This window comes from Plutella xylostella, chromosome 6, assembly GCF_932276165.1.
Source record: "Plutella xylostella chromosome 6, ilPluXylo3.1, whole genome shotgun sequence".
Classification (NCBI taxonomy): Eukaryota; Metazoa; Arthropoda; class Insecta; order Lepidoptera; family Plutellidae; genus Plutella; species Plutella xylostella.
Genome location: NC_063986.1, coordinates 10389241 through 10450188, shown reverse-complemented (window position 1 = coordinate 10450188; position 60948 = coordinate 10389241). Strand labels below are relative to the sequence as shown.

General features: G+C 37.1%; 2 protein-coding genes across 5 annotated transcripts; one reads left to right on the top strand and one right to left on the bottom strand.

The window, feature by feature from the left end:
- Positions 1 to 19163: 19163 nt before the first annotated feature.
- On the bottom strand, positions 19164 to 44380 carry LOC105383106 (transmembrane protein 135). Of its 4 annotated transcripts, none has more exons than XM_048621553.1 (10): positions 44363 to 44380; positions 29270 to 29496; positions 27091 to 27227; positions 23931 to 24057; positions 23184 to 23335; positions 21980 to 22070; positions 21487 to 21639; positions 20914 to 21054; positions 20202 to 20368; positions 19164 to 19795 (listed from the first exon to the last, which is right to left on the bottom strand). In XM_048621553.1, the coding sequence occupies exons 2-10, from the start codon at positions 29426 to 29428 to the stop codon at positions 19741 to 19743; spliced, it is 1182 nt and encodes a 393-aa protein (XP_048477510.1). In that variant the 5' UTR covers positions 29429 to 29496; positions 44363 to 44380; the 3' UTR covers positions 19164 to 19740. The 4 variants fall into 4 exon arrangements, with proteins under 4 accessions (XP_048477510.1, XP_048477509.1, XP_048477507.1 ...); XM_048621552.1 differs by lacking the exon at positions 44363 to 44380 and adding an exon at positions 44190 to 44343; XM_048621550.1 differs by lacking the exon at positions 44363 to 44380 and adding an exon at positions 30513 to 30713.
- LOC125488676 lies at positions 38202 to 45025 on the top strand. The gene is made up of 3 exons (XM_048621860.1): positions 38202 to 38731; positions 40090 to 43036; positions 44954 to 45025. Exons 1-3 carry the CDS (start codon positions 38202 to 38204, stop codon positions 45023 to 45025), a joined length of 3549 nt encoding a protein of 1182 aa, XP_048477817.1.
- Positions 45026 to 60948: the final 15923 nt, after the last annotated feature.

Below are 60948 nucleotides of genomic sequence, written 5' to 3'. Positions count from 1 at the left end.
AAACATGTAAACAAACTGTTTGTTACGAATACAAGTGCTCTGATTGATCGGAACGCCAACCTGCTCAGTAGGTATACGTGCTTGTACATAGTACGAGGCTCACATGACTCACGTCACAGTTCTAGACGGCATTTGACCCGATAAACTCGTGTTCACACTGTTGAGTGTAGAGTCAAGGAATCGGGGGTCGAATTCCCAAAAGCTACCCCTTAGGGTTGTGTGCCCAATTTTATAGCGAAATGGTCACTATTATTAATGCATAATTCACAATGCATCATGTCAGTCTGATTAGCTTGTTTGTTTGGCTAACACTGTATTGGAAAATAGCAGAGAGAGGTATGTATGTAACTGTGAAGTATGTCTGTAAGATTGAATTGTGAAGAGCAACGTTTAACTCAGAAGTCATGAAATTTTATAGTTCCAGTGGGAAAGGCACCAAATTACTCCTAAACGGAAAGGGCTAGCTTAATGATGCTGTCTGCTATATTCACGATATATTGAATAGGTAATAACTATTGATTTTTAAATTGATTAATAATTATCAGGTATCTGGTCCTAACCTCGGCTCCACTGTGCACGCGCCCTTACCGTTCCAAAGACGCCAAGTCGAAGCGGGAGGAAGCGCGAAGCATCTAATTGGTGCCTCCCAAAGTTGTTCCCACTCGTTTTGCATAACACGGTTTATGCAACACAGTTCGCGTGTGGGATTGTAAGAGCTAAATGTTAACTTAATATTATGCCAAGTCGACGCTAACTTTGTTCAAGTTTAGGAGTAGGAAATCTCCAGGAGTTAGCTACGTATTCAGTATGCGATGAGTTATCTTGTTCGTGTAGTGTCTATAGGTCCTGAAATTGTGGAGGTTTTGAAGTTGCGCGGATTTGTGGAGTGGAGTTGCTAATTACGCTACTCTTTGCTGGAACTCTTATTATACATATTTTTCCTACCTACCTGCTGAAGTGAACATAATATACTTACATGCACTACCACTTAGCTCCGTAGCGGACGTGTAAGCGTGTAACCCTACTCTTCCTGTCTATAGGTTGTTTACATTACATTAATATAATGCACTATAACGTTACGATCACTGATGCCAGCTTGACTACGGACGCTTAAAACACTATATCATCTACCGTGCGAAAAATATCGAATAATCCTGAAAATACGGGTATGACAATCAAGGGACACACAAAACGACTTAACCCAAAATGACGATAATCCGCCTACCTATGAAGCCTCAAAAGGACGTCTAAATCAACGTAAGTTCCTCCGATAGTGTGCAGAACAAAGGATTGGCACAGTTCGTCGGAACAGCGGTGTAGGCTTTGCCAGTGCCACACTCTCTGTGCCGTAAACAACATACTGCCTCATAGAGTAAGCAGGGCCAGAATGGTTGTTATGTCACTTACATTCGCGAGCAATGAAAAAGTTCCCCACTCACAAAATGATGACATCAAATAAACCCCAATTTTTAAAACATTTAACTTAAAATTGTAACACAATATTTACATTTTTATTAAGAAAATATTCTGAAGCGCAATTGATGGACACTAGATTAACGGTGAAACTCATAAAAACGCACAACATTTTTGTATGGGAGTTGACTGATGGTTTGCTGGCGCACATGCCGGCACACTGCCTAGGTGCAGTAAAGAAAACACGACGTCGGTGACCGTTGTGTGCGTGTGAGTGCACACTTTTTTCTGTATGAAAAATTATTGCTGTGTGAAAAAAAGGTACTCTGGGTGCACATATAACTTTGAAATCCTGCCAAATAAAGCACAACAAGATGGTCTTCATATAAACTCTAGGTAAAACAGGACTGCATTGACCGTTGTTGAAATAATTACAAAAAGAGTGGGGACTGCATTCGACGTTGTGATGTTTTTCTAAAAGTGTGGAGGACGTCAAATGCAGTTAGTGTCCATCAGTGGGTTAAATGTACCTACTTTAATGTTGCAGACGGCGCATTAAGCTATTTAGCCTTTTTCGTTTACAAGTAGAATTTTGCTTTTATCATTGTTTTTTTATTGCTCGTAGAAGTATTTTAAGTATCTATTTGGTCAGAATACTTCAAATAAAATAAGTCTTACAAACCTGGTTATAAACATCAAATTTTTATGATATAAGATGTAAGCAAGATAATAATATGTGAGTCTATCAGTACTGTTTGTTTTATTTCATTGTGTCGCCAGAGACATTTTGTAGATTACAGTAGTGTTATAAAATCCTCTTTACGATCGTTTCAAATACATGATGTCTCATCTACCAGTATCATATATTATACTCTGTATGGTTTTATATCGCTTTAACCCAGGGAGTGTACATGCAATATATTTGGCTACGTACCTCAGCCGGCACGCCTACCGTTCGCTTCCATGCCACGCGGTCTATAAAACTGTTTGAAGTGCACAACTACCGTTTTGTATCGACTGATAGGCTGATGGGGTGCTACGCTGTTTGTGGTCTCAGAGAATTCGCGTTCCGAAATTTTCACGGAGAATTTGAAGTTGCGAAACGGTCACAGATTTTTTCTCACGTAGCGTAGGGCGTAGAAGTACGGCAACAACAACAGAACTACCTATGTCTACAATATTATACAGACATATCTACAACTAGTCTCAGTTAGGAATTTAACATTCCAAATTGGAAATGTTCAATAATGTGTTCATTAACCGTTTATGAATCCGATTGTCGTATTGCTTTGTAATAGTAATTCATCTAAGTATAACCAAGCATCGGAAGGAAACGTTATCAAAATAAACCTAGACAATCTATCGCCGGGCGCCAAACCAACATGGCTTCTAACGACCAAGCCGCGAGCACACACGGACAAGAGAAACAAAACAAGAGACGATCAAGTGGATCCCCCAACGTATCGACAAAAGAACTACATTGGTTAGGGTTGGCACCCAATGGCCATATATTCCGAGTCTCGCCGGATGCGCGTGAAAGCAACGCTGCATCGGTGCAGCCCTGGGTTTTTGTAATTTCGCATCTGTATTGAAGTATCGCCTCGAATAGATAGCTCTTTGATAAGGCTAGTTTCTATAGTTGTTTATTGATTGGGTACTTTTGAGAGAATTATATTTTATGTTGTGGCTTTTAGAAAAACGTAGGTAAGTGTATCAGTATTCAATAGCCAGCAGAACTCACGCCATATTTGACATGAAGTGATCCCTGCTTAGCCAAAGAATAGGTTGGTAGTTTGTACCTTCATAATTATAGATAGGTACTTATATGTATAAAGCTGTTCAGGTCAATACTTAAATAAAAGTTTAAATCAGAATGTTTATCTAAATTATCTTGTTTACACTTACACTAAATACTGATATCCTAACAAACTTAACAGAATATTATAATTATATATGTAGGTAGTACCCATAGTAACAGTTATTAGGTAGATATTTTATTTATGAACACTAAATATTCTGTTTGTAGAAAATGTTTGCTGTACCCGGCCTTCATGAAATGATGAAATTTTCAGGAATTCTAATGCGATGCTTGCGTTGCAATGTTATGTTGACTACTAGGTACATTCATAATATATTTTGTCAAGATAATATTAATTGAATCCGAATTCCAGCACATAGTAATTGTGTTATTCAGAGCTTAGATTCTCGTGTCCAATACATAGCTGTGCGACCATTATGCAACCGTAAAACTGGATTCCCACAAGTCTTAGAAACGATTTTTAAACGCGGCGGCGGCGCGTATATTAAAATTTTAGGTCTAAATGGAAAATAACAGTTTGCAACTGTCTTTTAAGGAGGAGAATAGACTCTTTGGATGTTGGTGCAACAATGCACCAGTGCACAATTATTGGGTCAATACCCTCCCCGAACACTGATAAGATGAAAGCATAAAACTTGATTCGATAACTCAAATACTTACACTGAAATCTTAATTTCCGATGGTAAAGTAGTGCAACCGTCGTTGAACAATATCTCTTCTACACTTGGTTTACTATTGCATTTCAGACTGTCACCGACAAACGTGTTCATTTCGAAAAATAGCAGTCATAAATATGACACGAGCTGTGTGTATCTGTCTGTGGCATCATGACAAGATATGTAAATCGACTATACTTACTTTATTTTGATTTGTTCTAATTTGATGTTTAAAAAACTGGTTCAAAATTTTAGTTTGACTACTTTATGACTGTACACTTTTATACTGAAGGGTCTATAGGATAAGCCTAATTTTAGAAAAAAACTAGCAATCCAGAGTTTTCATCGGGATAGAGTGATACAGTCTAACTATTAGAGAGGTTATCATTATTATTAATCTTCAATGGCCCGACAGTACCTCCCAGACAATACGTTTGACATCCACAAGAGAGCGTATCCTTTTATTTGCTCCAAACTTGTTTATTTGGAAACTAAAGGAAACTCAGTCGGTAGCAACTCAAAACTAACTTTTTCTTGTTTTAATTGTTGAGCTCTAGTGTGCTCCAACTTTCCCCTTGTTTGTCTGTAACTTACGAGGGGGTGCGGGCTTCATACGTATTGAAAAGGAAATAAATATGAACCGTAAAATATTTTGACACAAAAAGTTTATTTATAAAAGTTTCGCTTGTCTGGCAATTAGTCTAAAGCACCCAATCGGTGTTAGTATTTAAGTGTTAGTCTGTAAGTAATTTTATACGCTTTTTATATTATGAGCTGAGTTGCCTGAAACAAATAAATTATAATATAAAATTCATGATTGTAGACGGCAGAGTGGTGTAGTGGGTGGTAAATAACTGTGATTTTTGTGCCATGGTCACGGGTTTGATCTCCTGGGAACATTATTTTCGGGTCTTGGTTCCCCATCACCACGAGTAGTAATAGGTTCAACCCATATTTATTTGACTCAATTTCACTTTTTTATAATCTACATTACGCATAGCGCACACCCTACATTTGTGGTCTGTGGCGCGGGTAAACTGGCCTTAACTGGCCATCATCCCAAATTAAACATACATAAACGTTATTATTATCATTTAATAGCAATTGCTTAGCCACACGACTGTGGTACAAAGCCCCTTATAAGCTAAAAAGCAGTTTAAATTTTAACAACCACTCTCATTAACTGGTTAGCTAACGTACGTTTAAATGGTTTTTAAAACCCGGTGGAAGCGCTGGTTATCTAAATAGCAATCGTCTCCTAAGCTTTGTAGACAGAAACGTGTTTTCGGTTCGCTTGCTTAGAATAACAGCTATTTTGGTAGCTATCTCTTGCGTCTCCCAATGTACGATTGCTGGGCCTATTTGCTGCGTATGACAAATACTTTTCGGAAGCACTTTGCCTTGTAATTTAGCACAGGACTTGGCATAATAATCATCTGTAGAAGATTCTGAATTGAATCACTGAACGGTTTAATACATCAGATTTACTAAGGTTATTTGGCTGTGAAAACAAGAAAAGAACGAATTATAAAATACTAGCTGTTCCCGCGCGCTTCGCTTCGCCCTAAATAGTTTTCCCGTGGGAATTCCGGGATAAAAAGTAGCCTATGTTTTTTCCCAGGGTCTAGACCGTGTGTATACCAAATTTCATTCAAATCCGTTCAGTAGTTTTGGCGTGAAAGAGTAACAGACAGACAGACAGACAGACAGACAGACAGACAGACAGACACAGTTACTTTCGCATTTATAATATTAGTAAGGATATCTGTATTAAAGAGTGAGTAATTTATTTAATTTACTAATTTAGATTACTTTGTCTATCAATAGTTTAGAACATTATTCATAGAATCATCTGAGCCATAGGACGTCCACTGCTGAACGTCCCCTAATATTTTCCACCTTGTCCGATCGGAGGCGGCCCGCATCCAGCGCTTCCCCGCGGACTTGACTATATCGTCCGTCCATCTCGCGGGGGACCATCTAACGCTACGCTTGCCGGTACGTGGCCTACACTGTAGAACTCTTCTACTCCACCGACCATCAGTCCATACATAAAATAGAACTGTAAAAAAACATGCAGAATCAATGACATGAGATTCTGTTCGTAAACACTAGACAGTGATGTATTGGTGTCGATTATATATAGTAAATCCTTTGATTCAGACACTAAACTGCTTTGACACCATGAATGGATTGAAAGAAGACATCGAGCTTTCAGACAATTTACGAACATCCAAATGGTTTTGTGTGATATGTGTAACATTATACCTATTAACCCCGTCGGAAAAAAGATGTTATAAGTTTAATGTATCTGTGTATCTGTCTGTGGTAGCGTAGCTCCCAATCAGCTCAACCGATTTCAATTTTGTTTTTCCAGGGTGATTGGTAATGTAAACGCAAGTGTTCTTAGCAAAATTAGGGGTTAAATGGCTGTAATAATAATGTGTCACCTGAACTTTCATTTAAATTTTTTATCAAGAGAGGAGCTTTTAGCTGTAAAAATATATTTATTTCTTAAACTCCAGCTCCAAATCTTTTTGGAAGAAATGCCAGTACAACCGTCGCTCCCCTTGACTACGTATAAAAGGAATGGCCAAAGCGAATATCTCAGCTTCCGTTCACCCTTCTACTGAGGAAATTGCCACCATATATTGGGAGTTATCTATAGATCTATTTACATCTTAGGAGTGTTCCAATGGTTGTCTTCCTTCCGAGTAACGACCCCGTATGAATGAATCAGGACAAGTGACGTTTATAGGTGATTCCGGATTGCGTTCCAACATTCTGGCGCTGATTCTTCGACTTTATCTGTCTGTAGACTTTTTGCGAATGCGCTCTATTTTCTTGTCTAAGACACTAGTTTGGTTCTGCTTGAAAGGCGGAAAGTTGACAAAACGAGGTTTTTTTCTTGTTCAAAGATAAATACTCGAAGTAAGGTACTCCGCTTTTGCACATTGTAAAATTTAAATATTCCTTGAGCTTTAGTAACCTGAGAAAATCCAATATTACCTTCGTAATAACGAAAACCCTCTATCTAGTCACTTTACGCGAAGCTAAACAAAAGTTAACACAAAATGTCATTTTCCACAAAGCCGAAATTAAAGTATAAGACAAAATAAACCTTGCCGCGAAATATGATCTAATTTGGCTCCTAATCCAATCTTATAAACTCAATTTGCTACCAGCAGCTTAAGTGGGGGTAAATTGTGATAGAAACAGGGAGGTACCCTTATCAACAATGTCGAGTTGGATTCCACGGGCCTTCGAACACTGCCCTTAGGCCTACTACCCAACAGGGCATACTGAGCTTAATGTCGACGCAGCTAAGTATACTTTACATTCGCTTTCCAACATGGATGTGCGTTCAAACTGAATTTACTAGCACTGTATATTAAGACTGTGTATTGTTTTGTTCTACGAGTATTCCGTTTGTTGATTGTTAAAGCTGAGGCCGATTGCTTGATATATAGTATTGGGGGTCGGTAATCTATTTGCAAAGGCTTACCTTCGGCAACTTAAATTGACAATGGTTCTTTGTAAGAATATTTAATTTGACTGCGCAGTACAGTTGCTACCAGTTTTCAGCCATTTCGTTTTAGAAATAAACAGGGGAAGGATAAGGAAAACGTCGATGCGTAATTGAAAAAGATTACAAATGGAATAACAGATCAGCTTTGTGCTTTTGAATAATTCACTAGGCTCTTATTCCTCCAGGTTATTAAAAAGGCGAATTTGAAATGTAAAAAAATACTGTTTAGCACCGTTGGTTATTGGAATGCATTTGATTCGGCTGTTTTACATAAATGAAGTGATTCGAGAGACATGTTTAAATTTTTAATACATTTATTTGTAGCCAGTGGATTGTCGTGTAATAAAAAATAATTAACTGAAAATATAATTATATGTACGTGACATCTTTGAATTATGTGCCGGCGTCAATGGGCTAACGCAATTCATAAACTTACTTTTGAATACACAAACCGGAGCCGGTATAATCACGTGACTTACAAGTCTCTCTAGTGTGGCCAAGTGAGAGAAATAAGCTACATACTTATGCAGCTGACTGTACGTCCACAATGCGTATAAAGATTAAAATCATTGTCTAATTTCATACACAGAGATTTCATATTTCAGGTTCATCTCTCCCGAATTCTGTACAACTTCCAATCGATGTTTAACACGACAGCGGATCCACAATAATTAACTACACAAGGGACTTAAAATAACAACGCACCTGAAGTACTGAACCCTTGTCAAAGTAACTACGCTAATAACTTATACAAATTATACACTGCCAAACGTACTACATGACAGAATCTCATTTCTCTGCGATGGTTTCTTCATATAACAATGCGGACTCGGGTGTGCCTATTGTTTTTTTAACCTAAGTTACAAGAGGTGCAGGAAAGGAACCTGCCTGAACTTAATTCCCTTTTATTATGTCAAGCGTACCCTAAAAACTGTATAATCATTATAAGTATTTACTCCTAATAAATCATTGTTAGACTAAGGGCTGATTTATCAATAGTCAGATAAGTGTTATCTGAGGAATAAAATTGTTGCTGTCGCATCTGAATGTTTGTGTTAGACAGTGACAGCAACAATTTTATTGTTCAGATAACACCATCTGACCATTGAAAAATCAGCCCTTAAGCGTATTTCCTAGAACCTAATTCCAAAATAGGTACCTACGAAATACGGTTAGCCAAAATGGTTCACAAAAAGGTACGAAACTATTACTTATCAACACTACCCAGTGTCAAACCTTGCCGCAATCCTAGCTAGCCACAGATGGGGTGAAAAAAAAAGATTTTGCTAAAGAAAAGTAGTGTGGCAAGGAATTAAGTGTTTCTGAGGAAAAACAATTTTCTTCCGGACTCGAGAGTGTGTAAATTTTGACCCACATCACGCGCCTGACGGCTGGTTAATGTAAAAGTGTTAGCGCTTCGGCTTATTAACTGAGGGGTAATAAAATATGGGTTATTTGCTAATAAGGTAAGCAGTAAATAGCAATGAGTAGCCTATTCATTTATGGCTATAATAATTATGTGGAATGCAGGTTCTATAAGTTATTTAAGTAAATAAATAAGTACCAATCATTTATTCAAGGTTATACCTAATTATAATATAAATTAACATTTAGGTAACTAGTGAAGCCTAACCTAATTGTATATAAAATTATGAAAACTGAACTAAAAGATAAAATTTTACAAATTCAAAGTATTCGCCTCAAACTTAGTCTAACTAGTCAAAGATGCCGCCTCGTATCGTTCCTGGCTCGAAAGTGCCCAACATAAAAAAATTGTAATATTATTATTGTACAATTATAGCTATGTAGTGAAGCACAAAAAAACACTTCATCAAGCACATAAAGGAAAACTAGTGGGTTTTCAACTATCACCACTAGCAGGACAACAGAGCCCTGATTCCCATAGTGTCCAAAGTTGATAAAATTGAGTCGCAGTCTCAGCATAATCTACAAAAATGGAAGTACATAATGATATAAATACGAAGTAATGGTATTCACGTGCACCAACTGTCATAAATAAACAAGTCACTATGCATCATGACTGTAATTTTTGGAGATTATGGTGAGACTGCAACTCAATTCTATCAATTTTGTACTTATGAGAATCAGGGCCACTATTTTGGTAGAAAGCAGGAGAATATAACGTTGAGCAGACGGCACCCGCGGTGAACTATGAAACCGCCTTCAACTTTCCAATAAACCGATTTACAATAAACTTCGAACTTTCATGTTATTCTCTACAAAGTAAAATTATTCGCTTTGTTGTGTCTGCTTGAGATAAAGTTTTTTTTGGTGCATGCTTACCGTAGCCGTTTTTTTGTGCATTGTAAAATATACAGAATTTTTGAAATATAGTTTTTCGTTTATTGAAATGGTCAAGTAGGGTTAAAATAAACTCGTAGTTTTGTTAGATTTACTAACACTGCAGTATTCCTGGGCATCCAAAAAAGTTTACTATTTAAACTGTTTTCTACTTGCTCTGGAGTGGCTCCATATAGTGAGGGCAGTTTACGAGCTCTGTGTCCGAGTATGGGGAATAAAATTATACCACAAAAATACTTTGTTGCCCTTAAAACACGAGTAGGTACTTGCAATGTTTGCAGATTATAAACTAATAGAACGTGTTTACTGTCACTACACATTACAATATACCTCATAGCTATAATACCGTTAATTTATAACTTGTATGGTTAACACACTAGTCACACTACATTTGTATATTTTTTTCAGGATATATCATTTACGTTCCTATAAAATAATGTAGGACTTTCTCTATCAAAATCATGGCATAACACTCAAACAATAACACAATACATTAGAAAACTAAACAATTTTAAAATAAGTATAAGTTTGAAACTGCTAGGATTTCCATACACCAACATTCTATCAAATTCTAAGGCCTACGGCAACAACAATAATAATAATGATCCTAGGATAACTTAAATCTACACACGTCAAACTTCCAATCCTAGGAGATAAAATGTAACTAACACTAAACCTAACAGTTTAAAAAGATTAAAACACTATGGAAACAGTGAAACACGGGAAATGTTTAGTAAACAGACCTGAAGCCGTGAAGAAAAACAAAGTAGCACAGGTATTCACGCCAAACAGTAGTTATGTTGAAGTTGCTCGCTTTGTTAGCGTTTGTTGTTGCGATTGTACTCGCTAAATATGATTTTCCCGAGACAAATTGTAAGTTTTTTGTTGGTGCTTTATGATAATAATATTTTATTGTATCACTGCAATGAACGGATGTAACTGTGGTTGTCCTATTACTAATAAAATATTGATCTCTCGGTACGATTCTTGACTTGACAAAGTAATCTATAGAAATATGGCACCAACTTCAAAAAAGAACAGTTTAGTGTGACAAACTTATCTGTTCCGGTGAGAGCGAACTTAATTGATCCATATCTCATTACTTACTAAAATGAATTGTATATTGTAAATGATTAGATGGGTTTATTAACACCGCAAGAGCGAATTAACAATACGAGCAAACTTAAAATCTTATAGAATTAAGGAATATTAGTAATTTATGTGAGCTGTCACCGGAACAGATAAGTTTGTGGCACTGTACCTGCTTAGGTATATTTGTACTGCCATCTAGGATTGGTCTAAACCTTAAATTATTTATTACTTTTTAGTGATTTTTTAAGTCGGTTTTTAATTATTATTTTATTTTATAATTTTTAGTTTATTTGCAATAATTATCAATCAATTAAGATGCAAATGATACCAATAAGTCCTACTTGTCAATACGAATCATTCAAGCCTAAACACGAGGTAGTTGCTATATACCGTTGAGGAGTTCCCTTGACGTTGACAGCCTTCCGTTTCCATCAACAGATCAGCTCAAGGTCACCATCATATATTTTTTTAAGAACTATATTTACGTTCTCAATTTCATTAGAATCGGTTGATTGATTGGAAATTTATACCCCTGTTTATATCCCCCTTTACCCATCCTTGAGGGTGGAATAAAATTCTGAAAAAAATGGGACCACCCCTTAACCCAAAACATCAAAAAAAGAATTTTCAAAATCGGTCCATAAATGGCTGAGTAATTGGTGAACATACATAAAAAAAACATACAAACAGACGAATTGAGAACCTCCTCCTTTTTTCGAAGTAGGTTAAAATACAGGGTTTTGCACTGACACTCCATCTAGTGCGCAGTATTGTTTATCAAAGCCAACGTTCTTCAGTGGAATATGTGTGTCTGTAACTCTGTAGTGAATGTGATAGTATCATCCTATCATCAGCAAAGTCAAATTATATGTATTTTACATATAACATAGGTATTTATTTACAGTTATGCCCACTTACATCCAGAAAGCACTCAGAATAAAAGACGAAGCTAGAATTATGCCAAGAGCGAAGACTCATACCCTTCGTGGCCTCACTATGAGTGAAATTATGTCAAAACTCAGGGATATAACGAAAGCTCTCAGTTACGATGCCAAACGAAATGGATATAGAGTTAATTATATTTTACGATTAAGTTAGGTAAGTAATTTATTTCCTTATAATTTATCTTTTTTATATTACCTATTTATTTATTTCATTAAAATGTAGTTTTTGCAGGACAAGGAAATTGATCGTAGGATTGAAAACGCCTGGAAGAGCTTCTGGTCCATGAAATCGCTAATGAAGGGCAACCTACCTTTGTCCCTGAAGCGTAAACTCATTGACATGTGTATCCTGTCTGTCCTAACCTACGGTGCTCAAACATGGTCACTGACTGAGTCTCAAAAGTCCAAACTCAAGGTTTGTCAGAGAGCGATGGAGCGCAGTATTTTGGGAGTAAAGCGAACAGATCGCATTCGCAACACCGACCTGCGCTCCAAAACTCAAATAGCTGACGTGGGTGCCAAGACTGCTAAACTGAAGTGGGACTGGGCATGTCTGCCGTATGCAGCCGGAGAGGTGGGCAAAAAATGCCACCAAATGGATACCCAACAACGGCCGCCGGCGCAGAGGCAGACCAAGAAGGAGATGGCGGGACGACTTGGACAATTTTAACACGGAATGGTGTGAGCAGGCCCAAGAAAGGGATAAGTGGAATGTTCAGGGAGAGACCTTTGCCCAGCAGTGGGACACTAGAGGTTAAGAAAAAAAAAAGTTTTTGCAATACATACTACAATAGGCTTACATTCATTTAATAAACTTATATACCTATGGAAAGCGGGCCCTTACTCGGCTGAGCTACCACCGATCCACTACATAACTCTGCAACACTGCAATATATCTTCAACATAATATAACTTCAAAAACTCATTCTTTATCCTATTCCAAATACGCTTCCGAATCATAACTCGATCAAGTCAGTAGGTAGAGTTGCTTACGAACATAACCCTTCTTTTTACTTCGGCGTTGTCGGGTAAAAATATGACTGAAGCAATTTCGCCCGTTCAGAGACTGCGTCCAAATAAACAACGTAACCTTTACATAAATCACATATAACAATATATTAGGAAAGTTTCCGTTAGAGGGTTCGTTCGGAAATCTTCGACATTCGCGTCTGGCGCAGATGGTGTGTGGTGCGCTCTGCAACGGACCCCCAAGTTGAAGCTGGGAATAAAAAAAATATATATATACTTACCTAAGAATATTTTCTTAAAGTTTCCAATAAATTTAGTATACCCTTTTTGCAACACCGTGTATACTTACCTATTATAAAAAAAAAAACATATATTATATGTACTAATTTTTTATGCCTACTGCCAATTTACACCTGAACTTGAACTTTACTCTCGTCTTCTCGACTCATTACTATTTCCAAATTCTGTCCATTTTCTGCTTCATTTTATTTTGCTAGGGTCTGTGATTCTGAAGATTTTTATGTAGGTATATGGCAATGCATACCACTCAACTACCTATTGTTACCTTGAAAAATGTTGATAGAAATCTCAAAATGGAAATAAGACCGACATGATGTGAAGGTGTTCAAGCAGTAAAAGTAGACGCGAATTCGAATGGCGTAGACCTATTACAGCGCGAGTACCTAACGCTAAGTGCCTCTCTCGCGCCATACGAACTCGCGTTTACTCGCCACTACTCGAACGTCGTAAAAACTCGCACCCGGCATGCTGGGTGCTACCTCCACGTCCTACGGGAACAAACTGCACAAACAATAACCGACATCACAATAACGGAGCAGCCACTGCGGCCACGCACGTAATGACGCGGTGGATTACTTGTATTATTACTGATACTAATTAGCTATCGCCTTATGCTTAGCTGTATAGTTTAATCAATACGGATAAAAGTGAATATTTTGGTGAGTGCACATTCAAAGTCATTGAAGAAATTATATAAACAATAGAGCGTAAGGCGCGATCGTATCGTCGCAATCTTGTCATTCGAATACCTAATGATCATACTATAATAGCTAGTATCAGCAACAATAAATACCAATCTAAATGTAGATTAACAACTATTTTACTAGGAAGCAGTCTAGACTGATCAAGCATCTGCTAAATTAAAATATAAAAAATACCTTCACCTATCGAAAAATTTATATTTTTTGGCTGATGTTTTTCAGTGGCACGCTACACTGACGAGCCTTCTTGCTCTCTGTTAAATTTTTGGTGCAATATTATTTACTTTCCTGTAATATTTATTATAATGCCGTTATTGTTTGTCTTGTGTTTGGTTAAACGACTTCAAAAAAGAAGGAGATTCTCCATTCGTATGTAGGTAGGTATGTTCTTTTCATAGAACGATAATTATCAATGTATTTGTGTTATAGTCATGTCAGCCGTTTAAATCCAATACTAGCTCTGCCAAATGGCGGTTTGTGAGGATGTCCTCACATATTTATATATAACCTCTAATTATTATAATATTATAATGGTAGGGAGTATGTTATCTCAACTGAATTCTACTAACATTATATAAGACAGATCGCCCAGCACCCTAGAACGAATAGCAGTATCTGTATCAACTTTCAATTTACCATCGATCCATTTCTCAACTGTTGATTTAGCAAAATATTTCAGTCGCTATTGAAGGGACATCGTGACTTTGTAACGGGGCATTTCTTTGCTCAGCCATTTGTCAACGTCTCAGCTCATATTTATCAACTGAACAATGGCAACTACATTTTGATATCGGCCTTGGACCCGTATTTTCGAGGCGTGGATTGTTAGCTTTTTAACACGGGATGAAAAACTTTTCTTAAGTCATTTAATAAGGTTTTCTTTACGTAAGGGCGACCTAAACTACCTCTTTCAAAGGCATCAATACCAACAGTTTTATTTCCGGGTAAGCCATACATTTTGTTTGTTCAGGTCACTGGTTAATTATAATATATTAATATTTAAATCTCTTCACTTGTTTACTCGTGAGATAAAGGGAATAAAATCAAATAAATAGTTAAATTTCCATGTAGAGTATTGAAGATCATCCATGCAGAAACCCCCAACACCACACCACACCGTAAACACTTCAATCAAAATGCACAAACGAAAAACAACAACCGCTGACTTTTATTCACCTAACAAACTGCCGTTTCACAAAATAAACATTACAAAGCTTTACATGCATACGACATAAAAAGTCGTTTCGAAAATAAAACTTTAGGGAAACATGGGCAAAACAAGTCCGCAGCATGAATTGGCAAAAAATGCCAGGAAATGTCAACTGTAGATCTCTCGACATGTTCACAAAACACGGAGCGACGATTTGTCAAAGTCGCCGGCCCATTCGCGGGATAAATAAATTCTAGTCGACGTGATACAGCGACTGAGAGAGTATCAAAACTCAAATCTGTCTTTCGGTTGGACAACGAGGTTTTAATACCAACTAGATGGAGTGTCAGCGCAAAAGAAACGTCTCGACAATTACCACCCCACTTCACACAATTTCGATTATAAGATTTGTGGCCTTATTCATTGGTATAATGGTTGTCATTAGGTTGAACTTAAAACGATTTGAGAATAGACAAAATGCTGTCAGTTTTTTGTTCTTTGTTTTTGTATGTGACACACCATCTCGTTCGTGTATTGTTAATCTAAGAGTTGAGCAAGTTTTTGTAAAAGGGAAGGATTTTGCCTGCTAGGCCTTTTGATACGACGGGCTAACAAGAGGTCAGTCTAGTTCTGAAGAATGTTAGTACACTTTTTATATAAGTAAATAAAAAGCAAGGTGTTGAATGTGATGATAGAGGAGAAAATTCTAAGATTTACCTATTAAATGACGCGTTTTTTCTTGATAAATAGCCGATTGCCGGCAAATAATCTAAATCGATTACCGCCTTAATAAACAAAGTTAAATCACGATTAGAATATCAAAAGGGAACGTAATGAGACGTGTAACTCGGGAATTTTTCATCGAGACATTTTCTTCGCAGCGTTCCGCTGGCTTCTTTGATATTTCAGAGGATTTCACTTTAAATAATGAAATTAATTGGGCGGAAAAAGGAAAAGAGGATTAGCCGGGGTGTATAATGTTCAATTGTCACCATCTGGGGCGCTGCAGGATTATCATTATGCATTATTGTAATTAGCTACATCCATTTAGCCCGAATCCCTGCAGATACAGTAATTTTCGCAGCAGAGTCTCTGCCTGTTTTCTCTTAATTAGCATAATTATGTGTGATAAAAGACGGAAATGAGTTCCAAGCGGTCGTACAATCAAGGGACGATAAACAATGGCAGGATTAAACACTCTTTGTAAACACAATGGCTAAGTGTTTGATGGGTAATCAGGGTAATTTAACGGGAATTTAAATGTATTGTGAAAATTTGTGACGTATTTAGTTATTTGCGACTTTAGGCCTGGGTCTCCTATTTTATGCTATATGCGGCGTCCGACTTTGACGTAAACGTTTTGATCAACGTCCTACGGCCTACCTACGGCGTCTACGCGCCAACGTCGGCGTGTGAGTGAGACCGCATCAGTACATTTCTATAGTGAGCATCGTGACGCGGCCAACGGCGTGACGCTGGACGCGACCTATGGCGTAAATAGGAGACCCGGGCCTTACTCGTCGGCGTTTTAATTTAGGTATTTGTGGTAGGATTGTATCGGCGATAATGCGCGATACCTCTGACTCTCTGACTAACGCTTGTACTTTGCGACATCAATTATAAGCACGGATTGAAACATTAACAGGTGTACTACCTGCATGTACTATATTTTTCTGAGTCCCGATCGATGTTTTTTTCGAAGTATGTTGTACTTTATATTTAGTATTACAATAGATACATTACAGCATTGCGATTCTATAAAGCTAATTGTCAAAACTCGATTCCGAATCCGGAGTGAGTTTTCAAATTGGCATTCTGTAATTTCCGTAGACACATCGAATTTCAAGATTTTGACAAATAATGTATGAGATGACGTTACTGTTCGAACGTTAAGCGAATGGTGAAGGGAGAATGAAGATCGAAGTGAGATGCGAAGTGAAGTCTGATTTTACAGAATCGCAATGCTGGGCCAGGAAATGAGGTGTCTTTCATCGTGCATCAAACTACTGATCTGATCTTATACATACAGACGGTGCAAAACATACTAATAAACCAGCTACCCTACCCATACCAAGCTAAACACAACTCATCATCATCAGCCAATAATAGTCCACTGCTGGACGCAGGCCTCTCCCAAAGCAGGACACTGGACGCGATTTATAGGTTTCCGCATCCAATATTTACCTTTTGCCACCCCATCTAGCCGGAGGGCGTCCTATTCTAAGTTTCCCTAGTCGCGGTTTCCATTCCATAACCCGTTTACCTCTACTAGACACAAATAACTGATTAAGCCTTGGACCTGAAGATGGCTATTTCAAATGGTTAAACTTGATCAAAAAGCTTAATTTCAAAAGACACAATTCAACGTTAGCTTTTGAAAATCAAAAACAAAGGTACTTTGTAATTTGTTACATCAGGTGAAATAGAGAAAATAAGGTAAAGATAAGTTTCAAAGGCAGAAGATGCATAATTGTGTTTCGTTGCATTAACATATTCCTTTGATGTTTCTGTAAAACTTTGCCTCAAAGCTTTGAATATTCTTCTTAGGTAAATGCTGAGCGAGGAGTTAAAGACGCTCGCCTTTAATTTGTGGAAAGTATGGAGGTCACTGTATTTGTGTAAGTAATGTTAAGTAAGGCCCAGTTTTTCACTTCAGTAATATACCTACCAGAGCAAACCCTAATCAAGGACAATTCAGCCAATCACAGCAATGCATTCCATACTCAAGTTCTACTTGACGATCTCAGTCTGGTGTGAAATAAAGACTTAGTATATACTTTTTACTACAGAACAGACATGGGAAAAAATGAAGGGCAATATAATTATAAAACCGGACTCATTATTTTATAAGTTATAATAATTATAAGCATTAAATATTTATAGTCACCATAATAATTCAATCGCTTGCTGTACCTACAGGGTGTTGCAAAATTGGTATATTAAGCCGAAAAGGGTCCACACAACTTATCCCGGAGATAACGTTTTCGATGTTGGAATCGGGCGCACGACATTTTTATCGTCCCATACAAAATTTAATCCATATTTTAGTCTGTATCGTTTTTGGCAACCCTACGTTCTAATATCATTACGTCAAAAGCTGACGTGTTTATTGTAAACAAAAACATAACCTCAAAAGCATATGATAAATCGGAGGCCGCAAATTAGAAATATTACTGATTAGAAACACAAGAGTATGTTTGGAATTTGTACGTTATACCTCCCTAGTTTTGAAACATTGCAACAAGAACATTCTTGGGATACAATCAAAGAAAAACATACCTAGTTAATTCCAAAGTTCAATCCATTTTCACAACAATCCTTTTCCACAACAAACACAACACTACATCTTCAACTCTTCACAGACATCTGATGAACCACCGCAGCCTCAAATAATCACATTAATCACATTCCACTTTCACAATACTAACTGTTTTGAAGTAATACTTAACACGAAAAACAACAAAACACTTGAACCACGAGAAAAAGGTTAAATCGGTCAGACTTGTGTAAGTTCCAAGTGTTTCTGTTTAATTATGCTAAAGTTTAAATCCGCACTGAATCTCGATTATAATTATTCCTATGAACTTCCAAATTAGTTACTAGTAATATTATTTAGTAAACATAAAAAAGCAGAAAGCAATTTTTCCACCCGTTGCCATATTGTTGCCTTGTTGCCAATAGAGAAAATAAAATACGATAAATAAATACGATGTTGCCATTGCCAGTAAGTCGAAGACCCGTTCCCGTTTCCGGCATTTAATTTCGTCGGATTTCATAACCCAATTAAATAAACAGAAAAAATAGTTTTACTAAGTCTTTTTTTTTCACTGTCTATTATTTACGTAAAATTAGAGACAAGTAAAAATAAATACCGGCGTGAACTCGCATTTTACGCTTTCGCGGCGCGAGTGTAGCGCGGGCTTAAAGAATAAAATATTTAAAAATGAACGGATCGGTTTCCATAGGTACGTGATTTTATAAGGTCGTTGATACTCGTTGATATGTAGGTCACTGTGTCACGATAGGGTTGTTGGTACCCAGTTTTCGAGTAAAACTTTGGACGTTAATTACTCAAAAACGGTAACGTATTTTGAGATTCTGACTTCTTTCCCGGGCTTAGATATAACATGCTGCACATGCTGGTTTCGGCTTGATATACCCTTTTTGCAACACCCTGTATACATATGTATATAAAATTGCATCTCATACTTATTCATTATAAAACAGGCACATTATACACAGTATTTTCGGAGCACAATAATTGATACTTATTTACATTATAATAATTTTATTATCTTTACCAACAATCCAACTAATAAATAACAGGAATACCAATTACCTACCTACAAACTAATAAATTACAGGAACCTTTAGTAATTATATTTTTTGTTACTACCGTATTTAATACTTAATACAAAATCAAGTTGTCTACGTTAAATATAGCTTGACGTTAATTTGGATTAGTAACAAGCTTTTCCTGTAAGTTTTTTTTCTAAAAAGTACCTACAGTGCGACAAACTTATCTGTTCCGATGAGAGATGACTAAATTGGTCCATATCTCATTATTTACTAATAAATTATGTATCGATATAGATTAGATGGGCTTATTAAATCCGCAATCGTAAATTACCATTACGGGACTTACATATTTAAGAATGACGAAATATTAGACATTTACGTGAGCTCTCACCGGAACAGATAAGTTTGTGGCACTGTACTATGTGCTAATCCATTTTTTTCATGTTTCAGCAGCTAGTTACATGCCAAATTTCAGAAATATACAGTTTTTTCGTGACCTAATAGATGACTTGCTCGTTTATAATGTTATTGTAACAGGATTGTCCCTTAAAACGCTGTCTTCTTTAATGCTTCCAACATATTAGCATACAGCAGCTCCGTACTGAAACAAATAATAAACATTTATTAGAAACTACCTTCGTTTCAAAATTATCTAGATCTAGACGGACGCAGATGTTTAGCTTTGACAAATACCTCATGTAATGCATCCACATTTTGTGGCTTTACAGTAGGATTTAGCTACAAAAGGCTATCAACTGTTGTTTCGGCTTGTTTAGAGATTTTTAAGAATAAGAGAATATACAGGTCATTCAAATAATTCTTTGTTTTTGGGAAAATTGCAAACTTCGCGAAAAAATACAGCACCATAGTATAAAGTAACAGAACCAAAACAATAAAAAATATCCACGAATTGTAAAATTTTCCCAAAAACAAAAATGCTTTGAATGACGATTTGTATGACCTTCTAACGGGATTACGTTAACTTGCGGGACACACTGTATACTTACCAGCCATTGCTGACGCTCTTCATCAAGTTAAACGTATACTTGGGACAAACATCCGGGTGCATGAAGCGCGCGTGGAACAGCGTCCCCTGGCACGCGCAGTACAGCAGCTCGGGGAGAGGCACCGAGGCTGGCAGCAGACGCTTCTCGTACAGGATTGTGGAGTACAACTGGAAGGGAGATGTGGAATTAGAACATCGATGGTTTGAAGGTTAATCATTAACTAGTCTAACTAATATTAATATTAAGACTATGCTATGGCCATAACCCATCACCACTGCTGGGGCACGAGTCTCCTTCCAATTAAGGTAGTCTAGTCCACAACGATGGCCTAGTATGGGTTTACCCGTGTGCGAACATGAGCATAGTACACGAAACGATGAAGATATGATAAATGGGTGGTCTTGGAGCGAGATTAAACTTGAAGCTCAAATTTACTGAGAGTCACTGTAGATGTCTTCTGCCCCATATAAAGGACAAGACATTATTATGTTTTTACCGACGACGTTAATAATTCTCTGACATGTAAGTAGGTATCACTTTATGATTCGCTCTAGAACCTAATTTTTATAGAGTTTTGTTTTTGTTTAAGACGTGACTTGGTCTACTGTTAATATAGCCATACCTTCCAGAAAGCTTTTCCATTACTACGACTATTATTTTAGGTACGTTATCTCATTTTTATAAAATTAAATAGGTCTTTATGTTTACCAACCTTGGCTGCAGCAGTGACAGCAGCAATGGAGAACCCAACACTAGGGTTGAAGTAGAACGCGAGTCCGGCGACGTACCCGGCTGGCAGCGCGTACAGTGCCGAGTCGTAGCCTCGTCTACGGCACAGGTAGCAGATGATAGCCTGCAATGGATAGTGTGCCAGTTGGGATTATTGCGAGGGCAATATACCAGTGTGCAGCAAGAGGCGAAAAGGGCGTGACTGTTAGATTGTGTTGATGAGATCATGTTTATAAAATGCAACTGCAATGTTTTAAGTACCTACCTGAAAATCAATTAACCAAATACTCAAGAATCTAGAAACAATAGAAGATAAGGGTATGTCTTCTATTAGTATAGGTTTGAAAATGTGGTACTCTTTAGCCGGTAGGGGTGTGTGGGTGGCGCAGGGGTTAATTCTAAATACCGTTTGGTTCAGTGTAACATAAATCACCCTTAAACATAATATTCCTGTGCTTAAATTATAATTATAGCTTTAAATTTCAATCGATGCTCAAACAAAATTATCGTGGATTTAAGTAAGTACTTAAAAAAAAAACTCAAAAAACTATCGTACTCTGTAAATACCGATATAGCTTCCGAAGAACATGGCCATCTTGAAGTGGTGTGGCCTGATGGAGGCGAAGGCCCGGGCCGGGTGCCGTAGCCTCGGGAGCACCAGCCTGGCCAGGGTTATCGCCGCTCCAGCGCCGAAGAGCTTCGTGAAACCCTGGAATGGTTAGGAACGAAATGTAAAACTAAAGTCATTTTGCGTTTTTCAGACGAATGTAAGGATAAATTATTTTCATTAAAACGCTATTAAATATGTAACAGCAACGCCGCTGGGAGCTACGCTACTTCATACCAAGTACCTCGTACTAAACTTTTAAGTTAAAAGAAGACAAATTGGTCATAAATCTCAACAAATAATCGTAATCTAAACTAACACATCAAAATTTCAAAACAGACTACATACTCGTACAATGTGAAATAATTTATGTGTCACAATTTCTGAAGAATCACCTGATAATATAGCAATAATTTTCTAGGCCCTTTTTTCGACAATTTACCTTCAATATGTGCTTATTACAGGGACCTTTGTGTGGACATGCACCTTTGGAGTCTTCAGTTTTCCGTTTAACCTTTTCTGGTGTGAATAACCTGTAATGCAAAGATTTTTGATCACGCTATGTTTAAAAAAGTTTAGTTTTTTTTTTATTTAGTCCGGTTAATGATATAGTATATAAAAAAATTATAATTAATAAAATGTTTAGAATAATTGGGGCTATTTGGTGTCAGCATTTTGTAAGTGAAACTGTTAATTTGCTCGTAAGTGTAGTTGCCAACCGGAAAAACGCCACAAGTCACACGAAACAATACATATTTTTTTATAATTCCAGTTTATGCAGAATCTCACAAAATATTATGCGTAATGTCATCATGCTAAATTAATAGCAATAATTTAAAGAACTTCAAGGTCTTAAAACCTACTTAATGCTTAACTATGTATTTTAAAAAATAATCTTGATTGCAATTCCGCCTTTAACAACAATAGAGGCAGACAGACAGCCTCAATGATTTTTTTGTTAACCCATGTTCCCAAACAATTTTATTCTTCTTGATTCATATACAGAATGCGAATTTTCGCTTGCAATTGTTTATTCATTTTCAGCAATCAAGACTTCAGATTCAGATCTATTATGTAAAAGCACTTTTAATAAATTTGACCACTAACCGTAAGACGTGGTCGATGCATTTAGCAAGTTGGAACCCAGGTCAACACTATCTAGGTCATTAGTCATTAGTCACCGCACTATCAGACAAGGAAATGACAGTGTCAACAACCCAGTGTATCTATCTGTCCATGTATCAACAATATAACACGCTTGTTGCACCGTATCATGAAGCTAATCATTGTCGTAGCATGTTAGTGTATATCGGTATAAACGTGTCTATTAGCGTAGTTTACAGGTAAGCATGCACTTTTCGGCATCTTACATCGTACTCAACGGACGCAGCATTCTGATTCAGTAGGTATTCTTTGTATAGAAATTCTCACAAGTGCTTCGACTTCAACGGTATTACCGAAGCCATTTCTTGTGTTAGAAGTTCAGAAATACTAATAGCTAGGTATTTGGGTAACCCAGCTCATAGTAATTTGGCTAACTATTTATTCCTTTTTCTACAAATACGTTATAAGAAAGAAGTAAGTATTTTTACACGGCTTGAAACCAACTGTCTTTTTTAGTTTTGATAACATTGAGATGTACTTACCAAAATAAAGGTGTCCTATGTTCTTTGTCTCCTTCTAGCCGCATTAGATAGAACAGAGCAGCACTACCGATCATGAACAAAAACGTTTGTTTAGATTTATTCATTACTAAGTAGCCTGCCTTTTCTAATGTTCTGAGCCAGTATTCAATCATCTGCAAGGACAAAAATAAACTAAACATGGCTATAATTATGAATATTATTATACTTAAAATCATGTACTACTAGTATAGAAGATTCTACTCATTCTGATATTGCGAGTATCCCGTTATTACACACATACGTACAGGAGCCGAAAAACTATCTGTTTTTAAACGATTTTTTATGGGATGAGAATCAAACCCGGATATGTGCCGCTTTACAGTAAGTGCATCGGTAATTGAATTTAATTGTTAGAAAAATACCAATATACAAAAAAAAAAACTCAAAAACAAATATTATGAAACAGGTATGATATTTATTTTTACTTACTACCTACGTTTTTTCGTGTCTACCCTCCCGTGGGGAACAGCTATAAAGTTATCAGCTGATCAAAATAATTAGCACAAATTGTAATTTAAATACCTACATCGATCACATCCAAAGTGAAGTTTATGGTATAAATCCCAACTACAAATGTTAACTCAACTAAATAGTTCCGGGAAGTGATATTAAGTTAAGTGAATTAAATATCCAACAGTGTTGTTACGGAAACCAAGAATAACCGACTTTTTAACCGGTGATTAAAATTGTTTAACCAGCGTTACTTACCAAGTTACAGAACAAGTTGATGACGAGCCCCCTGCGGTGCGGGGGCTCCAGGTAGATCGAGAGCCCGTTGATCATGTTCGGGACCAGCAAGTATGTGTAATAGCCGAACCTGTCGCCGGTTAGTCTCCTGAAATTAAAATTAAAGTCAGTTTAGCAAACGACCTGGTGAAAAATTTCGCTTTTTTTTTTTTTTTTTTTTTTTTTTTTTTTTTTTTTTATGTGGGGACATCTTCACACATGGCCATCCGACCCCAAGCTAGGCAGAGCCTGTGTTATGGGTATCGGACAGCTGATATATCTACACAAATACATAGATAGATACATATTAAATATAAATATCAACACCCAAGACCCGAGTACAAATATTTGTCTTTAAACAAATATCTGCCCCAGCCGGGAATCGAACCCGGGACCTTCGGCATAGCAGTCAGGGCCACTAACCACTACGCCATTCGACCGTCAAAATAGACCTTTAAAATAGACCTCATGATTGATTGGATAGCTGTAATCATGTTCAATTCATTCATATTCATAACGAGAGTACACCTGAGTCCGCGTAGTTCTAAGTTCCTAACAGCGATCTTAGAGTCAATTTAAACGGAGCGCTAAAATAGTCCGAACCAACCCGCCACGCCATCTCGGTGAAGTGGCATCGTGGCATCTTACATATTTGCAAAATTATCTTACTTATCGAGCAGTAAAAAGTTAACAAGATTATAATATGGCGCAAAGGTAGAGCGTCTCTAGGTGGTGATACTCCAGCCCTATTTAACCCTTAATTCACTTCCTGAGTCCCTGGGACTCACATCAAATTTTCAAAATTCAATAATTGTAACTTTTGAGCGGCTAGTTTCCCCTACGTCTCAGTACCTTCCTAAAGGGACACGGGCTCCGCGGTGGCGAGAGGACGTGCGCCGGCGATGCGTATTTAGTGAGTTATTGCGTCAAGTGAGTCCCACGGACTCATACAAGTGAATTATGCTATATTTATTTTATTAAATTCCATTTTCGAATGTTGCTTATTTGTCGTTATTATTGATATAAATCATATTTTTTTAAAAATATTATGTATGTTCGTAAAAACTTAAATTCATTTAGTAAAGTAGGAGCCACTCACGGTATTGAGACCAGAAACAAAAATAAGTTGCTTTTCCCCACACTCAGACTTTCGAAAACAAACACATCATTCATGGGGAACTGTATACGTTTTTATAATAAATTATCAAATGAAGCAATAAACCTTACTGAGCAAAAATTTAAGAATTATGTTAAAGCTACATTATGTAGTAAAGCTTACTATAGTATAAATGATTATTTAAACGACAAAAACGCGTGGTCTTGTCCACCTCAGCTAAGGCTATTGAAAAAATGAAATGGATATAGGTACTAAAGTAAAATTGTAGGTACTAGATATAAGTAAAAATTGTAATAGATTATAAGGAAAAAGTTGAAAAGATGCTCGAGGAGTTTCTTTCGCCATTTCTTTCCTTCTCAATGACGGGGCCTTTGTGAAATGGTGGTAGATGACTATCGACAAATAATTGTAAAATTTTACGTCGATTAAACCATTTGAATTTGAATTTGAATTTGAAATTTATATGCTAATATGATATATTTTATGGATTGGCAAAATGAATCGAATACAAGTTAACGTTAATGAATCTAAGGACACGCCTGCACATAACTCGTCTGCCACACAAAGTTCGCTGCTCGATTTCATCTATCATGAAAAAAGACATCCCTGAAGATGCGAGCCACCCTTAATCTGAAGATATGTAATGAAAGAAAGTACTGCTGTCTGTTCCATTACAAAAAGAGAATATAAACTGCATTTCTATGTACCAAATGTACAAAACCCATATGTTTGGCCTGCTCAAAAAAGGTATGCTGACGTTGCCTGTAGGCAGTGGCAAAACACGTTGCACGTTTTTTATTTTTGTATTAGAGCATACATTTTTGTTTTTTTATTTTTAGTTTGTATGTCTTTAAGAGTCAAAAAAACGTAAAAACATATATTTGTTACGAATATTTGATATTTTTGTAGAGGTTTTAAAATGGTTCTACCTTTTTTGGCATAAGATTTTTTTGCCTAATTTCGTATTGCATAGTAACGTTTGGTCAAAGTCTCGTTACGCCGAAAATCGTATGGCATAAATCTCGTTTAGTAAAAAGTTATTTCGCATAACATTGTTTAGCCTAATAATGGTATGGCCAAATCTTGAATAGCCTAATAATGCTATGGCATAGGTTTATACAAAGTAATAATATTCGTTTGGCTTTAACTTTGACGGAGCGTCTCCCTACATAGCGCAAACTGGTGCCTTGTATTGTTTCCGCTGTTTGGAAAACGCTCCGCTCCGCTTCGCTGCGCTCCGCTTTGGTTTTGATGAACATGTGCACCTAACACGCTCCTCCTCGCTTTGCTCGTCGTCGCATCTATTTTTAGGTTTCGATCTCATGGAGTTTGTGATAATTATATTGGTCGTTAACTTTCGATTTTTTGATCATACAAATCGTGATTTTCGGGATGTAGGAGAGGAAAACCACAATTTGTACATTTACTACATACTTAATATATTATTTATTAAGATAACATTAGGAGAAACAAGATTATACATAGGTTTAGACGAATATAAATTTGAGCAAACGAAACTTAGGTGTTTAAAGATTGTGCCTAAAGAGTTTTAGACGAAACGAGCCTTATGCCACATAAGTCTTGGCAAAGTGATGGTTCGGACAAAAATGTTTAGACCATACGAGTTATGCGAAATGAGTTTTGGTCAATAAAGATTATGCCAGATGAGCGGAACCCTTTAAAATACCTCTGTTTTTTTAGGCTCATAAAATTAGTTTCTTTGATTTTGGAGAGTATCTCAGAAGTCTGTCCAGTTTCGTTGCTTTTTTCTAGTGCATTAATAAGTACTGAATAACATTATTACATATTTTTTTGAAAAAAATATGTTTTATTTGAGTAACCCACGCTTACAAAATATATGAGTCCCAGGGAATCATACAAGTGTAATTAAGGGTTAATTCGCCTTTACTTTTCACTTCCCAAACCATATAACCATACAAAAAACATGGACTCCGCAAGAAGATTTATGAAGCGATCCTTCATTGAAACCTAACAATACTAAATCTTAAGTTCCACGTACCGTACCTCAGTACACAGCCCAGCACGGGCGCGGAGCCGCAGACCAGGAAGCCCAGCGCCGTGGACCGCGCGTAGTACTCGCCCATCCGGAACCACTCCTCCTTGCTGCGCAGCATCTTGGCGCCTCTCATCGCTATTTGGGCCTGGAGTGTAAAGAAGGTTTTAAAATAATAATATGAATTGAATTTAGAAAATGTAGTGCCCAGCTCAAAAGGGCTAGCTCGGCGGGGCGCATTTAACACGTGACAAAAGTACTCCGTCGTGCTCGCTCTTGAGGCTGCGCGATGCGAGTGCGCGCGATGCAAAACTTTTTGTCAGGAGCAATGAAAAAGTTCCAGTGAGAAAAACAAAAAATTGCCTACTCCTAAACGGAAAATGCCGTCTGCAATATTGAAGTAAGCAAACCAAAAACGTAAATTAATATTGTATTCAAATAAGGCCATTTAGAGTCGAAATTTTGAAAGTGGAACTTTTTTTTAGCTCGCGAATGTATGTAAAGATATACAGTACACAAATGTTATTACTAAGCTACAATTTTAATCAAATTCGGTTGAAAACACTTCCACTATTGAACAATGTAGGTACTCCAATTTTCAGAGCCTTTGTTCATACGTTTTGTGACAAAAACCATTCGTCAAACTGACTATGGAATTATACGTGGACAAAAACAATGTTTTAATTAAAACGATATTCAAGTGACAAAACAAAACATAGTCAATATACTTTATGCATGGTGACGCTCGACGTTTAAATTCATTTCTATTTTAATTTAAAAAGTAATTGGACGTCTACTGTGCTTTGGTATTGAAGGCGAATAGTGTAGAAAGGTGAATACTATTTAAAATGTGACATATATTATACGATGTGAAAATAAGCTTTAACATTATGGTACCGAAGTATAATTGCATTATCTAAAAATAAAGTACTTAAGTATTCATAAAATAATTAGGTAAGTATATTATATCACGAGGTCTTAAAATTAAAATAAAACGGTACGCATAATTCCAAATACAATGTAGCAATATTCAGACAATCCAGATAATATTTCTTGTTCTCTGCTAATGTGCTGTTAATGCGTCATATTAGTGGTAGATATAACACTATACTATTGTTTATAAGTAGGTACAGTCAGCGAAAGAAAAAAAAGTATCCCCATCCGGCAACCCGAACGCAGTTTTAATTTTTCATGACACCTATTACTCGCCAGTAGAGTTTCAAATAAATTTATTTACGCTACCATTTACGCGTCAGTAACGCTAAATTAAACTATTTGCACTGGGAGTGGAAACTTATCTCTTTAGTTGCCTGTACATCATTACACGTGCATTCATTACTGGTAAGTGTTGTTCCATCACTCGGCCTAGTCATTAGCACACCGCTTGCATCGCACGCACTTTGGAGTAATACCATTCATTTATGAGCGGAAATGACCTCGCCCGAATTTTCACTTACGAATGTGTGTGTGTACATTACTTGTTAGCTATGTTTTTACAACGACTATTAGAATTCACAGTCTCGAAAGTCAGTTTACGGTGATGTTATTTACTACAGTACTGGTCAATTATCTTTTAATCTCTTGTTTATTCTAAAATTGTGATGGCGATAACAGCTAAACTGCCGGATTATCTATAATTTGTTCAAGTGCTTAGTGAAAATAAATATACGGTGAATGATACGTCATTAGAAGGTAGACTAACTAGGCTGAAAAAAGGGTTACGTACAGACTGGGGCAGATAAATCTGACCCCTCTGAGTAGCATTGTTACTGTCCCACTTGTTCCCACTTGTGTACTAAGATTCCACTCGAGAGAGTCTTATAGAGTCTTGCAGCTCGAACTTTAATTCGATACTGAATGAACGAAATTAAGGAAAATTCAGTTTGTTATCTCAGATACTACCAATTTCACCATTCTCGGTTATCTAACCGACAGGGATTGATTTATAAATTAAACGTCATCTCCATATAAAATTCATGACAGATGTGTCAAAAGTATTACATTACATTACTCCCTGGTTATGCTCTAACAGAGAATGGTGAAATTGGCACTAAATGGATTGTCCAGCAAATAGAACGATACGTCACTTAATCGCGGGTCAATCGACTGTTGATGAACCGTTCAGAATCTGTCAATTTTGGTTGTCAGATGGGTATGGGCATTTTGTATGTTATCCAAAATAGAACTTACCAAATAGATAACAGAGTAGAATTTGGCACTTCCAATGAGGGAGGCTTTAGCGGTGTGCGGTATAGCCTTCAGGCAGCTCTCGTTCCAGGGGTGCATCATGTAGTGACACTCCAGGCCGGAGCAGGCTTGCTCGAACATGTGTTTGCTGACCTCCGCCATTTTGTCTAAGTTTTTCTATTTAATTTTCTACATATATGGCGATCTAATTACGGTCCTGCGCTGTCAGTCTGAAAATAAATAATGAGTAGGTAAGTGTATACATAAATAATTTTAGACTGTACAATGTTCATATTTACCAAAACACTAATAATGGTAGGGGTAGATGAACTATCGAGTGGAGAATACGAGTTGGTATTGAATAATAGTTATAATAGTGGATGTCCTAGGTCTTGCCCACTTGACCGGTAAGCTACGGTAAGGTAAGCTAAGCTAAGACAGTTAGTAAGACACAAAGTTGCTTTATAATATTAATAATATAATTATGTATATGAGAAAGAGTTATGGTCCGTCTCCACACGCGAAAGAATCGGGCATTAACGTTATTGGATGATGGTAATGATAAAAAATCACTGTGATGATAATAATTTGGGATATGCTGAGAAGATAATCTAGGTACCTATAATATCTTGTAATTAAAGTAATTATATTTTGCAACATTATCAATTTAGTATAATTAGTTCGCTCTTTGGTTTTCTATTGATTCCTAACAGTGTACTTACAAGAGGTATACAAATTGGGCCATATCAATTGGTGCGCCACACACACAATAAAACAAATTGATTCATGATAGAGAATATCAATTAAATGTCAGTATCGATTTAAGCGATAAGGCCACCTGTTGTGCTGATTCCTTTATCAATCTTATATCATAAAGAAGAAAGTTTGTGAGTGTGTTTACAATATTTTGTTACTATTTCAGGAAAAAACTACTGAACGGAATTCAATAAAACTTTGCAGTGGTACTCACACAGATCATACCTACAAGCTCGCGGGAGAAGTTTGTAAATATAAATTGCTACATAATTATTATAACGAGGATCAATGACTTATATTTATCTCTTAATGTTCATATAGAAGAACGTCCTATGGGAAATCTATCGTACTATTAGGTATTTAGCCGAAAAATCAGTCAAAACTAAGAGTGTCTTTATTATTAATTAAAACAAATGGGAGGGCAATTATGTTATTAATTTCTAAAGCAATATCTAACATCATTAATATTGTTAACAACAAAATATTATACCTGCAATAAAAATCCCAAACGTCACTTCATTGTAAACAAATGCACGATCACTAGAACCGGTTCATATCACTTCGTTCCACTGGACTTTAATACGAGTAAACTTTGCGCATACGAGAAAAAAAACAATAGAAATCTAGAAATACGCGCGCTGCCCGTGCGCATATAGCGATGTGTACTCTATGACTGGGAGCTCGCTGTCTATGGATGGTAGGTACTTATCATTATTCTGATTGTTGCAGGCTTAGATTAACAATATACGAACAAGATGGTGGCTTACAAAAACAAAGCAAAAAACTGACCGAACCTTGTTTGCTGTCAAACCATTTTATGTAGGTAAAACCTAATGATACCATGAAATGAAATCAAAAATCTTGTAAACTAACTACTTACAATAAATAAGTTAATTCTCGAGACGATTCTTTTGCACTGGCCTTCCATCTAGTTAGCATTAAAATATTGTTGATTATTATCGCTGAAGTTAAATAAAGGTACCAATTGGCCGCCGGCAACAGCCGACGACATAAGGTTGCAGCAGGCGACGACGTGTCGCAACACTAGCAATTTAACTGTTGGTTTCTATGAGATTCATTGATTTTATAGGTATGATGGGGTTACCACCACCGAACATTAACAATCCTTTAGGAGCTTCGCTCGCTTGTCAAATCTGACGTAACTTGTATGGATCTGACAGGCGAGCGACGCTGCTTATGTATTTGATAATTGCTAATGTGTCTGTGATGGTACGGTAGCTGTAGTTCGGTGGCTATATATTTTATTTATTTTAACACTTTATTGTATACAAAATACATACTTAGTTACAATAAAAGATGAAGAGAAATAAACTTAACTACCTAGTATACAACGGCGGACTTATCGCCTAAACGCGATCTCTTCCAGTCAACCCTGAAGGTAAGGAGACAAGTGTCTAAACCCTTAATAACTAAAATTTATGTTTGCATACAAAAGTAACATAACCTAATATGTACACATAACATCTTATAGAATTTAATTAGAATTAACTATATATGTGGAAGGCAGAAAACAGAGTTGTAGCGCTCCTTGGGAGAGGCATATGCTGATGTTATAATATAAACCTACTGCAAGAGTTTTAGAAGTCATAGAAATGCCCTATATTTATTTATTTATTTTATTCCGGGGGTATAATATAACATACATAGAAGAATGAACTTTTGGGACATTTTAGTGCATAATCGAAACAGTCAATGAACTTGAACACAAACATTTGTTATGCAAATACATGATTATTCAGTCATTTACAGTGTCTTTCAGAAAGACTACTAAGCACTGTGTTTTCAAACAATGTCATCAGTATTACCATCTCTGTTATGGTAATGTTTTTGAACTCGGAACGCTAAAATGAGTCAATTTTCTAAGTATACTCGTTCACACTGAACTTGCAACTGTAAGGGGGCACTCTATATTATTATGATGAAAAACGAAGTTTCGCAGCGCTGCTGCGCGAGCCATGACTCTATGTCGCGGTATTAAACGTGACGATTGCACGACAAACTCTCGTTCGTTCGTTTTTTATTTATATAGAGTAACCCTCTATAGCGACGACCGAATGGCGTAGTGGTTAGTGACTCTGACTACTGAGCCGATGGTCCCGGGTTCGATTCCCAGCTGGGGCAGATATTTGTTTAAACACAGATATTTGTTCTCGGGTATTGGATGTGCCCGTTAAATGGCAATAGGCCCGCCCCCTATTACATTAGGACTAACATAACACTCTGGCGAAAAGTGGGTGCAGCAATGCACCTCTGCCTACTTCGCAAGGGAGTACTTACATTAGTACAAGGCGTGAGTGCGTGTTTTTTTATTTATATAGAGTAACCCTCTATAGCGGGTGCAGATACCTGGAGCGCACGTGTTTCACATGTGAACACTTTCATGAAAGAAAAACGGGCCTTTTCCTCGGGTTTGTCATTGAAGAAGTTTTCCCCTGTAGAGTAGGTGTATGATCCTGACGATGGTGTAAACACATCATTTATCTAACAATAATTATGATTGATGATCAATTGCCTACATATTCTTTTTGTACTTAAATGATTATGATAATTTTAATCCTTAATTAATCTTGTTTAGTTTTAAGTTCGTCATAATTATATAATGTTAATGTTTTAGTTCACGTGCCAACAGATGTCACTATCCCTTACCGTACATCGCGGTATTAAGATTTCTTTGGTTTTAATCACTTTGTGCTTGATATAATTAAACGTTACTTCTGTCAGCAAATAGTGGTTTGACTTGGACTTATTCATGGTCCTTCGTTAGCCGGATTGCGGTATCAGAAAGTCAAATTTTTGGTCCGACGCAAGTATCGGGGAACAAGGATTCCCTGAAGGTGCTTCGGGTGGTTGGCCAGAGCGTCAGCCAGCGAGAGCAGCCAGTGCAGCGCGGACAGCTCCAGCATCGGCAGAGCTCCTGGGTGCACCGTGGCGGATGACAGCAGTGGCGCCGCGAGCTGCGTCACCCCATCTGCCACGCAGCGGCAACAGGACGAGCAAGGGAGTGGATCACAGAAGCCGGTAATCTAAGTGAACCAACTGTGAGTACATTTTGACAGTATCAGTTTGAGTAAACCCCCCCCCAAGTGTCAGTGTCATGTCAGTGTCATTCTCAGAATAATTATTGAAGTGCCAGTGTGTCAGTGTCAGTTAAGTGTCAGTATGGACATTAAGAAAAAAAGAATAATTTGTCTTTGGTTCTGTAACGTTCTCTCCAGTTCTTTCTCTCATAGACAGTAGTTAGAATAATTATTAAAATTTAGTTAGAACTTAGAATAATTTATTTTATTTTTTTTATTTTATTTATTTTATTCAGGAAACAAACAGTCACTTACTAATAATTTAACAAACATTTTTGTAAATAGACCTGGAGTTCCATAAAAAGATACACTAATATTACATTAATTCACACTAGGTACATAGCTACGTTTACACTTAAAGAATAATAATACAGTTTAGTTTAGTTTAAGGTTAACAATAAATTTAGTAAATATAGGTAGCTATATTATAATAATATATAGGTATTATGTTTAACGAAACTTATCACATTTTTTTAAATCTTTCTAAAACTTCTTTTTTGTATTGGCTTAAGGATAAATCAAAAATGTCAACATCAGTGAGGTGCTTGTTGTAATTATCTGCAGTTCGTCTAAAAAAAGTATTTTTTGCATAATTAGTGCTGCAACAGCTTGAAAAAAAGATAAATTTTGTACGAGAAGCGATTCGTGGTACTTTAAATTCTACTTTGTTTAGTAATGGAATTGAATCTACATGGTTGTTTATTAATTTATATAAGACAATTGAATCTAAGTAAGATCGTCTGATTTCAAGGGAAATTATATTGTGTCGCTCAGCTGAGATTTTGTAGTCTTGAAACCAGTTACCTAATCGGTAGTCTAATGATTTTAAAAATTTGTTTTGTATTTTTTCTAATCTATCAATGTGAATCCTGTACTGGGGATTCCATACCACGCTGGCAAACTCCAAAATGCTTCTGACGTATGAGTTATACAGCGTTATAAGTGTAGAAGCACGATTGAACGGTTTTGATACTCTAAGAATAAATCCAAGACTCCTATATGCTCTTAGAACAATGTTGTCAATGTGAATATTAAAATGTAATTTAGAATCGAGAGTCACGCCGAGATCCCTTATTTGGTTAACTCGTTTTAATATTCTGTCAGAAAAATGATAATCGTACAATATAGGATTATGTTTACGTGAAAAGGTGATTGAATAACATTTGTCGGGATTTAAATGTAAATGGTTTTGATTACAGTAGTCTAGAAAAGAGTCGAGATCAGATTGTAATTGGTTGCAGTCTTCTAATGAAAGTATAGCTTTATAAATTTTAGTATCATCTGCATACAAAAGATGAAGTGAGTTGTGCAAAAAGTTATCAATATCATTTATAAATAAACTGAATAGGAATGGGCCCAAATGGGATCCCTGCGGGACTCCCGATTCAATGGTAAGAGTCCTGGAAATATATCCTTTCAACGATACCGCTTGGCTCCTATTGCTAATATAAGACGATATCCACCGAAACAGATTTCCGTGTATACCGATCTTTAATAATTTTTTAAGAAGAATTTTATGATTTATTTTATCGAAAGCTTTAGAAAAATCGGTATACACGGCATCCACCTGGCAACCAGCATCGAGAGCATTAAGGATAAAATCTGTATAAGTAATTAAATTAGTATTTACGCTTCGGCCTCGAAAGAATCCGTGCTGGTTTGGTGAGATATGTGGTGATATGGTTTTTATTAATTCGTGTGACACAATTTTTCAAATATTTTACCAATAAGGCACAACTTTGAAATGGGACGATACTCTTTAACGTTATGTTTATCACCCCCCTTTGGTATAGGCGTTACTATAGCTCTTTTCCAAATCAATGGAAAAGAACCTTCTGCAATTGATTTTATAAAAATAGTTTTTATAGGGGAAGCCAACTCATCAGCACATTTATATAACACAATTGGATGCACTGAGTCATGACCAGGACCTTTACTTAGATCAACAGACTTTAAATGTTTTCGAACGAGCTCTGTACTTATATTTATTGAAGATATTTCTATGGGACAATCTGTTGGAATTTCATTCAGTTCGTCAACATGACCACTGTTATCTGGTTCAAAAACTGAATGAAAATAATCGTTGAAAAAGTTACATATAGTTTCTCCGTCAGACGAAGATATATGGTTATAATGCATTTCATCTGGGATGTCATTTATGGGGAATTTAGATTTTACGAAGTTCCAAAACAGTTTAGGGTTTTTATTTATGTTTTCTTCAGCAAATTCTACGTATGATTTATAGCAAAGTTTTTCCATTTTTTTTTCTCTATTTCTTAACATTTTAAAAGTATCATAATCCAAAGGATTTTTATATAATTTCCATCTTGTATGAAATTTTCGTTTTTCTTTAATGACTTTAATGAGAGGCCCTGAGTACCACCTAGGATAGAAGTTACTTGAAGAGTTTACCTTCTTCACAGGAATATATTTTTGGAAGGCTGCATTAAGCACCGAGTAAAAATATGAGACAGCTTGATCCACGTTCATACTAGACAGACTATTCAAGTTAATGGATTTAATTTCTGTTTTTATACTTTCAAAGTCAGCGGCGTGATATAGCATCTTATTCTTCTTTGCATTCTTTAGAAAAGTGAGAGAGGGAAGAGAGATAGTGAATTCGAGCGACTTATGATGAACATTTTCAGGTATTATAGGGTCCTCACACTGTTTTAAGTCACAACTTAGATTAGTCAATACTAGATCTAGAATCCGGCCATTGATATTTTTGCACGAGTTATATTGCTTAAGATTAGTAAAACCCATAAATTCTGCTAAAGTAATCGCTAAATTATTATTGTTAGTGATAAGAGACAGTTCTTTAGTGTCATCCGACGGAATCCACGAAGCATAAGTGATATTGAAATCCCCAACCACAAGAAACAGATCATCAGGGTATTTAAGCATTAAGTCTGAAACGTTACCAAAGAATTTTTGTAAAGAAATTAAATGATTTTTGCTATGTGGAAAATAAGCGCATACAATATTTAACTGTTTTGTTAATAAAGAGGAATGTGCGGAAGCGGAGTTAGGGCGCGTAGGGCGGGCGGCGGCGGTTGTGGCGGCGCCCAGGTCCACGCTCAGCCACAGCTCCTCCAGGTCCGGCGCGCACCACTCGTCCCGGCGGCGCACGCGCAGGTCGCGGCGCAGCGCCAGCACCGTGCCCCCCCCGCGCCGCGCACCGCCCCCGGCCGATGACCTATCACGTCTAAAAACATTATACTTATTGAAGAAATATTCAGAATCGCTATAGTCAGCTGTTAGCCAAGATTCAGTTAAGCATATTACGTCATAATCAGTAAGCAAAACACTCGACAAAAATGCTTCAGATTTGGTTCGCATGCCTTGCACATTCTGATAGTAAAAAGTTAAATTATTGGGATTGCTCATTTTTTTTATTCATGGGTAATAAAGACCTATATTGTTCCTGCCCAGAATTTGGCCTCTCATACAAAAAAATATCCAATGCTACCATAAAATTGCATTTAATAAGTGTAGTTATTTGTATCTGATAGATATGAAAGCGAAGTATCAGTATGGTAGGTAAGCAAACAAGCAACTCATCCGAAGTTACAATAACAAGCAAGCGAAATACCAACAAATAATAATAGCTGTAAGAGTTAAATTCATATTTATGACTAACATAGTTTAATTTGCACCTTAAAAGTAATGCATTAAGTTCGAATTTTATATTACATAGAAGAAATACCAAGTATAGCTTAATGAAAAGTGATTTATCAATTATCAACTTTACGCTAATAACCATAAGATTCATCGTTAACGCAAGACAGGCTTGTTTACCGGTAGAATTATAACACAAGTACATAATATTATTACAAGGGCACAAAAAATAGTGTTGACTAACGTTTAATGACCTTATTACAATCGTTACAAATAAGTAAGAGATAAATAGGATAAGTCATTTTAGCTTAAGTAGATCGGCCTCATTAGCAATACGCACTATTCTAGACTTATCATTTTTACGCATAAGAATTTTACAGTCGCGAATCCACAGGAAGGAATAATTAAGACTCGCTTTAAGTTCCCGAGCTTGTTTTAACAGCTGTTTATTTGTCGGCGTGAGATGGTCCCCGATGTACAGGTTGGCGGGAGCGCCGGGCAGCCCGAGGTCGGCGGTGGAGAGGCCGCGGCGCGCGCGCACGCCCGACAGCACCTCGTCTTTGCGCATGCGCCGCGTGAAGCGCACAATGATCGCCGGCGCGCGGTTACGGGTACCCGTAGAATTGTCACCGACCGTCGTACCGGAGTCAAACCTACGAACTCGATGAATCGTATCAATGTCGGAATCAGACATTTCTATTCCGATTTTTAGGCAGATACTTTTAAAAATTGAGAATAGATTTTCCCCCTTGTAGTATGGCACACCTGAGATCTCCAAATTATTCATCCTGGAATATTGGTCTCGATTGTTGTTCTCACTTTTTAAAGTATTGATTTCGTCATTCGCCACATCCAGTTGTTTTTGAAGTTTAGGTATGGAAGATAACTTAGCCTCAACCTGTATTAGTCTGTCCTCCATGTCAGAGAAGCGGGTTTCCATTTCTGACCACTTGGTGTTCAGCGCCTGTATCCCGACGGAGGTCTCCTGGACATCAGACTTCATAAGCAGGAAGTCACTCCTAAAAGCTCTTATTTCATTGAGCACCTCGGTGATTTGGCTGGAAGATGCAGCGCGTGGTGAGCTCCCAGCCGTTTTACAAGTGTTGCAGCGCCACGTCTTTTGCCTGTCCCCAAGCCTTCTATACCCTGCCTCTGTGATCCCAGAGCAGGGAAAGTCCAGGAACTGGTTACAGTCACTACACTTAGCACCATCGTTACAAGTATTATTGCAACGTGCACAAGTAAACATTTTTTAAAGTTGTTTTCGTAAAGCTTTAAGTGACCGTACGTACACAAGCAGCGCGGCTGAGTGCGACAGCGAGACTAATTTAACAAATATTGGTCAGACGGGGAACCTATGCCCGATTTTGGTTCTGTGAGAAACCAATCAAAAACTTGTAAAATTTTCACAATTTTCTTTGGACTTAGCAAATTTCAAACATTATTCTACTTCTGTCAAAATGTCGTCTTCTATTAAAAGTCAACTTGGCTCAATTTCCAACATTGTTAAAGCGTATGAAAACTACAAAAAGGCACCAAAAGACCGTTTAGCCAAGGAATCATACTTACAAACCAGACTAGAGGCGTTAGAATTTCATTTCAAAATTGTTACTGACAACCACACAAAATTACTCTCTGAAGCATCCGATGAAATACTCGATAGCCATGAATACTTTACAACCGACATGTACTCAGAGGTAGAGGAAACGTACATCATGTACAAGGCGGAATTAAAGGAAGCTCTATCCCGCTTCATGCCGAGTGCATCGGCTGCTTCGGAACAAACAAACAAACACGTAACTACCAAGGGGGAGTCTCAAGTTCACTTGCCAAAAATTTCCATACCGGTGTTTTCTGGATCATATTCGGAATGGATACCGTTTAGAGATTTATTTACATCGTTGATTCATAACAACGAGTCATTGGACAGCGTGCAAAAAATGCACTATTTAAAAGGGTATCTCTCTGGAGAGGCCGAGCAGCTACTAAGGTACGTTGCGATCACAGCCTCAGCCTACCAGGAGTCCTGGGCCTTGCTAAATAGTAGGTATAACAACAAAAAATACTTAGTGAACTGTCTAATGAAGCGTTTTATGAATCAACCCAGTGTTGCAAATGAAACCTCTAGTGCAATTAAAGACATGCTTGATCTTGTAAATGAAACAGTAAACGGTTTGAAGAACCTTGGTGTGCCGACTCCTGGGATGTTTTCATAATATATGTAGTTTGTTCAAGATTGGATCCGGAATCACGTAAGGGTTGGGAGGTAAAAATAAGTACGTCTGATGAGCTACCAACCTTGAACGAACTACGGGAGTACTTAACATCACGTTTTAGGTCTCTTGAGTTTTTAGACAACAAATTCAAACCGAAACAATCGAAAGTCATGCACACCATGTCAGACGGAAATAATGAAGCAAATGTCATTTGTGCTTACTGCGACCAAGGTGGGCACAAAATTAGTAATTGCCAGAAGTTTTGCAACACTGATTATCGCACTCGAAACGAGTTTGTTCAAACCAACGGTCTCTGTTTCAACTGTTTGGGTCGTAACCACTCTGTCAACATCTGTCGATCATATAACAAATGTCGCATCTGTAAACATAAGCACCACTCCTTGCTTCACCCGACGACAGCTACGGGGCCGCAAGCGAGTGGGTCCAAGTCACACATTGCCGTGGAAGTCAATTCAACAGGGGTCGATGAAGTCGTCGACAAGAATTCATTTGATAACCCTGTTACACCATCAAAGGTATCAACACATTTTTCAAAGAAAATTGCATCTAATCAGGTTCTGTTAGCAACCGCTCTTGTCAATGTAAAAACAAGATCTGGTCAGGTACACGTACTTAGAGCCTTGTTAGATCAGGGTTCGCAGGCATCATTCATAACAGAATCAGCGGTCCAGTTACTTGGACTCAGGAGGATGCCTACACGAAGTAGCATATCAGGAGTAGGCAGTGAGAAAAGCACTCTATCCTCCAAGTGCATGGTGGAAATACAAATTCAGTCTCGCCATGATCCAGGTTTTCAAGTCCAGGTACGTGCGCATGTTCTAAGTGCAATAACCAGTTTACTTCCTTCTGACAAGGTAGGTAGGCTTGATTGGCTTGAGTCAATGGAAATTCCATTGGCCGATCCTCAATACCACACTCCAAACAAAATTGATATTCTGCTTGGAGCCGACGTTTATGGTCAAGTTCTAACGGCTGGACTAATGAAGAGTCCTCGCGGTTCGCCAATAGCACAAAACACTGCTTTAGGGTGGATCTTATCTGGGCCAACTCATCAGGAGAGTGACGATGACAAACAAGCTTCAAAACATTGTTATCACAATGTTATTATCAGCATGCATTCTCAAGTTGACGACAATGACATGCTAAAGAAATTCTGGGAGATTGAGTCTGACACTTGTGATACCAAAATTCTTTCGCTGGAAGAACAGCTTTGTGAAGAGTTTTATGAGAAAACTACTCAACGAGATTCAACGGGTAGATACATTGTCAGACTGCCATTTCGCAACGATGATCCTCAGTGCAAACATGGAAGATCCAGGGACATCGCTCTTAGAAGATTTCACTTGCTCGAACAACGATTTAAGAAAAACCCAGAATTTAAGGCCAGGTACTCCGCTGTCATACAAGAATATTTAGACCTTGGACATATGGAACGTGTAGCTGATGATGATCTCAACAACGATTCAGCTTATTTACCACATCATGCAGTCATACGAGAAGATAAAACGACAAGCAAGGTCAGAGTAGTATTTGATGGATCATGCAAAGGTGTAAACGGTGTATCTCTTAACTCTGAATTAATGATCGGTCCCAGATTGCAACAAGATCTTCGCCACATCGTCATTAGATGGCGAATGCATCCAATCTGTCTGTGCGCAGATATCGTTAAAATGTATCGGCAAGTAATCGTTGCAGACAAGGATGCCGATTACCAACGAATTGTGTGGAGAGACGATCCCGATTCAGAAATAAGAGACTACAAATTAGTCAGAGTTACTTTCGGAACTGCGTCGGCCCCATACTTAGCAGTAAAAACAGTACAACAACTTGCAACCGATGATGGCAGTCAATTCCCGATAGAAGTCGTGAAAGGAGCAAAATCTGACTTCTATGTGGATGATCTGTTAACTGATTGTCAAACAGTAGAAGAAGGAACAAGGATGTTCAAGGAATACAGCAAGTTGTTGAGACAGGGGGGTTTTGATCTTCAGAAGTGGGTAACAAACAATAAAGAGTTAGCTGAAATCATGACGGGTAAACCGGAAATTCAAGACAGAAAGGTTGAGATAAGGACCGACGAAGTGGTTAAAATCTTGGGGTTAGCGTGGAACAAGGACATTGACGCATTTGAATACACCGTCCAGCTTCCCGACAATACTGGTCCTGTGACTAAACGAAAGGTGATTTCCAGCATATCTCGTCTCTTTGACCCTCTAGGGTGGGCAGCGCCTTGCATTATTGTTGCTAAGGTCACCATCCAAAAATTGTGGCTAGCAGGCATAGATTGGGATGAGGAACTACCTGAAGAATTGTTGAACGAATGGTTATCATACCAAAGAAACTTGATCGACATTACGAAGTTAATTATCCCAAGGTGGGTTGGGGCTAGGAATAACGACGTACATATGGAGTTGCAAGGCTTTTGTGATGCGTCTAACATAGCATATGCCGCTGTGGTATACCTTAGGATTATAGACTCCGATGGCAACATCCACATCAATCTTGTTACAGCCAAAACTAAGGTTGCTCCAACCATGCAAGTTTCGATTCCTCGACTTGAGTTGATGGGAGCAGTTCTCTTGTCAAGATTAATTACTGAAGTGGGTCGCGTGTTGGGAATCAACCATGCCAACATACACGGATGGACAGATTCTACTGTTGTATTAGCTTGGCTAAGTAGTCACCCAAGTCGCTGGTCTACGTTCATCGGGAACCGAACGTCTGATATCCTGTCGAGGTTAGAGAGTACACAATGGTCTCATGTACAATCAGCCCAAAACCCAGCAGACATAGCGTCCAGAGGATGTTCACCTGGAGAACTTTCAGAGAATCCCATGTGGATTCAAGGGCCATCATGGTTGAAAGATCAGTCCATCAATTACCAGAGACCAAAATCCATTTCAACAAACTTAGAAGAAAGACATATCAAGGCTCATGTAACTGTAGATGAAACCAAAACATTTTCTGATACGTCCTTCTGGGAAAAATATTCATCACTGCACAGACTAGTTCGCATTGTTGCAGTATGTAGGAGATTTCTTGTGTACAAAAGAAGCCATAAATTTGGGTCTCACCTCACAAAGTCTGAAATAAATGAAGCATTAGATGTATGCATTAGGCAGTCTCAACTAATATGTGATATGGAAAAACTTAAATCTTTATGTCCATTCCTTGATGATAAGGGAATTATGAGGGTTGGCGGCAGACTTCAAAATGCAAGCCTTGACCATGATGCAAAGCATCCAATTATTCTCCCTCATAAGAGTCATTTCACAAATTTAGTGGTAGACGACGCACACAAGAGGACATTGCATGGAGGACCCACTCTTATGTTGAATCATTTACGCACAAAATATTGGATAGTAGCAGCCAAGAAACTTGTAAAAGCTCACGTTCATAATTGTGTCAAATGTGTTCGATATGCAGCAGCAACAAAGACTCAATACATGGGTCAACTACCAGAAAGCAGAGTCACACCGTCTAGACCATTTTTACACAGTGGAGTAGACTTTGCCGGACCCATCAACGTTCGAATGTCCAAGGGTCGGGGCAATAAATCCTACAAGGGCTATATATGTGTCTTCATATGTATGGCAACTAAGGCTATACACTTAGAAGCAATCAGCGATTTAACAGCTGAAGGGTTTATTGCTGGATTTAAGAGACTAGTGGCTCGTCGCGGCCACGTCAGTGATGTTTGGAGCGACAACGGTAACAACTTTGTTGGGGCATCTAGGGAACTCCACAAGCTAGTCTCAGCTGAAAATTCCTCAGTGGCAGTTGAGATTCAAGAGTGGTTGAGTGATAATAGCGTCACATGGCATTTTATTCCTCCCCATGCACCGAATTTTGGCGGGCTGTGGGAAGCAGGAGTGAAATCCACTAAGTTTCATTTAAGGCGAGTGATAGGTGACTCAACTTTGACTTATGAAGAATTAGCTACTACTTTAGCTCAGATAGAGGCGTGCCTGAATTCTAGACCCCTTTCAACATTGTCTGATGATCACCAGGACCCCACACCGCTCACACCAGGCCACTTTTTAGTCGGTGAACCATTGGTGATTGTTCCTGAACGCAATTATGAGTTATGTAACATATCATCATTGAAACGGTGGCAATTAACTCAAAGGATGGTGCAAAATTTTTGGCGCAGGTGGTCCAATGAGTATTTAGTGTACTGCATGCAAAGGTACAAATGGTCCAAGGTCATTCCCGAACCTAAACTTGGAGATGTTGTTTTGATTAAGGAAGATAATCTTCCTCCTGCTCGGTGGTTATTAGGCAGAGTGGTTGCGAAACATCCAGGATCAGACCAGTTAACTCGTGTAGTAACCTTAAAATGTAATGGATCTCTTATTAAACGCCCAACATCAAAATTATGCATACTACCGATAGCAAGTTAAGTTGGGTATCATGCATAGGTTTACTAGTTATGTACAATCAATGAAAGTTAAGTTTATGTTTTTAATTTTGTTAATTTTAATGTTATCAAGTGGTTTATTGATGTAAACCGCCCTTGACCTCATGGTGGGCGGTAAATGGAAGAACGGCACCGCGTTCTTGGTGGGCGGAATGTTTAGTTTTAAGTTCGTCATAATTATATAATGTTAATGTTTTAGTTCACGTGCCAACAGATGTCACTATCCCTTACCGTACATCGCGGTATTAAGATTTCTTTGGTTTTAATCACTTTGTGCTTGATATAATTAAACGTTACTTCTGTCAGCAAATAGTGGTTTGACTTGGACTTATTCAAATCTGTAGGTACAAAGATTATGATTAAAATTAAGTACCTATTTGTTTGAATTTTGCAAATGTTGGGCTACATTTTTTTTAGATAATATTATCCTGTTATACCTAATATATACATAAGCACCAGCAGACATCCGTTACTCAATGCTGAGTTCTTATAATACCTCTTTTAATTGTCTTTAAGATAATTAACATGCCTGTATTTTATTTTAATAAATACCTACATAATTGTTATTAAAACTACATTGTTGGTAAGTATTTAAAGTCAATGTCATGAGCAAAAGGTCAAAGATCACATCAAAGTCATTGTTAGCTAATATATAGTTGTTATGAAAAAAACCTGTTTCTTTTGGTCCCAGCTTTAAACGTGCAGGACTGGACCGATTTTAAAAAAAATATGTATTGTATCAATTTGAATTGTTTTGTATACCAAATTGTATAGATACTAATTTCACTTACTTAAAACAGAACACATAAAATTTCTTCCATCCGTTTTTATAATTTCAGACAAACACACACATTTATCTTCAATTTAATCGCTCTATAAACCTCACACTTAATTTAGGTGTACGTACCTAAATTAAGCGTGTAAGGTTAGTAAGTCTAAGGTTAAAATATCTGATGTCACTTACAAACGCGTCCAATAACGAACACTGAGCACTCGCCAAATATAGGATACCTAACCTAGTAGCACTAAACACTAAAATCACAAATGAGCTAGATAACTGCGCGATAGGCTGATACTGATATAGGGGTTATATTATTAGTCTCTTTGGCTTATTGGCTCATGCAAGTAGCTTACAAATGGAAGCGATAGTGAATCAATACACTTGTTGCTATGATACGAGCGTGGGAGCTATGGCAGCTTGGCCATACTGACAAGCAATGAAGGAAAACTGCGGGTTGTAACAGTGATATTCGAAGCCGAAGGGAGTAACTCAGTTGGTCATTCTAAACCACGTTTAATTTTGCATAAGTACAAGCTTTCTACTAAGAAACGTTTCACTAGATAATCAAAATATCCTATTGGTACTTACCTACAAAAGTTTTATTTATGTTTCGAATGGCTGTACATTAAGTACAAAGAAAACTCAGTTTCACTTAACATTGTTTCTTTTCTCCGTTCTTGTCCCAAAACAAAAGGTACTTTTCCGAATGTAAAGCAGTTTGTATATAAAAGGTGCAACTAATTTAAAATACTAATATTTTAGTTTGACTTTCAGAAAGTAAACTCTAAAGTGCTAAAGGAGATTATTGTTCGGTTCGTGATTTCCCGGAAAAATATCACGCTCTAAAGAGTACTAAGCAAGAAAATAATCAGAGTCTAAAATTGTTTAGAGGACAGCCGTGGTCATTACAAAACAAATCATACGATAATTCTCACGGGAAATCTTCTTTATAGGCATGAAAGTAAATATTATTTTGTTTCTACTTCTTATATACTTGCTAAGTAATATGCAGTTGCTATAAAATTAAGTCGATTGGAAGAAAAATAGATAACCTATTTAGATAGGTGCACTAGCACTATTACAAAAGTGCACTTACAAAATAATATTCATCCTTTACTCGAATGGAGTTTGACATAATCGTTCACGGACCAAAGAATATAAGCCAAGAATGAACTACGGATGTGGCCACTAAAAAAATCGATTCTAAACCAAGACTTAATTTTATGAAGTCGGTGGCGAGCAATAAATTCATGACTTTATTTTTCAAATACTTCTTATTTTCAGAATATAGTTAATTTTATCAGTTTGTAACTTTTTCTGTGGCATTTTATCTCTCGGTAAGTAGGTAGTTACATAAACGACATTAACCCGCCAGTGGTGACGTATATGTCTGTGAGACCGGGTGGTTCGAAAAAGTCGAATAACTTTCTCACTAGCCATCGATTTTTGTTGTGATTTCGGGTAGCTGCCTCATTTCCCATCCCCCATCGTTAGTCCACCCCGCGACGGTGACTCGTGCGCAGGTTTCGGAGTTTTGGCGCCAACCCGGTGCGTGAGACCGGGGTCACCGACTATGTAAGTCAAATTTAAAGATGTTTTTTATAATTTTCATACATTTTTTTTATTTTTCTTGGCTGTATTTTTGTTTTGTGTTTGTAAATTTCATGATTGAACTATTTTTAATAGATAGTTGTAGGTATTAGTTACAAATATAAGTACTTAATAGATTTCAATAAGTTTTTACAGTAATATCAGCTAGTTTCAGCATGTCCTTGAAAATGACGACGGAGATGGCTGGAACTTCAAAAAATTGTCAATGTTATGAATGTGGATAGCGAAAATAACAGAAAATTTAATATATTTGTCACAAAATGTAAGAAATATATGTGTTACGACCATGGAAGTGCCGTCTTGCAGAGACTGTTTGGCTGTGGAGAAACAATGACTTTTAGTGTATTATTATTATTATTTTTTTGGTAGAAGTATATGAATTTTTGTTTTTTCTTATGAAGTTTGTAGTGTTATAAAACTATAAAAGGTGGACTTAGTTATAAAAAATTACATCATTGTTGTATTTTTTTAATTTTTAAGATGATAGGTGAAAAATTATGTAAATATTAAGTGTTCTAAGTACCATGGTAAAAGGACTAATAAATGAGCCGTGATTTATGATAATGCTTTGTTTTATTGTCAAACAAATACTTATCTTTAAAATTAAACTAATTTTAAGTAGCATGCGTAGTTAATTAAGTAAAAAAAAAAAGTTTGAAAATCCCGGTGCGTGAGACCGGCGTCACCAACGATGTAAGTCAAATTCACGTCACCACTGGCGGGTTAAGTATTTTATTTATTCAAGTATTTTATTTTATATTTTTAGAGGGAACTCAACTAATTTACAAATTGAGTAAACTAAACAAACATTTATTATATTTTTAAAAAATTCACCTCAGTGGCCCAAATTTTGAAATTACTAAACATGTTTCTACTACGTTAATATTATTTTCTTTTCTTTTTCTTTTTGTTCCAATAATTCTCTAAGTATGCCATTTTATGACAGTTAATAATATTGTCGCTAAACACGCCCCCCTCATGGCTCCAAGTTTTACGCGAAAGATGCAGAACGATTCCAGTATCATCCCGCAAACATGCGACGATAAAAATAATATACGCCCCCATTTAGAGATGAGAGCAAACCCTGGCATTAGGCCAATACAATTATAACCCCCGTGAGTGGTTTCAAATGTAAATAATGGCACACCTCAGGGGCGATTACCTTGCCCGGATTTGTGGAGGGGGAAGTGTTTGTTTAAGATTTAAGATTCAAAACGATTGTTCAGACTTGAACGAATGCTTTAGGTATTCACTACGATTACTTCTACCGGCCTGTCCTATAGACAGTAATTGAAAATTAAACTAACTGGGTAACCCGTTCGTTCACCCTTTCGATGACAGACCCTTTTGTTGTCACCGACATGCTAAGAACAAAAAATCAAGCACACTCTAACTGCAACTACGTTCAGTTTAACTTTATTGAATGAATGCATAAACGGTTACTTCAATTAATGAATGAGATCATTAGCATTATCCTATCTGAAACACCGTAGGTCTGAGCCAATTCCTTGCACGATGACAACTGAAACTCCCATTCGTTTTAAAAAGGTTGCTTCGAACGAGCCACCCTATCCTTTATCAGATGAGATAAGCACCCCGTATGAGATTATTTTGGCCAGTGGCCAATTTTAATTCGGAGCTAAGTGTTTGTACGTATTTCGTACACGAGATACGGCCGTGTGCTCATGTAAATATGCATGCTTCCAACGAAATTTGCTATACTTTCAACAAAATTATTTGTCGAGCGAATAAGAAATTGGTTTTAGAATGGTTTTAGAGGACCCTCTTCTTTGTAGTTTAGAGATGTTCGAGGTTTCAGCTGATACTGAACACAGTTTGCTTAGTTCTCAGAATCCTGTTTTCATTAGTTCATAATGCATTTGTACATATTTGAATCTGTTGGAATTGGAAATGTTATTTCAACAAGTCAATTGATGGCGGTGGCCTAAGGCTGACAAATGGCAGCCAACCACATGATTTTGGAGCAGACGAGTATTGCGGCTGGCATGTATTTCTATGGTCGTGTTGTTAAACGACCTATTATTGCTTTTTAACAAAGGAATCCCATAGAAACCAGTAGTGTCGTTGCGACGACGCGTCGGGTGCTGCTACCGTATGTTGTTGGCGGCCAATTGCCGCCTTAACCCTCGTAGATCTGATGTTGCTTTGCCAGATGTTACATAATAATGTGTTTGTTTCCAGGAAACTGAGTTTAATCAATGTGTTTACGAGTACATTCACTTCTACAGGGATCTTGTCAATCGAGTTTGTTACTAAAATTGATCTATAAATTTAACATGTTACCGATACGAGGGCTACACCGAAAAGATCGGGAATAGAATACTTAGGAATAAATTAGAGTGAAACCTTTTTGGTGTATCAAATGTAGTGTTTTTTCAAACATAATTCCATTTTTGAATTATAAAAAAAGTAAAAAATAAAAGAGTATTGACCATTTGAATTTGACAAGTCGGTGTAAAAAATGGAGCTTACGCGGGAACATTTCCGTGCAATAATTTTTCACAACTTTCGTCGAGGTTTATCTCAAGAACAATGTCTCGCCGAGCTTGTTTCTATTTATAAACTTGAAGCACCAAGTAAAACGACTATATATCGTTGGTATTCTGAGTTTCGCCGTGGACGTTCCTCTCTTACCACAGTCCCTTCTACTGGTCGGCCAAAAACAGCGGTAACACAAGATAACATCGATGCTGTACGCCATTTAATAAAAGAAGATAGACATGTGACATACGAGCAGATTCGGGCTTCTCTCAGCATTGGTATGACAGCCATTCAAACCGTTTTACATGAAGAACTGGGTGTCAAGAAGTTAGTTTCGCGCTGGGTGCCCCACCGTTTGACCGAGGAACAAAAGTCGGCTCGTGTTAATTGGTGTCGATCTGCTCTGCAACGGTTCAATGGAGGCAGTTCAAATGCTGTCTACAATATCGTCTCTGGTGATGAATCGTGGATTTATTCATATGAGCCCGAAAGAAAACATCAATCGGCAGTTTGGGTCTTCGAAGGTGAGGTCAAGCCAACAAAAGTTATTCGCTCACGCAGCGTGTCGAAAAAAATGGTCGCTTCGTTTGTATCGAAAACTGGCCATGTGGCTACGATTCCATTACAAGAACAAAGGACGGTTACTGCTGATTGGTACACAACAGTTTTTTTGCCGGAAGTCATAAGAGAACTTCGTAAAACTAACCCGAATCGTCGTATAATCCTTCACCACGATAATGCAAGCTCTCATACCGCTCGCAAAACAAGAACGTTTTTAAATATGGAAAACGTGGAGTTGATGGACCATCCTCCGTATAGCCCTGATTTGAGCCCCAATGATTATTTTACATTCCCAAGAATTAAAGATATGCTACGTGGTCAACGGTTTAGCGGCCCAGAAGAGGCGGTCGAAGCTTACAAATCAGCTGTTTTGACAGTATCCACTTCAGACTGGAATTACTGTTTCAATGATTGGTTTAATCGAATGAAAAAGTGCATTGAATGTCACGGAGACTACTTTGAAAAACAATAAAAGTAAATAATATTATGATATCTTTGTACTTTTTTCTATTCCCGATCATTTCGGTATCGCCCTCGCCAAACAGTTCACTGTAATCATTCAAGTTACCTTTATTCATTACCTTGTATTTGGTTCAGTTCAGACTCTTCTGATCTACCCCACTTTTGCAACGCTCTGTAGGTATATAAAGTACAGTGATACGTCATTTGGGGAGGTTCTTTTCGTGCACCCCAGAATAATAATAATCATAACAAACGTCAATATTTTTACCTCCTGGAGGTCGGGGTAGGGGGGGGATGTAAAACCTCTCTTATCATTAGCATTGTCTTGTAAACTCGGAGCCTCCTTAGTCTGCCGTAAAAGTGCGCATTTTTTCATATTTTTTTGTTGTTCCTTGTCGGCTTAGTATGGATAAGGCGTGTTTTTGGACAAGTTAGTTTATTTTTGAAGTCTGGAAATGCACCCCTTTTCATAAAATTATGTACTTATAGGTAGTAGTTAGTTATTATAGAAAAAGGGAGGGCAACCAGTGCCCATTCGCCACTGCGACCTAAAAGATCTATTGTGACTCCCCTTGCCGAGTCAAATCTCACTCTCCAGGCCCGTCTTTTATAAACCTGATGATTTTACCGGGAGGGAGAGACCTGACATCTATGGGGGCTAATTTGTAGCCGCCCAAGATTCTGTTTCTCTTGTGAATGAAGGCCTCACATTCACAGAGAATATGCATGGGCGTTTCGTCCTCTTCAAATTTACTTATAGGTAGTAGGTGTAAAGACATATTGGAGGAAAACTTTAAACTGTAAAGCAGTACCTAAAATTGGCCATTGGCCATTTCACAAAACTTTCCATTTTACTTACTAAAATAGTGCAAAAAGGTATAATCACATAATTTGTTGCAGTTTCCAATAAACTTTCCTCAACCGGTCGTCAATATTGATCTAGTACTCGATTATTCCACAAGATACAAAATAGTAGGTACCTTTGATAAAAATAACTTTATGTGTAATTTAGATTTCAAAAGTCAGTCGCCCTATCTCTATTAAACTAGTCACCAATAAAAAGCAGTGTCAGTAGATGAATGTTCATTCATGACTCATTAAAAATGGGCCATCTCATTCCCTCTCTCTTATTATTAAGAGTGTTTGGTGGCCTTTGTCCGGATCACGATGTTTCCTCCATTTCTGAGACCTTCATTTCCGTTGTTATTATGTTTTTTTTTATTTTATTTTACCGAGAAAATGTTTAAAAAGTATTTATTTTTACTGAATTTCAGGAAATCTTGATTGAGCTGTGCCTACTTTACGATATTACCTCTTCATTTTTAAATATTTACTGATTTTAAAGGTTCTCCTTTATTTTAGGTATTGAATTATTTGTGAAAGTGCAGCGAAGGGTCAAAATATGAAATTTTTATTACGTAAATCGGAAAATGAGATTGCATAAAGTTTTGATTTGTACTAGGTACATCCGGAATAAACGGGAGATAAATCTGTCATGTTTTTTTTTTATTGTAGATTGTAACCACTATAATAAGTACATTAAGTAGTGATACATAATGTTGACAAAGTGCACTTATTATTTTTCAACGAGTGAGTTAAAATGTTAAATCATCTAATAAGTAGATATTGTTTAATGATTCAGGTTGGTACATTGATTTTCCTTTATGTCAAGCATTTCTTGGCCTAGTAACTATGCTTTAATAAAATTTATAGGAATCATTTTGTTTATTTCTTCACAGTAACTACAACTCCGCCAGTTTCCAATTCACAGAACAATCAACAAACGAAACGAAATAAATGGATAATAATAAGCCTTTGGGATTCGAGTTCAATTAATATTTTAGACAAAATACAGTAAATAATGTTTTACCGTTCTTTGGAAACCTTGAATTATCAGAATTATTTCAGTATCCCGAATTCCTAATTTAAAGTTGCTAAAACCTGATGTACTACTCTGTGTAAAAAGTATCGGGACTGGATCAATAAAACAAAAACTATTTGTTATTCATCCAAATTTATTTTATCACCTTCAAGGTATGCTCCTTCAGAAACGATACACATACGCCAACGAATTATCCAATCATCACAACAGTTTTTTAAACGCTGTTTCCAGAGTTGTGTTTAGTACTCGCGGCGATTTTTCCTTTTTGTCTTCCATCGATTGTTAGTCAAAGTCATGTTGACTGTTTTCTTTGACTATCGTGGTGTTGTGTTTAATACACCAAATTTGACAAAGAAGGCCAGATTTGTGGAAAAAAAACTAGAAAGATTTTCACAGCGAAAATGCGCCTTCGCACAAGGATCATCATTGTGAATGTTTTTTTGGGCAAAAACTCAACAAATACCATCAAGCATCCACCATATTAAACAGGTATCAAGGCTCTAGCTTCTTTTTTTCCAAAACTCAAATTACCACTTCGAGGCACTGTTTTCAATCGATAGAAGACAAAATCGGAAAATGTAAGGAAAAATCGCCGCGAGTACTAAACACAACTCTGAAATATGCGTTTAAAAAAATGTTGTGATGATTGGATAATTCGTTGGCGTATGTGTATCGTTTCTGAAGGAGCATACTTTGAAGGTGATAAAATAAATTTGGATGAATAACAAACATTTTTTGTTTTATTGAGCCAGTCCCGATACTTTTTACACAGAATAGGGAACTAAATTAACGGCCAAATAGTTACATAATGGTATTATTCTTCTTAGCATGCGCCGACAACCTATACCTCTTCTAGTGTTATATAAAGAGGGGAAAATTATGAAACTAGATGAAATTGGCAGCACTTGGCACAATGACTCAGCCAGCAGGTAGTCGAGCTGATTCTGTCTCTCACTACGAGGCTAGCCAGGGAAACCCAGACACTGCCAAATAGAGGTAATAAGTAGGTATTCGTGTACAATCTCAAGCAATGAAAAAGTTCCATTAACACAATCATGGAAATGGCTACCTGTGGGATAAAAGACATGCTGTGGCTCTTTTTAAATATGTAAGTGCATAATAGACAGTGACTGAATGACTGTCTTTTATTCCACACAATATCCAGACATTGTAAGATAGTATTTTTATCGCTAATTCAATGTTTCCTCATATAATAAAAGTTTTTTAAAATGTCGTGTTAAGAATAGCAAATAAATTATAAGAAAATATACAGAATCGTCCCGCGGATCGATTTGGCTTCAAGTAGCTTGACCTGAAGCTTTTACCGAACTCAAGCTGTAAAGTGGGAATTCAGAGATGCTATTACTTTAGTGTACATTGATGGCTATGTTGCAGTTTCAGTATTTTTTAAATATTTATTTTAAAACGTTTCTTTTCCTTACTTCAAGAGGATATATGAGCCTTTGTGTGTTAGTGAGGTATAATGTACCTACTTTATACGGATTAGAAATAATTCGTACGTACCTACTGAGCAACGTTCAGTGTGGGACCAAATCCGAAAAAACATTACCCTCCTCCTTCGGCAGTCGGGTAAAAATAACTATTTCATACATTTTGGTACAGTAAGTAAGTACTACCTACCTATATGAAACATGTGTGCATTTTCGCGATTTAGAGTTGGTCTTATCATTAGGTATGAATATTGCTTAGTGTGATAATATTTCACTATCCTGACCTATACAGACATAATTCTAAAAGTTTTCACTTATGAAGCACATCAAAACTTTTAAACGTCCATAGATTTCCTAATAAAACTAATGCACGAACCAGAACAAGAGAGCCGAGACGAATGGCGTAACCCACTTAATTTCCTGAGCAGCATTGCACTCGGTCCTGTCGTAAAAGGCTCGCAGACAAAGCGTATTGCAGAGAAGGAGCACTTTTGTGGATCGTGTCCAAATCAGCGGGCCGATGCCAATGGAGCAACATATGCTGAGATGGAGCAGTTTAACCGGCGAAAATTGTGGGAAAGATATCTATGAGCCTTGCCGTGCCGGCTTGAACTATGGCTTCGGGGGTCGAGAACGAATGTTATTGCAGAGGTCTTAAGATTTAGTGGGTTCTGATTCGGTTTTTGATTTAGTGAATTTATGAATAAGATAATCAGAGGAAGTGAAAGATTGAAGAGTCAAGCAATCTGTCAAGCGGATTTTTGAAGAAAAGTAAAGTCTGAGAGAACATCTAAGTCTTAAAAGTTACTACTCCAGTCCGTATCTGCCTATCCTCCCTATTCATCAGTAAGTAACTAAGGGTGCTTCCCGAGTGATGGACGTAGGTTATCGTCTGTTCTTACGTCCTACGCACCCTGGGCCCTATAACTAGTGAAAGTCACCCACTCTCTAAGAAGTAAGGAATTAGCAGGGCGGGCGTGAATGAAGTTTGTAGTATGCCATAAATGATATGTTTATATCTAGTTCATGTAAATAAGTCTATCTAGTTTTAATCCGACTCACGAAACGCTGTACAAAAGCGAAACCGTTTAAATATTCAAAAACCCTGTATTTAATTTTCAAAATAACGGCCCTTACACATCAAAATCGTAAACAAAGGAAAGCCGGCTGTAAACCGTTAATATTTACGTCTCAAAATCGGTAGTCGTAGTTAATTTTATAGTATTTTGTAACGTTTCGCCGGCTCATATTTCGCCCGCATATTTTATAAGCGGTCAGCGGTCGCGGAACGTCAGGGCGGGCGTGGAACGTCAGGGCGGACGCAGCATTTTAGCGAAACGTGAAACATAGAAATGGCCCCGCGCATTGCGCACTGGTAGCGATAAACGCGGCTGCTTTAAGCGCGTTTCTAAACGTTTAATTCCTCTAGGTACGTCATATAGGACGTTTTCCGATTTGCGTAAACAAAAAAGTTTACGATTTCTCTTGTCACCCAAATAGATAACAGGGCGTGAAAGGGACTAAAAACACTACCCTGTAAAAACCACATAAGTAGCCCTGAAATTGAACTTTCAAACTGAAGTAACTTTGCCATAAAAAAATACCCCGTGTAGGCAATGAACTCCTTATGGAAGAGAAGATAATTTCCGAAAGTTAATTTCTTGGGGGAATCAGTTTGACTAGTAGATCAGGAGGTTTAATTTCTAGAGCATGTCATTTATATACATTATATATTATGTAACTAGACGGTTAAATAAACGCTGCGTTTTTCCGCACCAGATTCGAGAGCTACAAGTCACGATGAAAAATTACAGGTATCAGGTACAAACCAGGATCTATAGCGGAACCGGGCTTTTAACCGCATGGCGTGTTGGTATCTATCTAACATTATGGCTCTAATGAAGTAATGACTCTAGCCGTAGCCTCAGTAGTAGGTACATTTATTCGGCGTAGATTTGTTAGTGCATTTAGAATTTATGCAGGACCTCGTTTAATATCAATGCCATAATTTACGGTAATCCCCTCCGTTTTGGAACTAGCGGTGATGTTAAAATGAGGTTGTTTTGTTTTATTGCATCTACCGTGTTGTGGGTTTTTAGAAGTAGATGAGGTGAAGGGCTTTGTAAAAAGGCGTAACTGCGAGCTACCTTTTTTATACCAAATAATTGCTAAGGACCAAAGACAAGTACATTATTAGCAACACTATAGTATTACTAAATGGGTAAAAGCGAAGTGGCTTTTGGTTTGTCTGTATCTGTGTATGTATGCTTTCATCTTTTAAAACCACACAACGGCGTTTTTGTTAATAGTTAAAGTGATTTAAAAGGAACGTTTATTATATACTGTACTTTTTATCCCGGACTATCCGGGAAAATCTTTAAGTAAGTATATTATATATATATATATATAGAGGGAATATTTAATTCTTAATTCAAATATTAACCCCTACTATCTATCAACAAACACTAGACCTAGACACATCCTTTGTCCAACGATGACATCGTAGAAAAAGACATTATTCACAATTATTATTCGCCAGTTCGAATATTAATGATGATGTTTAGCGTAGATGAGGCTAATGGAGAGAAATGTGGTGACTGTGTTGTCGATGCTCTGAATATTCTGTGAATAACGTAAATGGTCGGGCTTTTAAGCTGCGTACAGGCCGGCCAAACGAACGCCAACGAACGGGTATCGTTGACCTTCGTTGCTGCAATCTGCCATGTATTATGTATGATAAATATCCATCGTTGGACGATCGTTTGGCGTTCGTTGGGCCGGTCTGTATGCAGTTTTAGACGGTTCCAACGATCCACTAATAATAATAATATGTGGGGGACATCTCACACACGGCCATCCGACCCCGAACTAGGAAGCACCTGTAATATGATATGAGTATCGGACAGCAATAATGACACAAATAATTACATGGTTGTTTGTGCGTTTGTTATCCTTTATTAAATTAAAATATATCCTTCTGGATAGCGTAATAAATATCAACACTAAACTTAATCGTATCAACCTTAGTTAAGTTGGAGTTGAAGATAATAATCAGGTCCGATTATTGTATTGTATCTTGTATCCCAAAAAAAAAACCACTCTGACACTGACAAATAGGATGAAAGCCCACTCATTCTGTTATGGTTCAATCCGAGAACATTAAATAAATGAGAAATGAAGAAAGTAATACCTACCTAGCTACTTATAATAATACAGAATAACAACAATAGACTGAAATTCTCATCCTTGTCCTACTCCCTTGCGGGGTAGGCAGGGGTGCATTACTTACTACTCGAAAGTAACTGTGTCTATATGTTTGTCTGTTACTCTCTCACGCCACTACTGAACGGATTTGGATGAAATTTGGTATACATATGGTCTAGACCCTGAGAAAGAACATAGGCTACTTTTTATCCCGGAATTCCCACGGGACAACTTTTTAAGGCGAAGCGAAGCTCGCGAGATCAGCTAGTTGTAAATAAATACGGAAAATAAAGATCCTTCGTGCACAACCTAACCAAGGGCCATTGGCTCTTCTAATGAATACTGTGTTTCATCCTCTCTGTCATCAGAATTTGACGTCACAAAGTGGGAACAAATAGCAGGAAGATAGGGGTCGGCCGTTCGAGATACTTTCTTTACACAAAAGACCTTTTTTGGTGTTCTCTCGTGGAATGTCTGATTAATACATTTTCTAGATTAAGATATTGGCTGATGACAAGTATGGATGCTGAAACTCGTGGCTATTGTGACGACAATGGTGATTGGTTAGCGGTTCGCGGATAAATATCAGACTGTTTAGTTCGATTCCTGGATTATTCTGTCTTTATTGGTGAGTATGTTGGAATTTATTTCTACAGAATTTATTTATTTATTTATTGAAAGTTACAAAAACAGATTGTTATTAACACATTCTTATAAATTCATGCTTGTGGATCTTAATGTAAATAACAGTCCAAAACTATGTAACAAAAACATGCTAGAGTAGTTTGCTACACAAACATTTGTTTAGGTTAGTAATTATATTTTAAATTTAATTTTAAATCTATGAGGTAACTTTACATAGCCTATTTGGTTTCCCACTGCTGGGCAAAGGCCTCCCCTTTTTCCTTCCACACCCTACGACCCTGTGCACTCTCAGCCCAGTTACTATCGAATTTGTCCAGGTCGTCGTAAGAATGAGGTAACTAGTTAAACTAAATAGTTAATTAGGTTAGTTCTAATTCTAAGACAGTATACATATTGGCATACAAACAACGTAATTAGGTATGTATATACTATAAGTAGTTTAATTATGTACTTAACAAGTGTTCATTCATTATTGTAAAGCAATTTTATTGCATAACGGAACCCAGGTAATGATGACCCAAATATATCAATATGATTATGACTGCTGATTAAACTATTATATAGTTGACACATTCTGTGTACTGGTGTATTAACTGTGGAGTTTGTTCTGTGACCCGGTATAAAAAAAGGTTTTATGTTACGAGGGGTTCGTCTAGGGCAATTAAAGTGTATATTCGGTAAAATATTAGTATCCAACTTCCCATGAATTATCTTATGCAGTACACAAAGATCTAGTATTTGCCGTCGATTATATAACGATGTAAAATTAAAATGTTTGAGTCTCAGATCATAGTTGGTTAATTTATATTTAAGGTCATATCTGTAACTCAAAAATCTAAGGAATCGCCGTTGCAAGGCCTCTAAACTATCTATGTGATTTTGGTAAAAGGGTGACCAAATAGTAGATCCATATTCAAGTATAGTTCTAATGAGAGAGTTATACAGGAGAATTAAACTACGGGGATTCTTAAAGTTTTTTGTAATTCTAAAAATAAATCCTATCAGTTTGTTACATCTGTTTATTATGTATTGAAAATGTTCTCTAAAGGAAAGTTCGGTATCAAAGATTATTCCTAGGTCTTTGGCGGACGATTTGGTAACAAGCAAATTGTCATTAATTTTATAAGAGTGGCTAATTTTATTTTTTTTCTTTGTAAAAGACATGGCAAAACATTTATTTACGTTGAGGGACATTTTATTTTCAGTGCACCATGCACTTAAAGTATCAAGGTCTGCTTGCAGTGTCTGACAGTCATTGTTAGATTTTATACTTTTAAAGATTTTCAAATCATCGGCGTAGAGTAGACTGTTACATTTAAGGATGCTTGCAAGGTCATTAATGAATATTAGGAAAAGTAATGGACCCAGGAGGGAACCCTGTGGAACACCAGAAGTCATGACAGCTGCTTTAGATTTAAACCCTTTTATTGTAACTATTTGTGATCTATTATTTATGTATGAAGTTACCCATCTTAGAAGATTACCATGCACTCCTACACCAGAAAGCTTTCGAATAAGTATAACATGGTTTACTTTATCGAAAGCCTTCTGGAAGTCTGTATAGATTGCATGAGTTTCCCCATGGTCATCAAATGTATTTTTGATAAAGGTTATATATTCAACTAAGTTGGTAAGTGTTGATTTGTTATTAACAAATCCATGTTGCTGGTCCGCAAGAAGTGGTTTAAATTGAAAATATAGTGCATCATAAATTAGACTTTCGAATACTTTTGAGAAACAACATAGGATGCTTATTGGACGATAATTTGAGCAGTCGGATTTATTGCCGGATTTTAGTATGGGTATTATGTGGGCGGTTTTCCAGGACGATGGGAATATACCGTGTCTGACAGATAAGTTATACAATGCACAAAGAGGTGCAGCTAGTTCTTTGCTACAAGTCTTTACAAACGACGAGGGGATGCCATCAGGGCCCGGGCCTTTATTAGGATCAAGGAAATTTAGTTTTTTTAGTACCATTTCAGGTGTTATATTAATTGAACTTAAGTTATAATTCGATTTAGAAGGTGAATCGTTTTTTTCGGAGTAATTGTTTGAATTATTATTAATTGGTTCAAAAACAGAAGCAAAGTACGTTGAAAAAAGATTGCAGATTTCAGGCCCTGTTGATGCATTTACGTTACTTAAAAACACTGATTGAGGGATTTGATTTACAGATTTTTTACTTTTAACGAAATTCCAGAATAATTTGCTGCTATTGGTTAGAGATTCTTCAACGTTATCTATATAATTATTGTAACAAATATTGATTAATTTTTTTGATCTAGCTCTAAGCATTGAAAATGTGTCATAGTCACGGGGGTTGGAGTGTAATTTAAACAACTTGTGATATTTTCTTTTTTCTAAAATACAACTTATTAGTGCATCACTATACCAAACGGGGAATCCATCCCGCGATCGTCTTTTGTATGGTGTAGTTGACATTATAATCTCATTCAATGCCGAGTAAAATGCGGATATACAATCCTCAACATTCTTGCCTTTAAACAGCGTAGTCCAGTCAGTAGATTTTAACTTCGATTTACAAAGATCGTAATTACATTTCCTAAAATTAAAAGTTCTATTTTTATTTGATTTCAGATAAATAGGTTGAGCAAGTTTCAATTCAACAGCAAATGCAGGGTGATGTTTATCCATCTTACTTAGGGCGTCTGTTTCGGCTAAATTAACACCGTCCAGGTTTGACATAAACAAATCAAGTGTCACACCGTTCTCGTTTAGTATATGATTATATTGATTAAGGTTGGCAATGTTTAAAAGATCAATTATCTGAGAGGACTTACTATCAAGACTACCTAATGGTGTCAGTCCGGGAGCGGAGGATCTGTGCCAGGCTAGAGACGGTGTATTAAAATCTCCTAGAATTATTGTTTTAGAATCATTCATGACCAGGCGATCATTTAGTTGATTGTAGAATACGCATAATTTGTCATTTTTTATATCCGGTGGTAGATACACTAAGCACAAAGTAACTGGTAGTTTAGTATTATTGTCATCAGCCACATTAAGTGTAAGCCATAGCTCTTCAAAGTCGCTTTCCCAATTATGTTGCCTGATGGCATCTATTTCTTTTTTAACGGCTACTATCACTCCACCTCCAGTCGGTTTATGGCTGGTGGTGCTGTTACGATCTTTCCTAAATACTACATATCGGCTATCAAAATATTCTGCACTATCAAATGAGTCATCAAGATTAGTCTCCGTTATACAAATGATGTCGTAGTCATTGCTAAGTACATTTAGGTAAAATTCATTGCTTTTTGATCGAAATCTATTAACATTTTGATAAAAAAGTTTCATAATATCTTAAGGTTAGAAGAATGTTGCAAAAAGTAGTAATAACTAGTAGTAAGCCGAAACCTAGCCTTTTAAAACCAAACTTTTTTCAACATTCTGTAGAAAATAAACTTTTGGGGCATTGAATTGTGGCTTAGAATTTATATTCTAAATAGGTAGGTACAGAACAGAATTATAACTAGTAAACGTTACAGTTTTATTTAGGAATTTTAAAAACTTACCTCCTTAACTATGTTTCATGTACCTGCTAAGTATGTAATGTTTATATTATTTATTTATTTATTTTTTATGCCGCCTGTGTCGTGTCCAGTCCACTGCTGGGCAAAAGCCTCCTTATGAACTAACCACCGTTTCCGATCATGTGCTTCCTTAAAAAAAAAACTGATATTGTGAAATTTATTAGTCCAGTATTTTTTTGCATAACGAGTGACCAGACCAAGGGAAATAATGTTTATTTTTTATAAACAGGAGTTTGAAGGCAAAGGAACAAAATTAAATACCTAGGTCTATTTTGAAAACTATGGTTATTATCGGAATGAGTTATTAACGAACGTAACACGACATTAATCGAAATTATCTATGTCAAATGCGTTTTCAATCTGACTATGGTCAGTATAATTCATCTCCATTGGTTAACCGTAATAGATATTCAATTTGCATGCCTAAATTACCTATTACACTTCATCAATTTGGTGCGTTGAATAATATCTAAGCTCGTGTTGACATTTTAAAGTTGAATTTATGCTTTTGCACGTTATATTGGACTAGGCCTAAACTCTTCCTTCATTGGAAGGAGACCCGTGCCCCAGCAGTGGGGACGTGATGGGTCGTGATGAATGATGAATTGGTACAATTTGGGGCAGAGAAACCTGACATTTCTCAGAGTGAAAATGCTTTCTGAAATACCTAATTAATTCGTATATAGTAATACGAGTACGATTAGTTATCATCTTCTTTGCGAGACTGAAACTAGAGCTGGTCTAGGGGTCACCGTGGCGAATGGATTTGCCAGTCAGATTAGCATCAGGTGGCTCACTGTCCAGATAAAGTACAGTTGATACGTCACTCGGGAACGATACTTTCGTACGTTATAATTTTAAATGTTAGTTAGGTTAACCTGCGTATACTTACTT

Bases quoted from the DNA above. Each gene is read 5' to 3' on its own strand.
- LOC125488676 (XM_048621860.1), top strand. From the start codon at position 38,202: ATGTCGTCTTCTATTAAAAGTCAACTTGGCTCAATTTCCAACATTGTT. The intron at 38,732-40,089 runs GTACGTTGCGAT...TGTTATTATCAG, and splicing joins GAGGCCGAGCAGCTACTAAG to CATGCATTCTCAAGTTGACG. The intron at 43,037-44,953 runs GTGATTGTTCCT...TTTGACTTTCAG, and splicing joins TTTTAGTCGGTGAACCATTG to AAAGTAAACTCTAAAGTGCT.
- LOC105383106 (XM_048621553.1), bottom strand. From the start codon at position 29,428: ATGGCGGAGGTCAGCAAACACATGTTCGAGCAAGCCTGCTCCGGCCTG. The intron at 23,336-23,930 runs GTAAGTAACGCT...TTGTCCTTGCAG, and splicing joins TCAACTTGTTCTGTAACTTG to ATGATTGAATACTGGCTCAG. The intron at 19,796-20,201 runs GTAAGTATACAG...TATTTGTTTCAG, and splicing joins AAGAGCGTCAGCAATGGCTG to TACGGAGCTGCTGTATGCTA.